Consider the following 56,485-nt stretch of genomic DNA (forward strand, 5'->3'; position numbering starts at 1 on the left):
TCAGTTCACTTCAATTCAATTCAGCCCTAATCAGTTCACTTCAGTAAATCAGAACAGACCTTCAATGTGATCGTATGAACAGTAGGCAATGATCATAGATTCATAGCTAGGGAGATGCCCATGGTACTAATTAAAATGCCAAGTACCATCTTCCCCTTAGCTTCAAGTTAAAATCTTTACTGAACTTGGGGGTTCTCGTTTTTGGATCCAATCCTGGTGAGGTCAATTTTTAAAGGTGGGGTTTACAAATGTCCTTTCAGATTGTGTTAAGAGGTTTTGGATACATCCGGAATCTTCTAAAACTTTCTAAAGCAATCTTGTATGTACTCCAAGGGCTAGATATGTGTAGACACTCCGAAAACTTGTACTTAAGAGTTATACATTAAAATTGTATAGAATATTCTAGAGAGGTTAGCTTCTAGGATCCTCCATTTAAAGAGGTTAGAATAATTTATTTATTTATTTTTTTTTTTTTAAGAAGAGGTTAGAATAATTTAAAAAGGAAGTTTATAGGCATACTTGGGAGCCCTATAAATAGAGAGCTTCCCCTCACATTTACATCATCCAAACACTTTGTAAACACTTTTTATCAAGCAATAAAAGCTCTCTTATTCAACTTACTCATTTGTGTTAGGAAGTTAATGGGTCAACGTGCAAAGGAATAGGGGATTAGTTAGCATGTGACAATTGGCTCAAGTTTGGGTTTGACATTTCTTTATATTCCTAGATGGGAAATCTCTCAAGTTTACTTCCTTCATCTTTTAAACGTTACACTTTAATTGCCACATAATTATAAGTGAAGTTAATATATCATTGAAATTGTAGAATGTAGGAAGAAAATTAATAAAGAAATATTAATGGGTTTAAGTGGAGATCAGAAATAACTTTAATTGTTTAATTATTTTGATATTAATACATCTTAGGTATATTTGACGATAATTAATCGATGGGCGTTGATTTTGCTTCATTTAAAATAGGGAGAAAACTACTAGATTTTTTACATAAGAAAGTTATAAATAAATAAATAGGAAAAAAAATAAAATTAAAAAACAATACGTTCGAAAACTTACTTGTAGCATTCTAAAAAGCAAAAAAAAAAAATTACTCCTAACGTGATATACAAATGAGCATGCCGAATCTTTAACGAGCCAAGCTTGAACAAGAATTTTAAAAGATCAATATTAAACACTAAAATTATTTCCAAATTCACACAATCACACCCACTAGTATAGTTAGTATCTACTAAAATAGGCGTTAATAAAAGGTACACGTGTGATAAATTGATAATACAAGACAAATATAATTAAAAAAATAAAATAAAAATAGTGACAGAAGATAAAATCCAAATATAAATTCATCCATATCCCACTTTTTTCTTCTTCCCAAACAAGGTCAGGAATACTGAGAAAACTAATGAGGAAATCCTTCGGCGGAGGATACGGTGGCGGTGGTAACGGCGGCGATATGTTAAAAAGAGTCGTAAGAACCAAGCTTAAGAATTTCCAGGAATCTCTACCTTCACCAAATTCTTCTAGCACCAAAAATTCTTCATCTTCTTCAACAAAATGTAAAAATTCATCACCCAAACATGCCCTTTCAATCTCCTCCACAAACCCAAATAGTATTAATGGACACCCATTTTCTCTCCCTTCACCTTGGCCTCTTTATCCTAATGATGTGATTAATAATGGTGTTAGTGTTAATGAAAATGATGATGATAATGGGGTTACTGAGGTTGATAGTGAATGGGAATGTTTGGAGAATTATTATGATCCTGTTTTTGGTGTTGTTCCTTCTTCTAATGAAGTTCAAAATGCCCTATTCTCCCTTCAACGGTAAGTTTACTTTTTATTCCATATTATGTTTGTTGTGATCTTGTGACGCTATTGGAACACCGGGTGTATAATGTACGTTTATAATATACAGTGGAGGATTTGTTATATTCTATTAATTTATACAAGTTATGTGCTCTGCAGTTTTTCAACAGTCGATCGGACTAATTCTTTAATGTTGTCGTATTAATTTAATCCTAGTGCGTTTGAGGATGAATGTCAAATTCTAAAGCGCGATAGAAACTAACTAATTTTGTTTAGTTGTTTAATGGATGAAGTTGAATTGCAATCAATTGCCCATATTATATTGTCATGATTTTTGGAATCTTGTTACTAGAAACTAACTAATTTAAATTAGGTCCACATAAACCATAATTCTACCTCCAAAATAACATTTTATGTTTATAAATTTCATGCCGTCCGTAGTAAATGGCTTAAATAAGGAAAGTTTAAGTCTTCCGCTTTGTTTTGTGCTGGTTTTGACTTTTGAGCAACCTAACATCCTAGATAATGAGGATTAAGGTGCTAGTATTGTGTTTTCATTTGCATAATTTTTCTTACTGTTTCAAGCTTTTTTCGTATTTTTGCTCCCTTAGCTTAGTTTTCAGCTATTTTTAGTGCCCATAATTAGTTTCCAAAGTGCTTTACCTCTGGCTGCTCTGCTGTAGAGTCTTTCATCCACTCTCACGCTCGCAATCTGCCACCGAAGAAATGTCTCATGATGTAGACATAGACATGGATGATCAAACGAAGAGTTCCTCCGATACATTGCAAAGAACATCCTCAAAGGGTTCAGAGACAGATTGGATCGAGCCGTCAATGCTTCCATATGATAGGAAATTGACACAATCTCCTGGATGGGGGAGGGTGCATGATGCTTTCCATCTCTTGCAATCTGAGCCTAGTGTTCAGGTAATTTTGAGTATAGTTTTTGTAGAGCATATATGGTTTAAGCCCTTGTGATATTGCATTAGATTAAACCAACTAATTACACCGATTATATGAAGGTTCACTTTGTAGTCTTGTTTATGGAAAATGAAATAAGCAGTTCAGTAAAGAAATTCAGGTCATTCCTAGGCTTCCAGCTCTTTACTACTGGTATGCTCACTTGGAGTAGTGATAAAAGATATAGGAAGTGTTGTTTGGCTGATTCGGAGTAATGAATTTTATGACATTCAATTTGTAACCAACCTCATTAGGATACACGACAATTATGGTAAAATAGAGGAACTATATAAGAAATCTTTCTCACATATTAACCAAGTAACCAAATTCTTAAAAGTATGTTTTCTTCTAAAAAAACTCTTAAAGTATTAGTTCTTCAGGTTACATGATTTTTATATTGTTATTGTGAAAGAGTTATTACATCGCAGAGAATGGTGGTATCGTTGTCATCTGATAAAGCGGTTTGGGATGCTGTTCTGAACAATGAAGCTGTGCGAGAGATCAGATATTCTTATCGTGATGGTTAGTGTGCTTCTCTACTCATATGACTGATTAATGTAATTGTATTTGCATTATACGAGTATTTTTCAACATGTTCAGTGTTTTGTGAAGTTTTCTGCTGTCTCAAAATTTTCTTTCAAGTTTTTTATGGTATATGTGCAGCTTCTGAATCGACTCCTCCGAGCTCTGTGGAGAAATCTGACTCCTCTAGAGAAAACTTTAAAATATTCAAGTGGATGTTTGAAAATGTGAAGATGAAATTGTTGGAAGTCCTAGAGAATATTTCACACTTTTTGGGCGAATTATTTAAACCTCTCGATTGTGAAATAGAAGGAGAGTCTTATGCTTTCACAGAGAAGCTCAAGTCGACATTCTTGATCACGATTGTAGTCTTGTTGATAGTGGTAGTTGCTCGCGGACACATGGCTTGATCAATCAACATTCGTCGACATTAATTAACATGTTTTTCTTCATATTTAGTATTCGACTTTTTATGGTTAAAAACCTCTTATGTTTATGGTAAATTTTTATTCTAATATCGGTACCACATATACGTTGATGATGTACATTGACAGGTAAATTTACAGCAACAACAAAGTACCAACACGGCAACACCAATAGCGTAGGGGTGAAAATGATCTAGTATAGATAGCTAGTCAGTTAGCTTATCTTAATTCAATTGTATATCACACTATCACTTGAATAATTCAATTGCGATTGCAAGTACGGGTAGTTCTATCGATCCTTGTGTTTTCTTACCACTTGTTTAGTGATTTTGTCATTTTGATTAGTTTCTGGTAGACATGTTAAACCGTTAGTTAATGAATTAATCTAACAGTAATACTAGTTTTTCTAGTAACCAGGGAGTTTTCTCGCAAGGGGAATTGAAAACTCTATTCAAAGGTGTAGAAATTACTTCCATGACCAAAATGCAATCATAGGCCTATAGGGCTATAGATGTTATGCATTTTCAGGAGCTAGATTAGTTAGGCAATTAACATATATGTTTTCTGAGCAATCAGAAGCTTTTGTAGCATACTAGCATTAGAAGTTTCATACAAGTATTAATCAAGAATTTGAACTCGTACATACAGTTGATCTTTGAGATCTCATACTTACAAGGGGTACTAGATACATGTAATGGTGGTGTTTGTAAACATCAAATGCTTTCCAGTCTAGCTGAGGTCAATAACGCTATTCAAGAGGTACTCAGCATCAAGGCAAACAATGGCTCGCTTGTCAAGGTTGCCAATTGAACAACATTCCTTCTCTTTGGGATTGAATGCCACTACATCTTCAGCAAAAGAACAATCTGATCCAGGTGACACCTACACAAATTGCAGGAGGCGTACAAATTACACATTAGTACCATTTTTATTAGCAGTAAAGGAAGAAGAAATCATATTGATATCATTCTGAGACAAGCTAACGAGAGGAGATACTGCAATGAAGAAATTATTAGTTATTACTCTGTTTATAGTGGCAATGATAGCTCAAATAACTTACATCATACAGGGTTTCTCCAAGTTTAAGTTTGACAGCTCCGCTCTTGTAAACAAGCAACTTCCCCATCAGTCCTGCAGGCAATTCTTCCAAACTGCAGCTTTGCTGTGAAATACCTGCTGTACTAGATCCCTTTGCCCCCATGTTCGTTGTCATTGGACCCTTTTGACCTCCTCCCAAACTGTCTTCAATTTCTTTCCCCTTAGCAGTAGCAGATCGTTTAACTACAGGAAGAGATGGAGGAAGTTGGAAAAACAGCAACCGTTCTTGACCTGTCTCTCCTGGGTTCTGTGAAGTATCACAATTCATAAGGACATATAAAACACACAAGCATCAGAATATTTGCTATTATTTCCATTTAAGAATACTCACCAGAAATCCAAGTTCTGAGGCAGAACTTATTGAATTCTCATCATAATTTGACTTCATTGCAGCTTCCCCAAACTCGGCTTCATCAAGAATGACTAAAAGGAATAACCAAAAGATATCAACCTCAGAGCAATAAAAAGTTTCAACTCCAAGGAAAATAAGCGATATAAATGTATGCTACTAGGGACTTTTTAGTTGCATTGTTAAAGTCTTTGTGTTCACAGGTTCGAAATTCTCACAGGATGGTTTGTGCTTGATATCTATGTCTTCGATTTCTTTACTGACCTGGATCTGCTATTTGATAATCCATGGACTTTCAAAAATATAATTTGCTCTTAGAGTCTTATCTTGTTAGCATATGACTTGCTTCAGTGTGAAGACTAAAACAACACTTGATTCATAGCTTTCAAAGGCCAAAGCATACCTGGATCACCAGAGTATGGCCTCCTCCATGGAAGTGTGGTAGGATAGTAAGTAGTAGTGTAGTTCTGCAGTTGATGACAAAACACATATTGTCAGCTTAAGTGTAATAAGTCAAGGGTAAGAGAGAAAATGACAAATTAAAGCTTTCATAATTCATACCCAAGGCTCGTTGTACTCTTTGGTTTTAAGAACTTGATCATCTCCTGAACTCTTTTTTGTCACACTTGGTCCAACTGCAGGTAGAGATGAAACAGGGTGCTTGGTGCTGTCATCCAAGTCCATAAGATCCGATTTTTGGCTGTGTTTGAGACCTTCATCTTGAAGAACATCAGATCCCCTTGTGGTGATAGATCTCTTTGCTCCTCCATGAATAAAGGTGGGTTGCATTTGAGCTACAAGTATAAAATCCAACGTAAGTCACTGATCTTGACCCAATATCAGTAGCAGTAGCTAGACAAGAAAGCTGATGTGGCATTGGCAGCCAGGTACAAGGCCGTTTTCTAGTTTTCGTTATGGAAGAAGCCAAAGCACCATTACAACAAACTAATAGAAAATAATCTTAAATTTCAGCCAAATAGATGTCATAGCAAACTCTATCTAGACAGAAATGTCATACGAGTAGCAACCATTAGTGGCAAGTCCAACAAAGAAGAGATCATGGAAAGAAGGTAAGGACTACAGTGAAAATTAGAACGCATGGTAGTCAAGAGAAGCTTTTGATCTGTTATATCATAGGTCTCTTGTATATCCGATGATAAGCCAAAACACACACACACACACACATACTAATGTAACTCTATTTGCACAAAATATGTGCCCCATTTGAGTGAATGTGTGATGCGCCTAACTTTTCCTCATGAGTCATGCTTCAGCATTGGTATTTCTTAGCACCTCAACTCCATGGCAAACAATATACCTCATATTTCAATTTAAATTGTGGAATAGCTTTTAGGTTTAACCATAGGTTCATAAATCAAAACCCTCAGTTTATAAATATGTGATAGTAACTTGCCAAGGTGAAAGGTGCCACACTACGGAACCTTGTGAAGGCAGTGGCTTCAATTCTTTAAGTATATAATGAATGTCCATATTTAGTTTATCTATGTATAGCAAAACATGTTGGTTATAGAGTTTCTTCCACTAAAGAGAGTTCGGGGAAATACTCTAGCTTCACTATAAGGCAATCAACAAGAGACACCAAACAAGTGGAACAACATTACAAATTGATGTTACTGCTAACTGCTAAAAACATTATTAGTATACTTAATCGCACATTTGCACCACAGTCCACACAAAGTATTTGTTCAATTGCTCATACGATAAAGAAACTCACCTTTGTTCTCGGCTTTAGATCGTTGTCGAGACTTGCCCTGAAATACACAAAAGGGGGAAGTTGTAATTTACACCCCTCTATTAGGGCCCAAAAAAAAAAAACAACATTTTCATATCAACCTAGTCCTGGATCGCGTTAGCTTTCTTAATCAGTCATCACAAACCTAAATGCGGTTTAAAATAAAACTAAGAAGGAATCAAAAGTGAATATATTAATCTCATAAATTGACACAATAATTGAATCAACTAGCATGACGTGGCAAATAATAGTACACCCATTGTGGTATGTATTTACGTGGTGATTCTTTTTTTTATTAATAATTAATAATAGTACACCCATTGTTTTTTTTTTTTTTTTATAAATATTTTTGTCATAATAAAAAAAAAGTAATAGGAATAGGAATAAAGTTAGTACATTTTTTTTTGTAATACTACCTCCAAATTATATTATTTGCAACGATTAGACATCTTTCCGCTCTAATTTATGTCAAATCATTGCAAATAATATGAAACGGAGGTAGTAGTTAGAATGTCTTTGATTTGCAATAAAAAATTATGTGTCTCACTACATATACTAATGTAGTATTCACTCGATTTCATAATTATTGATACAAATTTAAAAAAAAAAACAAATAGTATTATATTATGTACGTAGTATGTATTGGGTCAAAACTACATCATCAATAAATGGGTTAACTTTAACTATGCCGAATGTTTTATTATTTATATAAATTTTACTTTATAAATTGTCATTAATGGAATTTATTTTTATATTTATTGTTTGAGATAACTCTTCACACTCGTATTATAAAGTTTTTTTAATCATCATCCATACTTTTAGTCGGTTCATATTTTTATTTTTTAATAATTTGCTATTTCAACTGTGCATCGCACGGGTACTGTACTAATAATACACGATTTTGTTATGCATTAATAAACATAAGTATACAGTATTACTCACTAATACAGTAATTAAACAAGTAATCTCGATCACTTACTCGTTCATCAAAACGCTGAAGCAATATCTTCGCTTCCGTATCATCATTTCCATCAGAAATTTCTCTGCAAATTATTCCATCAAACAGATTAAGTAATCTTTAAATCAAATTAAACAAGAAAATGAAATAAAATTTAAGTTGAAATTTCTTTTACTTAGTAGTAGTAGATTTTCTAGTCTTTCGTTGCGATGGAGCTTTTGGAGCGAATCTGTGCTGTAAACATCAAAGATAAAACTGGAATTTAATCAAAAAAACAAAGAAAAAAAGAATGAAAATTGAAATTGAAAACCAGAAAAATGCTTAAATACTAACCTTTCGAGGGGAAGGAGAAGGTTTATCTGAATCCATTGAAAATTAAACGGAGCAATTACGGAAATCTGCGAAATTCGGAAAATGTAAGATTTAGGGAAGAACAAACATAGGAATTTCCGGTGTGAATTCATCGGAAAACTGAAATTGATCGGGAACCTGAAAATTTTCCGGTGAGAATTGATCGGAAGAAAGGAAATTAGGGTTCCAGGGAAAAAAAAAAAATTAGGGTTGAGAATCGAACCTGCGATCTTCGCAAAATTGAAAATGCGGTTTACCACTGAATCAATTTGCGAACTTATGTAAAAATAATGAATGAAATTAATATATATTTCTACACGTAGGAGGGTTAAAAATAGTTAAATGAAGCATTTATTTTACAGTTATTCTGGAATACTCCTAAGTTATCACTTAATTCACCAATATAATTCTTCAAAATTTTCAAATTCTTCTTATATTCATAAGTTTCACAAAAACATTATCAAATGGCCTTACTAAGATTAATTGCGCCACGTGACAGTCTTTGATAAGTTTATTTTTTAAAAAAATTTAATTAATTAATTATAAAAACTTTTTTTGAAAAAAAAAAATTCACCACCCCTTAGGCAAGCCGCCCATCCTGCCCCCCATCGGCGCCCAAACCCCTCCATGGTTAGGCTGTCGGCTGGTGGTGGCCGGGTGGGTTTATTTTTGATAATTTTTTGAACTTTTTTTTTAAAAAATTTAATTAAATAACTTTAAATAAGGTTTTTTTTTTAAAAAAAACTTAAATATGAACTAATTGGTGTTGCCATATGGCATAATTAATCTTAATGAATAACGAAGTTAACGACATTAGTCATGGCATTTGGTGGCATTTAATTTTCATAAAACTTATATGGTGAATTTGAAATTTTAAATGGGTATATGGTAAATTGAGTGATAACTCAAGCATATATGATGAAAAACCTTTTATTTTATTGGAACATATTATAAAACATAATATTTTGAATAATTATGTTATAACTAATAACCATATTTTTATACCTATAAAGTTTGAACATAAGCAATTAATAGAATTATAGAAGAAAGGTTAACTAATTTAAAGGAGTGAATTTTGAGAACAAATAAAATTTTGAAACGTATGGCAATAAAAGATTACAAAAGACGGTAAATTTCTAAATTTATAATCAAAAAACTCCTATGCTTTCACACGGAAATTCAATTCGACATTTTGTTCATTGTTGTAATCTTGTTGATAGTGGTAGATGCACGTGGACAGAGGGCTTGATCAATCACCATTCGTTCACATTAATTAATATGCCTATTCTTTATATTTAGTTTTTGACTTTTTATTACGGTGAAATTAAAAAACTTTTTTCTGGTAACAATGTCTATTAATCTTGGTTTTTCGAATATTCATCATGAAACCTTTCAGATATATTGTAAATCATATGACTTTTGCATCAATTGTTCATTACTTTTGGCATTGATAATGCTTATGGTAACTTGTTGATTTAGTATCTATACCACGTATATGGTAAAAATTTCAAAGTTGAACATAATCATTAACAAAGTTGTACAAAAAATTTGATATACTTGTTCATTTACTAGAGGCCGCGTATTGATTTTGGTGGTATATTCAATTCTTGCGAGTAATATTCTTATCTTATTATGAAATTTTTTTTGTGATTTTGTTTATTTACACATTGCAAACTTGTTCATGAATTAAAAGTAAGCTTTCATGGTTAACAACATGGTTTTGCCTAAATTTTGGTGTCTTAGTGTCAACATCAAGCTTCATTGTCTATTATATAAGCAATTAAAATCTTGCAGTATCATTATTGTGTTGTAAAAAATAGATTGTTCAAGTTAGCCTACACGGAAATGACTAAGAAGGCTAGCCGTAAATGTCACCAACATTCGACCCAAAATTAAAAGTTCAATTGTTCTATTTGTGCACCCTGTTATGTGCTGACTATTTCCCTTAGTCTTTTGCACACGGTCTACTAGAATCACTACTAACTCCAATTAAAGTTTCCTGAACTATTAAGTAGAAAACTACTTAAGAGAGAGGTTTCTTAAAGAATTCTTTGTATTAATACTTGAGAGAGTTTACAATTGTATGTATGATACAAAAATGAGGGAAAAGTCCCTATTTATAATCTTCCTTGCATACAACCTACTTTTTGTCTAGAATGTTCTTAAATTCTTAAATGAAGGGTTCTACATACACATGTTCCAGAGACTTCTACACTGTTATAAGTACATCCTTCTTATTTACAAGATTTTAAAAAACTCTATGCAATTATAGCTCTTAGAATATGTACAAGATTGCCCTAAAGAGTTATAGAAGTTTCCGGATGTTTATCAAACCTCTTTGTCTAATTTGGACGTTTTTGGGCCCCACATTGAAAAACCGATTTTGCCATGATATTCATTGGACCCAAAAATGGCGGAGCTCCAAGGTTAGACCCATTTGGACTCCATTTGGGCCTTCAAATAAATCATTATTGTGTTATTGTCGATGTGATGTTCACAATATTACCCTGTGCTAAATAAAGCGATATAGAGGGAAGTTGCTGTTGGCACCCATGTTCCATGGCCCCGATTGTTGCCTAACGCCCATAGGCCACATTGACTAGGGGTGAAAGTTCGGTTTGAGGTGTGGTTTATAGCTCAAACTGAAACCAAACCACAATAATTCGGTTTTGGGATTTTTTAAACCACATTGCACCATATTATTATTGAAACCGAAACAAACCACACCGTTTTAAATTCGGTTTTTCGAAAAAAAAAAAACGAAGCACACCGAACTTTTTCATCCCCTTTCTTTTTGCTCCATATAATGGGTCATTCACTCTAACATTGCCCAAATTGATTGGCATTCTAGTACACAAGGAAACACAAGTTTTATTATTTTTTGGCTTTATATATGTAGGGTAGAAATTATTTAGTATTGGGCTAGGCTATAATTTAGATATGACCCATAATTAGGTTTGGATTTCGGTTTTTCAAATTTTAAAACTGAAACTAAACCATATTAATTCAATTTTGAGATTCCTCAAACCGCACCGAACCATATTAGAAAAAAAAAAAAAAAATCACACCACATTTCTAATTCGGCTTAGTTCGGTTTTAGACCACATTAGTTTCACCCCAAATATTACCTCTAAAAGTGTGGGGAATTGAGTCGTGACAACCCGGAGACCTAACTCAAATTTTTAATAAAAATAAAAAATAAATAAATAAAAAGGTGAATAAAAAAAAAAAAAAAGAAAAAAAGAAAAAAGTAGACGAATACAAATTCTGGACTTCGGAGTTGGAGGAGTTGTTGCTAACTCTTCAAGTCTACAGTTGCCTGTAAGTTGTTCTTCCATTAACCATCTTAACCAACATCGTTAATCATCTAATTTATCTTAATCATCCTTGATTCTATGTTTAATGTCTTTGAGTTCTTAGGAATTTGAAAGCAACTATCTTTTCACACCTCGTCTCTCTGTACAATATGGTAAGCAATTTTTATCTAATCTTTCTTATATATAACTTCAAATTTTGTTTTTTTTCTTATTTATTATCTCGTCAATTTCGATGATTTCATGCAAAGATACATGATTTATTCACTTTAGATAAGAGTTGATTGATAGGAGTAGTTGAGAGGCTGAATTTTGGTTTTTTTTAGGTTATTTGGTTTTGATGATTGTAATTGATGTGCTTGGAATTGTGCTAGATCATGATAATGCGAATTCTGTGTGATTTATGATTGAAATTGCCTTTGGAGCTCGATTGATTGACAGTTTTATTAAATTATGGTTAAAATTAACATAAAAAACTGAAACTTTTCATTGTTTTGGTGTTGGATTGGAGTATATCTGTCTAATTGAGTTACCTTTATGAGAATCTTTGTTTGTTAATTGTGGTGTTGTGGAAATAAAAGCGTCCTGATGTCGAATGATCGATGAAGTTTCGATTTGTAAATAGTTTTACATGAGTTAGTTGAGTGATTGAAGCTGAATTGATTTGTATTTAGGCCATGTACATTCGAGTTAAGCGTAGTAAGACAACCTACTTCATTCAGTGTGATCCTACTGAAAAAATCCTGGAGATAAAGCAGAAAATTCATGGGCTTATTGAACAGCCTGTTGATAACCAGCGGTTGATTCTTGTAGAATCGGGGGAAGTTCTTGAGGATTCAAAGACTTTAGCAGAACAAAAGGTAGGTGAATCCGTGAATATGATCAACTCGTGAACTTGGAAACTGGTTTTGTTGTCAATATACTCTTGTTAGTTTTGAGGTTTAAAATAAGCTTTTTGTCTCTTGAAATTTGAATGAATTTCTTTTCTTTGTAGGTGGAAAATGATGCTGTGGTGGCATTAACCTTGAGAAAAGGTGCTCTTCTAACTCTTGTCTGGACTCCTTGTTTTTGTTCTTTTTTCAGTGTGATCTTCAATGTGTGTATTTTGTTTTTGTGTCTGAAAAGAATCATATCTAGGACTTGACTATTTTTTATGAAATTAATGTATATTCCTGCAAAGTGACCAAAGAATTCAGGGAGTCAGATGGCTAAAGTTAATGTAGTATTATAGTGATAGGTATAGGCGGCACAATAAGGGTAGAAACATACACTTCGAGGGTGCTAGCCAAGAAGTTCACTTGTGGGGTTGGGGATAATTGTAATGTAAGCATGTGTCTAACCAGTCTATATTCTAAACTAGTGAAATGGCTCTTTAGAAATCATCGATGCATCCCTCTTTCCCCCATTATATTCACCTTTGTTATAGGCTTATAGCCCACTGAGGAACATCTAGGACATTTACATCAGTTAGATAACCTTGATATGATGTTAAAGGTCAATTTATAGATTGAAGGGGTGATTAGGGAGAAGGAATACTTATCGACATTCCACACATGCAGTTTGGATTTGTAAATAGGTTGGCCATAAGTCCTTAAAAGTTCAAACATAGTATACAAGGCTCGAATCAAAAACAGGGTCTGAATAAAGGCATTAAAATGTAAGCAGCAGCTGGAACAATTATCTTCACTATTTAACGAGACCATGCTAGAAACCAGAAAGAATGAAAAAAAGGGTAATAATAATCAATAAGGGCTTAAGTAAGGGGTGTTGGATGGTTGGAGCCATGGAGGCGATGCTAGTGTTTGGTAGCAGCGGAGTAACTGTTTTATTACCCCCATTGACAGTAATTTAGGAAATTTTGTTAACTACCAATTAAAGTACGTGTTTTGAAAACAATTACCTATTAATTTTTTTTTTTTAAAAGAACTACCACAAACTTGTAAAAATGTTGTAGTATCACTACCAATCTAACAATTTTGGCTAGAATCTTCGGCATTTGAGTCTCACTTTTTACCTTTAAGAAGGGTAATTTAGTCAATTTAAATGGTGATTTTATAAGGTAAAGGTAAAAAGTGGATCATACATGCCGAATATTCTAATTTGAATTATTAGAGTGATAGTGCTATTTAAAACTTTTTACAACTTTGTGATAGTTCTTTTAAAATAAAATTTTAATAGGTAGTTGTTTCCAAAACATGCGCTTTAATTGGTAGTTCTTGACAAAATTTCCAGTAAATTATAAATCTAGGAGGGGAAAAAGGAACCCAATATCCCATTTGAAGGTAATCTATTACCCTTAATTTGTCTGTTTTACATTGTGCTTTATCTCCAATAGTAGTTCTAATAAAAGAAAAGGGTTGTTCCTTAAGGTAAACTCCTTTTAGCCTCCCCCCCCCTCTCCACCCTAACTAATACAACAACAAAAAGGTGTGAAGCAAAGCAAGAATGAACAGAAGGGGTGTAAAGTGTAAACCCTCTTTTTAAGATGTATTCTATCAGTTATAGGTTGGTTTGTATCTAATGTTTTGCGTGCTTTTTTCTCTTTGTGTCTAGATGATAATGAATTTGAAGATGTCAACATCGTAAAGCCAAACGATTTCTACCAATCTCGTGATTCAGATGGTGGTTCCAATTGGTAAATTAAGGTTTAAGTATAGCTTAGTTTGTTATGGTGGCAATTGGGAGGCAATGAGCAGTGATGGATGAAAGATAATTGGTCTTGGGCTTTCAGTACCTGTTTGCAGGCTGAAACGTATGGTGTTCGGAAACTAAGAAGAGTAGTAGCTACAAGAATTCAAATTCATGTGTGCTGATGACATGTCAGAACTGCATGAACTTTGTCAAGTTAGTTGTTCTTGTTAAAGAAAGGCTACTTGAAGTCTTATAATTTGTATGTTCTAGAAGATGTTGCTGGACTTTTACTATTCACCAGTCTTGTTGTAAATTTGCTGATTGCCCCATTCTATGAGTTATTCTAGTGCACATTTTTTTTGCTAAATGAAGTTGTAAACTTAGGCTGTCTACAGCAAGTCAGCAATGCTGATAGCAGCTGTCAATTCAATTTACAATATGGTTAAGCTACAAGTTTCCGGCCATAAAGAATTTGTACTACAGTGCAACATCCTAAGTAAAAACCTATATAACGGAAGCAACTAATGGATGATAAACCTTATATTGAAAAGTAGATTGGTCAAATAGGATTATAGTACGTAGTAATAGTTTCTTTTCTTATTCAAGATCTGTTAAAATTAAGGGCCTGTTTGTTATTATTTTTTTTTTCCAAAATTAAAAACCAAAAACCAAAAAGATGCCAATGATACCAAACAAACATTTATTTATTATTGACAAGTGAAGGTTTAGACCTCACAGGAAAAATTAATGTTTGCTCGCTTACACAACATGAAATATGATGAAACCTCATTCTAGTAGTAACATAGACAAAAGATCCTTGTGTAATTACACAGAACCCGTTACTCACCCTAAAACTACCTTGAACACGATACATAAGCGACAAACACGGTTTTTTTAATAGTAAGACCTCATAGTGAAGCATCTGGTATCAACACAACTGATCCAGTTGTTTGTCGGTTCTCAAGTGCTGTTTGAGCGTCAGCTGCTTGTGACAGTAGAAACTTATGATTAACACGAACCCGTAAAAGACCTGAAGCAACATTTGCAAATAACTCTCCAGCAGCTTCTAGAAGCTCATCCCGAGTTATGGTGTAATGCGTAAGGGTGGGTCTCGTTAAGAAGAGGGATTTTGCTGCAATCGCTGACAATGGAACAGGATCAGGTGAGCCTGAAGACTGACCAAACAGAACCATGTATCCTCGGAGTTTCAAGCATTCCAGTGATCCCTGAAAACAAAACAATTTCAGTATACATGGTTCAGCATATGGATGTTTTTATTTATTAAAAAAAAAAAAATTATTTAGATTAAGCAGAAAAAGCATCTTAATGGAACTACAGTATATAGGAAGGTATGGAAAGCAGCAACAAAATCACAAGGGAATATAAGCTAATTACTTCATATATTCTAAACAACCCCAACATGCAAATAAGCTCATAAGTTGGTTCCTTCGTTTGAGAATTCAGAAAGCTTGGAATAAACATCAAAAATACACAAGTCTAGGAGGGTCCAGGTAGAAGCGCAACCCTGGTTTGATTTATGGTGGATAAGGGTTCATTTTTGTTGAATGTAGTTAGAAACATGGCAACGATAACACCTTTTTTTTTTTCTGGAGGGAAGAGGGGGGTGGGAGTAAAACCTAAAAAGGTAATTTGAAGTTCCTTCTCTTAAGGTAAATCGTGAAGATCTCATAAATTCAATATGGGTGCCAAATTTCTCACAATGGTGGACATTACCTGAAAAGTGTCTTTTCCAACAGAATCATAGACAACTTCTACCCCTTGGCCAGCTGTTATATCTTTAACACGAGACACAAAATCTTCTTCCTTGTAGATTATCACATGGTGACAACCATCTTCTCTAGCTTGAGCTGCTTTCTCTTCTGTTGAGACAGTGCCAATGACGGTAGCACCAAGGGCATTTGCCCATTGGCATAACAGAGATCCTACCCCTCCCGCAGCCGCATGTACAAGAACAGTATGCCCAGCTTCAACCTATGATTTCATAAGTTGGAAGAATAGACAATATTATATATATAACAACCATTTCCTCTGATCATTCTTAAATTTGGATCTAAATAATGCAAAAATCAAGAAAAATCTCTTCTTAAAAATATACTTGTGGTACTATTTGTGCCTTCAATAGAAATACACTACGATGATACTTGCTACACATGTTCTCTACAGTAGAGAACTAGAGGTGTAGATTTCATGAGTGATTCATGAGGTAAATGTTCTCATATACAAGCTACTTATGACTTACTTTGTATAAAACAAGTAAAAAGAGAATTCAGAGCATTGCTTTTGCCAACGATAACTGACATGAGTGGTGTGCTAATTGCTAATAACTGTCATCAGAATAAGTGTTGAATAGCATGATTAGACATATAAAACTAGGTCATTATCATGGGCGAGCAGAACTTCAATTACAAATACACACCAGAAATAAGGGAAGAGTATGAGAACCAAGTCCTAGTCAGAATTTCATTCAGAGATGGTAAATTTACGATTTAACAGGCCTATAGTCAATAATCACATAGAGTGTGTACCTTGAAGCTGCTACGGACTAAATATTGAGCTGTCAATCCCTTGAGCATGATAGATGCTGCAGTGATTGGATCAACAGAAGGCGGAACAGGGACAGCTCTGTCAGCAGGAAGGATCTGCTCCTCTGCATATGAACCCATTGGACTACCAGCATAAGCAACAAGATCACCCACCTTTCTGCCAGTTAATCCAGGACCTACAGCTACCACCTCTCCAACTGCTTCCATTCCTAGTAATCCCCCAAACAGAAAGAAAACAAAAAAAGGGCTTAACGGAGAGGTAATTCAGTCGCAAGAAATGCAGTCATGAAAACATACTTTCGGACAAATGTCATATCTAAGCAACATGAAACATTTGAGAACTCCATGTAACCGCCCTAACTACCGATATGCTTACATATTCACATGCCCATCAACACACAATAAATGATAAGATTAAGTCAAATAACATTTTTTAATCCCCCCCCCCCCCCCCCCAAAAAAAAAAACAAAAAAAAATGTAAATATAACAGGTTAGTGGATAGCATTATGGACCAAAAGAATATTCAAATTGCAGAATGGAGACCATGGGGCTCTGCACAGCCCAGTATAAAGCATACTGGAGCCTTTGGAGACTAAATTAGTGTTCCTGTTGAGTCATAAGACTCATAACTAAGCAAGATATGATACCTAAAGGACTCTTTTTCACCATGATTCTCATTGGAACATTCAAATGAACAGACAAAACATTCCATAAAGAAAAAAAAAAAATCACACCATTGAAAATTTGAGGTTTGCATGCATATCAGTTGGTATCTTGAAAGAATTGCAGAGAAGCTGCTTCCTCAAATCTCAAGGCATACATCACTTTACTGGAATGAAATTTGTTATCATAACTAAATAAGCAACAATAAGATCAAGCAATATATCTGCACCATTGATGGGGTGGTTCAAATGGACAGTCCTTCCCAAGAGTCCAGAACCGGAAAAAACCAGAAGAGGGGGTCAGACAAACTAAAATTGCAGAGATGATCAAAAGTAATAGGCAAACCTGGAGTATAGGGCATTGTTGGACTCTTATAAACTCCCTTGCGGAAGTAAATATCAATAAAATTAAGCCCAATTGCTTTATTTTTCACGTGGATTTCACCCTCCTTTGGTTCTCCTACTTCTACATCCTCCCACTTCAATACCTACCAGCATTAGCATCATCAAGTCAAGTTCAGCCAATAAATTCAGCATCAAATATACATACATATAAACCAAAAAAAAAAAAAAAATACAAATATAACATTTTCAGCTTCTTAATTAGCATACAAGCAAAATTAAAACTAAGATTCACAATCTCCCTGTCATATTCAACAAGAAAATTTCACAAGTAAATCCATCAACTGTATATAAGAGCATGATCATCTGCAAAGGTGACGAAATTTCAGTGATCAACCACTGCCTCCACATGAAGAATTGGAGAAGTATAGCATTCTTGGAAACTCTCTCAATTGAAGAGTAGATATTTTATAAATAAGTCATGTGAATTATATTCACAAATAAAGTTCATAATCTTAAGAACACAGGTGCATATGCATAAAATTTAAGGGAGAGAAAGAAAAGGGAATTATATTTTCAACACAAATTGTAAAATTTGTCAGAATTACTCACTGACCCATATCTTGATATCTGTAAATGTAAATTTTCGAATTTCAACCAAAAAAAAAAGAAAAAAAAAAATCAATAACTTGGAGTTGGGGCAAATTAACGAACAGGTAGAGTGCATTTGCATAGCACAAAAAGAAAGATCAATAATTTGTCATCAAAATGCAAACTTTCGGAATTTCATCAAAATATAAGCTCAAGTTTGAACCATCAATAATTAATAATTAGCTCATTTGGGCATAATATCAAACAGGTAGAGTACACATATAAATTATTAAGAGAATAGAAAATGAACCTCTGGACCGCCAAATTCATGAACCCTAATTGCTTTCACCACTGTTTTTTCGGTTGAATTTGAACAAGCTCTAACTTTGTTCAATTTGATTGGATTTATAATGGTAATTGATCGGAATAAGTTTTTATTTGAGGGAAATGAAGAAAATGGTAGAAACCCAGTTTTATACTTGTGTAAGATTAAGGATGATCTAGAATTCGATAATGATGGATTATGATGATGGTGATTTGATACTAATCCTAGCCTTAAACACCCCATTTATTTGGTTAACTTGTATTTTCTTGTTAATCATATGTTTTGGGTTCTTAATGGACCATACACTCGTTTAGTTATCTTGACTTCATTGAGTCTTTTTTATTTCTAACTTAAGTCTACTTGTTTCAGTATTTTCTTTTTATAATTAATATTTTTTGGTTGATAATATAGTTTAGTTTAGCAATCCACTTAGGCCCCGTTCTCTTCACCTTATTTTTGTTGAAATGAAATTATTTTTACTGAAACAAAATTATATTTGTTGAACTTAAATTATTTTTACTGAACTTAAATTAATTTTACTGAACTGAAATTATTTTTGCTGAACTGAAATTATTTTTACTGATTTTCTATTATAATTCTTCTTTAAGAAAACTGAATTTTACTAAACAGAACTTATTTTTACTGAACTGAAATTATTTTTACTGAACAGAAATTAATTTTACTGAACTGAACTTATTTTTACTGAACTGAAATTATTTTTACTTGATATTATTTTTTTAAGGTGAAGAGAACAAGGCCTTAGTGGGGATATTAAATACCGCTAACAAAAATGATCAAAATCGCCGATATTTAGTATGAATGGACAACCATGCCATTAGTAATTCACCACTATCTTCCTTCTTGCCACCAATCACTAACACCTTGACACCACCACCCTGATCGGCGACAACCACCACCACCACTGTGGCCGGCAACCCACCACATCCCTCTCAATGACGACCCACCATCTTCTCTCGTCGAGGGGAAGGTGGTGGTTTTTTTAATTCCGACAATCGCGGTAACCGGAGCCCAAAACCGGTTACCAACTCCAAAACCGGTTACCGTTTTTGGGCTCCGGTTACCTGGCACGATAACCTATTTTAGGCTTCAGTTATTGGACATGGTTACCGATTTTAGGCTCCAGTGACTGTGGTAATCGTTTACCATGCACAGTATCATACCCGGTAATTGATTTTGGGATCCAGTTACTGCGATTGCCGAAAATAAATAAATAAATAAATAAAAAAACACCTTCCCACCGGCAAGGGAAGGTGGTGAGTTCTCATTGAGGGGGATGTGGTGAGTCGTCAGTCAGGGTAGTGATGGTTGATGCCGATTGGAAGGGGTGGTGGGTCGCCGGGGAAGATAAGGGGTGGTGAAATAGTAAGGGTATGATTGTCCACTCACACCAAATATTGGCGGTGGTGATCATTTTGGATGAAGGTGTTTAGCAATCCACTTAGTTTATCTACCAAGGCCAGTTCTCATTTCACTTGCTCTGTTTTGATTAAAAGCATTTAGACTGATTGGTTTAATGGGTAGGTAATACGGAGTATGCATATGAGATTTACAGACTTCGTTGTGAGTCTTTTTTAACTTGGAAATTTATCTTCATATGTCCTAGTAGGCTAGTAGTGTACATTGAATTAAATTATCAGGCTTTGTATGACAATTTTCGTGTATGTACTTATGAGTTATGACACTAAATTGCTCATTTGTGTCAGTTGGAAACTTAGGTATTAAGTATAACCTTACAAACAACCTAGCATTTAAGGTCGATGATGATCGGTATAACCTAGTATTTAAGGTATACCGATCATCATCGACCTTAAATCAATCCCGTTTTCTTCGTTTCCTACCTCGTTCATATAAGCAATGACAAGAGTAATAATTATGTTAAGTCCAGAAGATGATTAATGGCAATGTGGCATAGTTTGTGATAATATGTTGCATGTGATACCTACGAATCGAGTTAGATTATAATTTTTAGAAATCATGTAGTAATACAAGCTCGTTACATGACAAAAAATTAAGTAAAGGATTACATTTATATAACTTGTACATTTGCTATACTAACTACGGAGTAACTAATAATAAGTTAGACAGATATCTACATCACGTATTGAAATATAGACACATAAATACATAATCTTATAGCACTTCAAGTCAATGGTCAACATTAGCTTCATAATCTTGACAGCAAAATATGAGATGCTTAAACTTCTTTGAATCTTCTCAAATTCATGATATGACCATAAAATATATACTTGAATGATGTTTAAGACTATGACAATGATATTGATAGCATACTAGCAATGCTACTAGAGTTCTAGTCAAGGAAGTCTGCGGCAAGCACAATGTAATAATAACGTAACCTCACAAACAACCTACTACAACATGAACAACATCTACTGATCATCTTTAACCTTGATTCAATCATCGCTGTCCTCGGCCTTGGCCTTGTTCATACAAGTGATGGCAGGTGGTGTAGCAATTATAACTCGGGGCGGAGGTGATAATTATAATGGCAAGGTGACATGGTTTGTTATAATATCTTGCATGATGGCTGCTATGGGAGGAGTACTTTTCGGCTATGACATTGGAATTTCAGGTTTTTCTTTTTTACAACTTTTGATTTCCATGTTACATACTTGTCAATTTTCATCTCAATTTTTCAAGCATATATTATAAGGTGGTTAATTAATCTTGGCTTTATGTTATTGCTTAGAAAATTAATGAGCTATATAATGTGTATCGAATTTGAAGGTGGAGTAACATCAATGGAGCCATTTCTAAAAAAATTCTTCCCAAGTGTGTATGAAAATATGAAGGAAGACACCAAAATTAGCAACTATTGCAAATTCAACAGTGAATTGTTGACTTCATTCACCTCATCTCTTTATGTTGCTGGCCTTGTTGCATCCTTCTTTGCTTCAACCATCACCAAAGTATACGGCCGCAAGCCATCCATTCTAATAGCGGGTTTAGCATTTCTTGCTGGCTCTGCTGTTGGTGGTGCTGCTATCAATATATACATGCTTATACTCGGCCGCCTATTGCTTGGCGTTGGAGTTGGTTTTGCCAACCAGGTATGTATGAATGTATGATTATGACTGAGTTATGATTCTTGAAGATGAGTTATTTTATAACATCTATACTTTTTGGTACAGTCTGCTCCACTATACCTGTCAGAAATGGCACCACCAAAGTACAGAGGAGCATTTAACAACGGCTTCCAACTTAGTGTTGGCATTGGGGGCTTGACAGCAAACTTGATCAACGTTGGTACCGAGAAAATCAAAGGCGGGTGGGGATGGCGAGTCTCCCTAGCCACGGCTGTGGCTCCTGCTATAATCTTAACTTTAGGGGCACTCCTGCTGCCTGAAACACCAAACAGTTTGATCCAAAGAAGCAAGAACTCTGAGGCTTCTACTGATCCTAATGATCTTTTGCATAAAGCAAAGCTCACATTGCAAAGTGTACGAGGTACAACTGATGTTGAGGCAGAACTCAATGATCTTATACACGCGAGCAGCACAATTCCTGAAACAAAACATGGCAGTTCATTCAGCCAAATCCTGCAACGCAAATACAGGCCACAACTCATAATGTCAATAGCTATACCATTTTTTCAACAGGTGACAGGAATCAATGTAATCGCATTTTATGCTCCCTTACTATTTCGTACTTTAGGCCTAGGAGAAAGTGCATCACTTCTCTCTGCAGTCATGACAGGGGCTGTAGGAACAGCCTCAACTTTCATATCAATGCTAATTGTCGACAAATTTGGAAGACGAGCTTTGTTCATCTTCGGAGGAGTTCAGATGTTCATCTGTCAGATTGCTATAGGGACTATTATGGCAACACACCTAGGAGATCATGGTGGGATTAGCAAAGAATACGCTTATTTGGTATTGGTGCTAATTTGCATTTATGTAGCTGGTTTCGGGTGGTCTTGGGGGCCATTAGGATGGTTAGTCCCTAGCGAAATTTTCCAGCTTGAAATAAGATCTGCAGGACAGAGTATTACAGTAGCAATTAATTTTATCTTCACTTTTATCATAGCTCAAACATTTTTAGCTATGCTTTGTTGTTTTAAAGCTGGGATTTTCTTCTTTTTTGGTGGGTGGGTTTTGGTTATGACTGGGTTTGTATACTTGTTTTTGCCAGAAACCAAGGGTATCCCTCTTGAGAAGATGGATCATATTTGGAGGGATCATTGGTTTTGGGGTAAAATTGTTGGTTAAATTTACTTGCAAAATACAAAAACAAACTAGATAGAAGAGAATGGTTACAAATAATACTTGTACGAATTGTCATTTCGGTAAAGACCGTATATTATATGGGATTTGTGAGTTCTGATGATAGATATTATGCATTAAATTGAATTACATAATCGAACTACTCAATAACTATCATTTTTTTTTTTTTATTTTTTTTTTTTATGGCATGTGTTTGAAGAATCTTAAGAATATATATATATATATATATATATATATATATATATATATATTGAAGGTCTAAAAAGATGTAATTTTACAATTATATAAACATGAAAAACAATAAGCAAGCAATGTTAGCCAAACTAGTGAACTTTTTTGAAGGTCTGCAGACTCCAAGTCAGTAAGCTCCTCTAATCCCTCAAATGGCACTTTGTTGCAATGCAACCTTGAATGGATATTGGACAAGGATCGCACAGAACAAGAGCAACTACAAAAGTCCTCAGCAGTTTCTTCCGAACCCCTCCCCTTGTTGTCCCACCCTTGAAGTCAGGATTTCACGATGCTGAAAAGCCTCAATATCCACATGCCATAATTTATAGGACTGGGACTGAGTTTATTTAAACTTGATATCGTGTGGTACTTTGGTGTACCCAAGTCCGCGTTTCTGTATAATGACAGTCAAACAGAATATAATGAGTCTTAAGTGCACATCTACATGAGTACACAGACAACAGAAATCAGAGCGTGTCAAAAGACAAATTAAGAGAGTTTTTTTTCCAGACAAGACAAGTTCAAACAAAATAAGATCAATAATGTACACGATCAAAGTCTATTTGATTTCTCTTCTCTTTTTACAATCAACTATGCAAAATGCATAATACAAGAAATGTTAATCCTTCAGGGTCTGTAAAAGACAATTACAAAATCAAATCTTGAAATCCTGAGAGCAGTAGTTTAACCTGGCCTGGACTGTTTAGCTATTTAAAGTCAATTCAGAAACTCTAAATCAGCCTAATAAGCAAGGAAAAAGTGATAAAAGTGTAGTGCAGCAGTCAACTCAACTTAACATACTAGCATATCATTTATTCATTTAACTAAAATAGTGAACTCTGAAGTTCTGAACTAGATCTGAACTGAGGGCACTAATCAGTTTTCATCCGGTTTTTATTATCACCAGCAAAAACAGTGTTTGTTAGTATGTAAGAACAAAACTGCAGGATACAAGCTTTGAGTAACAAAAAGAAAGGGGCTCATCAACAGACACCAAGTCAGCTAACAATTCGCAAGCAAGTAAACAACTGAGAAAAATAAACTTATTAAAAGGCATTGTGAAACTTGTACAGAAAAGTTGTAATTCAAAGGGGTAGTCGGGTAGAAAACATGCAAAGGGATCATAAAGGAATGCACATACTAAATCAGATAGTAATAGTAAGTTTAGGCCTAGACTTTATTTGCAGATGACAAATCATGCATATCTAACATCAAGGAATTGGATCATCCATTTGATCTGGTTGAAAAAATCATCTATATCAAGTGTAAAATGGAACTGAGATTCTTAGAACTCCATATTCGATTGAGAACACAACAAAGAATAAAGCATGCTAAACTCTAATATAAATGAAAGATGGGCATAATAATTATACAAATAAGGGCAGTTGATTCAATACCTAATAAGAGAGAGAATACTAAGGGAGGGGTTGAAAGGATAATATTTTACCTGTTCACGACATATACGAAGTATAATTGACTGAGAGGGCTCAATTAATTGAATTTAATCAAAGGGATATGTTGAATGTGAGGCCAGTCCTCTCCCGTTGATTCTTGGCATCTCTCCTTGAGGCGTGTTGAACATTTCCCAAGCCGAAAATCTTGGAGTGAAGTGAGCTTGGGCATCCATTCTGGCAGGGATTCTAGTCCTTTACAATCCTCAACAATAAGAATTTGGAGGCCGGCCAAGTATTGTATCCAGTTAGGCAGATTCATCAGCCGTGGGAGATCAGTCAATATCAACATGTTGAGGGAGTGATGAAGGGATGACCATGACTTGCCAATGCCATCCTCTTTCTCATCTTCTTCTGATAAACTCAGATTTTGGCACTTCACAAACCGTAAATCTTGTAAGGAAGTCAGATGCTCCAAATCTCCAGACATAACCCTCCTCAAACTGGGGCAATTTTCAACTTGCAAGAATTGCAAGGAAGATGAGCAGCTACGAAATACATCCCCAGCTTCTCCCAAACTCTTCACCTCCTTGTCACCCCATATACGCATCGTGGCAAGACCCTGAAATGCCTTCGAGGGCAACGAGTTCAGCCATGCCACATTATCTATGTTCACCTCTCTTAATTTGTGACAATCAAATGAGGATGAATATGAGGGAGTAGTAGTACAGCTACTAGTTGCCTTTGCCTTTTCATCTTCAAATTCCTTACTAAGGCTCATTACTATTTGCAGTCTTTTATTGAAAAGCCCGAGATGTATCATTTCTAAGTTGGGGCAGAACAGTTTAGATATCAGGTTTGGGCAACTTTGTATGTATAATGACTTTACATGGGGAAGAGGTATTGGTGCCATGTTGCTGCTATCGGTATCAACATGGAGCTGATCATTATCTCTCACCCTTACCTGGCTTAACCCCAGATTCTTCCATCCTTTCAACTTTGGCAGGCACCATAACACAAGCTTTACAAGGCAGGGAAAGAGCAATAATACTTTTGCACTTGACAGTCCATCTGATACTGAAGCTGTTGGTTCAGTGCTAGCTATGGAAGTAGTATCTTCAATTATATACTCCAAATTCTCCATGTACTCAACTTTGAGGTATTTCAGATGAGGAAGATTTCCAAGGCATGTCAGGCACTCCATATCACAGCATGTAAGTCTCAATCTAATAAGATTAGGAAGAGAGGTGACCAAGTTATTTTCCCTTGCCCATCTTGGCATTCTGATCATGTCATCAAATGCACATAACTCTAAGCCCTTGACATTTGGATGTGGCTGCAACTCTTCCATCAATTTTATTCCCTCCTCATCTCCCCCTCTTCCTTCAAACCTAATCACGATGTTATTGAGATGTGCTTTGCTTCTCAGATATGCTCCTTCCCCTATACCATCTTCCTTAACTTCTGCAGCATTTTCACAGAAATTAAATTTGAGATAAAGGCTACCTTTCAGGTTCTTAATTTTTTAAAGTTCTTCCAGCTGATCAAACCATTGTTTCCAACTTGAACTTGAGTTATCCAACACAAACTCGGTTAGCATGCAAAGGCAAGTCAACTTGCTCATGCCCCTAGGCATATATCTCAGTCTATAGCAACCTGTTATATCCAATATCCGCAGGTTAATTAGCTTCATCAGATCTTTTGGCAACTCTTTCAATCCATGGCACCTACCTAACTTCAAAGTCTGCAAATTATATAAATTTATGATTGATATCGGGAGCTTTTCCAAATCACCATTGTTTGAGAGATCTAGATATCTTAAATGCAGTAGTTCACCTATTGAGTCTGGCAAACTTTTTATACCTGAGTAACTCAAGTCCAGTGCCCTCAAGCACACCCAATTTGCTATTAATGCCTCCAAAGAAGATTGATCTATATTGGCTTTATTATAATATTTGCCAACATAAACATAAGAACGGATATGGTTTTTAGTGGAAAACAATTGTGCACACATATTTGTATGAGCTAGATGCCGAACTTTTTTATCCTTGAAGTCGGTAAGAGAATCTGCAATGCAAACAATCTCCTTTCCTGCTACTTTTTGAGCAATATCATGCATGAGATCGTGTATCTTACAAGAGAGAATCTCACCATAGTCATCATGTTCTACATCTTGAAAAAAGCATCTCCGGAGTAATATAGAAAAATACTCCTCTGCAGCATCCTCCATTCTTTGACCATCATCTAATGGAACAATGTATCCCTGTGCCATCCAAAGGCTTAGTAACAATTTCTTCTTTATTACAAAGTCCTTCGGGAACAAAGCGCAATATGCAAAACAACTCTTCAATGGGGATTCTAGCTGCTGGTAACTAAGCTTTAGTACAGGCATGATGTCATTTTTTCTTTCTTTAAAGTTGCATATTCCGATCGATTGAAATGATAGCCACATAATCTTGTCTTGACCATACAAAAGACTTCCAGCCACTCTTATAGCAAGAGGGACTCTAGCACATCCTTCAACAATCTCATGACCAATCTTGACAAAATCATCATGGGGGTTAGACTGTTCGGATCCAAATGCCGTCTTTTTGAACAAACGCCACGAATTCTCCTTTGACAAGCCTTGCAACACATGTGTCGGACCATCTCCTATAACTCTTGCTGTTTCATGAGAGCGTGTGGTCACCACAATCCAACTTCCCCTCTGATCTCCAAGCAAAAATTCTACCAACTTAAGCCAATGATTGCGATTCTCAGTCCATACATCATCTAAGACAAGCAAGTATCTATTACTAGCAAGTTTTTCTCGAAGTTGGGTTTGCAGCCAATCTTTGCTAGAACCCTCATGCTTCTGACCCGTAGCTGAAGCCAAAATCTGACTGAGGATCTGCTCTACATTTAACTGATTCTGATCATGATCAGAGACACAAGTCCACAACCTCGACGGGAATGCACTTTTGACCCTTGCATCATTATACACAAGTTGGGCAAGAGCAGTTTTCCCCAACCCACCTATTCCCACAATGGTAAGGAAAGAAACATCCTGTTGAACATGAGAATCAACCAAAAAACCTACGATCTTCTCCACATCATCCTCTCTCCCAATGATATTACCCTCATACACATAAGAACAAGTCTCCTCCCTTCTCCTTCTTATAGATTGAGAGTCAACACTAAAGCCAAACTGATTATGATTAATGGCAATAGCATCCAACTTCTTCCTAATCTTCTTTACCCCTTGAGACATATTGTAAGCAACCCCAAGTGAATTGTAACGAGAAAAGAAAAGACGCACCTTTTTAGAGGCTTTCCCACTCTCCTTGAGCTTCTTTTGCTCAGCGAGAGTGATAAACTCATCGAGCAGATCGTCAGCATCATAAACTGCATCCTTGAGCTCCTGAATCCAGAGTTCGGCTTCATGGGAGACCTCTTGTTTGATCTCAGCATCACGGAGCACAGCCTTAACAGTGGAGACAGTGCGTTGGAGATCGTCAAGTTGGGATTTGTAGCCAAAGATGGAGCACATCTCTTTCAGTTCTGAACATTGCAGGGCTGCAAACAGAGTTTGAGCAACAGACAGTGTTGTTCCCAAGTCCATATTTGGTTGCAAAAGTAAGCAGAGGAATGTGATGGGTTGATGCTAGATAGCTGAACTACTAGGAGATAATTGTGGACTAGTTTGTGCCCTATATAACTCAGTACAGTATGAAGAATCTCGGATTTTTTTACTGAAGAACACGTTGATAGTACATATTCAAGATTGAATAATACAAAAAAAAAAGTATTAAGCACTGCCATAGATTTATTAAAACAAAATTAACACCGATAATCGGTTCCTCGTGCTTGTTGCTTTATGTTTATATAATTAATTTCCTCTTCAATTATGAAGTTGGGTGTAGTAATATAAGATTACTTCTAGATAACTCCACCAGAGTAGTTCTCAACTTCTCATGGCCACATTCACTGGTTCTAGCCTTTGAATACATACTGTAAATTTGTAATTCTCATGAGTCATGGAATGCATATACTCCCTCTGTCACTTCTTGTGGCTCAGTTGTCCTGTATTCTATTTAGGGTCGTTCCTAAAACATTGTCCCATTTCTATTTTTGATCATGGGGACCACAACTTACTCTCATCATCTCATGAACAAATTATACATTTGGCCCCACCACTTTAATCTCTTAATCAACCCTTCACCCGACCCGACCCAATTCAAACCGACTTAAAAAATATCTGATTTAGATCTCGCCTTGCGTAGACATAATAATTTAGCATGACTCAAGTTTAAAAATAGACCCGACCCGATCTCACTGAACCCATCCGAACACTCAAATAAAATATATTATTGGGTCTCAACTATCAGATTAAACTTTTGATTGAGTTGGTCCTCTAACATGATATCAGAGCTAGCGTGATATAAAGGTCACGGGTTCGAATCTCATCCACCCCCCACTTTCATGTGGAATATTAAGCGTTGGGTATGAGAAGGGCCCATGCTGCATCCACATTTCTAGCCCAAACGGCCTCTCGTGTGAGGAGGCGTGATATAGTATAAAATATATTCCTGAACTTTAACCATCAGGTTGAGTTGGTCTTCTAACAAACATTTCTACGATTCTACCTTCAAGTTTGGATAATGTAGCACCACAAATGATACGAGGTAATTCATGAGCAACTAAGACGGTTAATAAATAAAGAAATTCAAATTTAAGGGAGATAATGCATATGAATGTGAACTCAGCTGGAATTAATAAAAAAGAACTTCAAAATTTAAGAGAGAAAATACCTATGAATGCGAAATCAGCTGGAAATTGGCTATGCATGTGAGTGATGTGACATCAAAATAATTTTGAGTTCTAGATATTGCAAAACTAACCGATTTCCGGTTGTTTAGCAAGGTCTAAAAGTCAAATCTGTGAGATTTCGCTACTAATGTACGATTGTGTAGTTGATGGGTGAATTCTAGGAAGAAAAAAGATCTTAGTTGGATGAACTATATAATGTGTATCAAATTTGAAGGTGGATGTTAATTGAGTCGAACACTATAAGAGGGGGGTGAATTGTGAATTGTAGATGAGTTTCTTCTAACTAGTTTTGCATAATATTAAAACAGAATGTAAAAAACTTGCACAGCACACAGTATTTTACGAAAAAACCTTCAAGTAGGGGTGAAAGTGATATGGACAAAAACCGAAAACCGAACTCGGTTTGGTTTTTTTCGGTTTTCGGTTTGGATCGGTTCCAAAAAATTGAAACCGAAATATTTCAATTTGGATTCGATTTGGGGCTTTCAAAAACCGAAAATTGAAATCCAAACCGAAGTTTTAAAGCCTAAAGATTCTCAGCCCATATATCCCCTACATATATATAGCAAAACCCTAAATTTTTTACTTCCCCTTTTTTACTCTTCTCAGTTCTCCTTTCCGCGACCTTCCTCTGTTCCTCACCAAAACCCTAATCCTCCATTAATCCCTCAACACCTCACTCACTCCGGCCACCTCTTCACTAACTCCGGCAACCACTTTCCTCAGTACGTATCTCACCACCACCTTCCTTAGTTCAATAGTTTGTGTTTGTGCTCCCTCAAGTCACGGTTTCTCAAAGCCGCTCATGTTCTGATGTTCGTCATCACCACGACACCACCTCCCTCAGTCCAATCACCACCTCCATCACTCCTTCAGTCACGGTTTGTCACCTTATTCCACTGCTACTCGTGTTCACCGCCGCTCGTGTTCACCGCCGCTCGTGTTCGCATTCAATCACCACCACCATAAATTTTTTGGGTTATCCTTGATTTTTTTTTAAAATTATCTTTTATATAATCTATAGTTGTAGATGTTACTCTTGTAATCGATACAATTTATTAATTATTATAATTGTGTTAGTGTATTACTTCTTTTTTTTACTATTTTTTTTTAGATCTATTCATTATAATTTGACTGTTTTTTTAAAAAATTTATTTTTCTTCAACAATATGGAAAAATCCCCTTAAAAGTTCAGTTTTCGGTTTAAAACCGAATTAGGTTTTTAAATTTCGGTTTGGATTGGTTCGGTTTCAAATCTAGTTCGGTTTGAAAAATTCAAAACCGAATTAATTCAGTTTGGATTCGGTTTAGGTCAAAATCCAAACCGAATACCGAACTTTCACCTCTACCTTCCATGGCCCAACTGGAAGTAAAACCTTGACCCTCTTAGAGATTTCCAACGCCAAAACACTTCATTATAATAGGGCAAACACACTTGTTACAATATATTATACTCAGACCTAAACTCACAAGTTTCAGACTAAACTTGCTACACAGTAGAACCCTATTCTACCCAATCTAAATCCCTGACTTAGATTCACTCCGTACTCCCTGAGTACTTAATCTCTTAGCTTCACTAATGAAGCCTACACAAACAGTATGCAAATATAATTCACTCACCCAAAACCAAAACTATAGAAACACTTGACTTTTTGGATATGAAAGGAAAGGTACACATGGAATCCGAAACTAATATGACAAAGTATAGACTTGGCAAAGTTACACAATTAAGCCCTCTTCAGATTCTTCATGCATAAACTCACAAGTTTTATAAAATGTGAATGCTACTTTTTGTACAAGATGAACTCATATAGTAAGTAGGGTTTTCCAAAAGATAGATTTTATTAAATCAGCCGATTTAACAAAAACGCGTTTTAAGTAAATCATTTTCGTAAAGAAAATCTTTTTAGAAAACAGAAAACAAGTGACGGTGTAAGGACTGAAGATGTTGGTGGTAAGTTTTACTCTTATTGCTCATATATATTATTACTTCTTTTAGCATATTATTTTCTCATTGAATGACTTAAGGATTGAAGAACTTGATTCTTTTTCAATTCCTTCGAGTTGACTGTAGTACCTACTGATAATCTACCACATACTGATGATGTAACGGGACACAGAAGGAAAATTACAAAAGAGGAAATTCTTGAGAAGATATCTAAGGGAAAGACAATAGTTGAAGCTGCAAGTGAATTTGGTGGTATGTTTCCATTGTCAATAGTGGGATTTGTTAGGTTTTTGTATTTATTCTTAACTTACTCAGCCCACATTGCTGCTAATCATTTTTTATACAGTATCACGGTCTACTGTGAAACGCAAAATGAAGGAATTTAATTTGCCATGGCAAAATTTTTGTAGCCGAAAGGAACTGCACTAAGGTGATTAAAACCAGCAACATAAAAATATATCAAATGTTGCTGCTTACAACCAGCATATACAAGAAGATGAAGGATCACATTCACAAAAGCAACTGCAACTGCAACTACAAGGAGGGGAAGGGTCAAATGTTTCCACTTACTGCCAGCAAACAAATACGGTTGAACATGTTGGAACTGTCAGACTCAAGGCTGCCTACAAAGGAGATGCGGTGAGGATTGATTTTCCTAGGACTTCCAATGTTAATGAACTTAATGAGATACTGAGCCAGAAGTTTAGACTTGAGGAGAACAAATTTAAGGTCTTGTATCCTGATGTAGACAATGAACTGATGTTGCTGACAGATATGGATGACTTGAGATATGCTTTTGGCCTGGGCGTGCTACAAGTTTAGGACAGAACTTTGTCAGATTAGTAGTTGAGGATAAGTGATTGATGTAAATCATGTCATTTGGAGACTAGATTTGGTTTGTCATTTTTTTTTTTTTTTTGGGGGGGGGGGGGGGGGGGGGGTGGGGGGAGGTTTGTTGCTCTTTGTTAGTTTGAATTTTTGAAACCTTGAAGTCATAGTGTAGTGGTTCACGTCATCACCCAATGTTTTACCCTGTCACCAAAGTTCTCTATGTAACATAGCTCAGTAGAGTCTGTAAAGTCATTTTTGTATAAAGAACAAAGGTGGATGAGTGAAATGAATATATTCCAATTGGATAAAGAACCGTTGAACAGAATACATTTTTTGATGGGTCGAATTGAATATACAAAGCTTACATAGATGCATGATAATGTCCATTGCTCAACATGTATGGCATCTCAATAGAAGTCCCCTGAGGGAGGGAAGGTTATAGACTTAGGCCTAGTTTAGTTAACCTAATTTTTGCTTATCTGGTCTGATCTGATTTGGTTTGATTTGATCTGATCTGGTCTGGTCTAGTCTGATCTTATTGTCTGATTTGACCAAATTTTGACTTTAAGTGTACGATAATCTGTAAGGTAAAAATCTATCAAGTGGGATCTTGTTAGATTCGTAATAATGTGCATTATTAATATGATTTTCATAATTATTTTAATTACAAAATTAAATAATTTAACGATAAAAAATTACACATAAAACGATGATCTGATTTGAACTTATTTTTTCTGATCTGATCTGAATTAATTTTTTCTAAAATAAGGTGAACTAAACAAGGCCTTATAGCAGGGTAATGATAAAATGGACTTTTAGATATAAGCTAAAACGAGTTACTACTGAGGATTATTCTACTGTGTCATTTTTCAAAAAATGACACCATAAGATGATGATGTGTCAGATTATAAATGGTCAATTTTTGATTTATTTTTAAAAGCCTAAATGTATTATACATGTATATTTAATTGTAAATACATGTATTTTTTTAACAATACATACGTAATTATAGTTTTTTAAATTCTATTTTTATCTTTTTAAAATCATTTTCGAAAAATTAAATTATAATTAAAATTTAGAAAATAAAAAATTCATCATTGTTCAACAATGTTCTTCATTCATGTCATAGATTAACCACCCATTCCCAAAATCATTGTTATTTGTTAAAGTATACTCAAATCCGGCCTAAAATCCTCATTAAAATTCATAAATGAATTGTGTTGTAGAGTTTCGTTTTTTTTAATTTTGATTTTTAGGTTTTGTTCATAAAAAAATCTCAACAACAATCTCATTTTTAAGTATTTGTTAAAGAAGAATTATATGCATAGGTGTTTTGCAATATCATAGTGGTCGGCGGCATAGTGATTTAGGTTGAATGATTGGCGTTCTTCCAACTGTGTAATCGGAGAAGATGACCATTTTTTTTTCTTTTCGAGTCCCATCAGTTTGATTCGCAGAAATTAATTAATTTTTCGCAAACTTGTTTGTGGATTAGGTAGTGACCTAAACTACTTTTGGTCATTACATATAAGAATTATATACTCTGTTTGTATTTAAGGCATTTACCTATGTATACTTTGGGCATGACCTCATAATTATATACAAAACCGTAGCATTGATGGCTACAAATCTACAATCAGGGGGTCAAAGGTATAAAGTAGGAAAGAATATCTACAGCCAACTAATTTACAAGTATACAAGTCATAGGCTATAAACTAGGAAGGAAAATAATAGACCTAACTAATTCACATTTACAAAGATATATACAATATATTTAGCATACAATATATTTAACACTTCCTAACATAAATCATAATGGTTTATTGACGGAAGGTATATCAATTATTATTATTATTACCGAAATTTAACCTACTATTAAATATCGGTTATAATCTTATAATTTATTTTATAATAACCAAAATTATCCCTATTTAATATATTAGTTATTTTTCATTCAAAAAAATATATTAGTTATTATCCTATAATTAGTTTAATATTGTAATTAACAGAATTTATCCTATTTTAAATTATGTTTAATAATTCTGTGAATGAATAAAAATAGAATGTTTAATTCATGATAAAATTTATGTTGTAATATAATTGTGTCGATAAAAATGATAATAATAATAATATCACTATTTTAACTAAATAGGAGAAATAAATTAATACTAGACAGTAGACATGACCTAATATAATAAAATTTATATAATTTTCTTACTTTATATAAGATGGTTGAATATTTGTTTTAAAAATGAAAAGAAAATTATGTAGCGTATTTACATTATATAACACGGTTCCATATTTATATATTTGTACTCCAGGTAATGACCTAAACATTTATAAGTCATAACATTTTTATTTAATGTTATTAATTAGTGTATCCCCGTTCTTAAAGTATCAATTGGAAGTCTAATTGATGTTAGTTTAACACTTTATAAATGAAAATGTTATCATCTTTAATTCATAGTTGTAACACTTTCCTAAAATAGATTTGTCACAATAGTTCCAACACACTATAAAAGGAAGGTTTGGGGGATTTTTCTCTGTGACTGGCCACAACGTGTGGCTGGGGTTACTCGAGTTACTCGGTTAGGGGTGACTTGAGTTAGTCTTGACCGAGTAACCCTTCAAGTAACCCCTAACCGAGTAACCCCTGACCAAACCCCTCAAGTAACCCCTAACCGAATATTCCCTCGAGTAACCCCTTAAGTAACCCATGACCGAGTAACCCTTGATTGAGTAACCCCCAGAACGAGTAACCCATGACCAACCCCTCAAGTAACCCTTGATTGAGTAACCCCTGATCGAACCCCTCAAGTAACCCTTGATTAAGTAACCCCTGATCGAACCCCTCAAGTAATTTCTGACCGAGTAACTCGAGTAACCCCTAACCGAGTAACTTGAGTAACACTGGCCACACGATACAACCAGCCACATATAAAAATTTGTGTTCAAATTGAAGAATGTATACTATTAATTCCAAATATAAATCATAGTAGGCAATTATATTATCTCAGTGTCATGAAAGACAATTAACAAGTTTGATCTTATTAGATTTCTTTTATGATAATTTTTCAAAACATCAACTTTTTTAAAATTTTACTTATACGTAGCCAAAGTTATTAATGGTCAAAGATGTTCATTGGAGACCATACAAATGTAAAGTGAATCGAAACATTTAGGAATTGAGGGATTATATCCTCAAAATCTTAAGAACATAATACATTCAATGCAGCTAGTCCTTTTTCCCAACCATAATAGTAGTAGTAGTAGTAGTAGTAGTAATAATAACATCAACTAAAAGGTAATGACCTTTATTTTGTTATCCCATTACCTGAATTTGTTATTTAAAACAATTTTTTACTCCAATAAAACTTATTAAATAATTGTCTTTCATGACACTGAGATAAAAAAAAAAAATTGCCTACTATGATTTATATTTTGAAGTAATCGTAAACATTCTTTAAAACTTGAAGCGTTCATCATTATTAGACTCTATAAATAACATGTACATGATTATTCTATTTATGTGATTATATATATTTTTTAAAAGAAAAAACTGCAATACTTCCTCTATTTCTTTATAGTTATAACATAAACTTTATCACGGTAGTTAAAAAAAGTGGACCTCACATGTTATAATACATTTAAAATGGGATTAAGAGGTTGTTAAGAGCATAATCAAGTGGGTCATGAGTTTTAGATAAATGTAATAATACAATTTTCACCATAAAAACCTAGCTTCCTATTATAGTGTATTGCAACTATTGTGATAAATCTATTTTATGAAAGTGTTGTAACTATAAAATAAAGATAGTAATATTTCCATTTATAAAGTGTAAACTAATACCTATTAGATCATTAGACATTAAATTCATACTTTAAAAAGGAAATGCACTAACTAAATAACATCAAATAAAAATGTTATGACTTATAAAAGTTTAGGTTATTACTTGAAATACTTATAGATAAATATAGTAAGCTACATATATCTTTTTTATGTTTAAAACAAATATTCGACCTTCTTATATAAAGTAAGAAAAATACATATATTTTATTATATTAGGTCATGTCTAGTATTAATGTGTTTCTCGAATTTGAATTAAATAGTGTCAGTATTTTCATATTTATCGACACAATTATATTGCAATATAGATTTAATAATGAATTAAACATTCTATTATTCATTCTCAGAAGTATGAAACATAATTTAACATAGGATAATTTTTGTTAATTAAAATATTAAATAAATTTTAGGATAATAACTGATATAAAATAGGTATAATTTTGGTATTATAGTATTTAAAATAAATTGTAAGATAATAATTGATATTTTTAGTAGGATAAATTTCGGTAATTATAATAATAAATAAATTCTTAGGATAATTTTTTCAAAAAATAAAAAAATAAAAAAATTCTTAGGATAATAATTGATATACTTTCCGTCAAAAAAAAACCCACTACCAATTATTTATGAAAGTTTTAAATATATTGCATGTTATATATATGGTATATATCTTTGTAAATAAAAAATAGTTTTATTGATTCATAATTATATACAAATCTGTAGCTTAACTAAAAGCTACAATCAAGGGGGTCAAAGCTATAAACTAGGAAAGCATATCTACAACCAACTAATTTACAATTATACAAATCAAAAGCTATAGACTAGGAAGGAAAATAATATATTAACTAATTTACATTTACAAAGATATATATAATATATTTAACAATATATCTAAATGGATCTAAATGGAAGTAACTAAAACTACAATCTTAAGACTCCATAAATAACGTGTAAATAATTGTGGATTGATTGTGCTTTTATGTTATATATATATTCTTTAAAAAAATCTACATATTATTTATATAATTACGTCATAATATATTTTCACGTAATGCCCAAAGTAAACATAGGTAAATGCCTTAAATACAAACAGAATATATAAAACCCTTATTTCCTATGTAATGACCTAAAGTAGTTTAGGTCATCACCTAATCCACTAACAAGTTCAAGAAAAATTAATTAATTTTTCTTGATCAAACTAATGGGATTCGAAAAGAAAAAAAAAAGGGTCGTCTTCTCCGATTTCCAGTCGGAAGAACACTAATCATTCAACCTAAATCGCTATGCCGCCGACCATCTATCGTGATATTACAAAACACATATGTGGGTAATTCTTCCTTAGCAACTGAGATTGTTGTTAAGATTTTTTATGAACAAAAATCTAAATTCAAAACTGAAAAAATAAAATTGTAAAACAATTTCATTTACTGGAAAAAAAAAAACCGAAACAGAACAACACAATTTATTTATGAATTGACAATTAACAATGATTTTGGGGATGAGTGCAGTGGCTAATCTATGACATGAATGAAGAGCACTGATGAACATTGAAGAACAATGATGAGCAATTTAAATTTTTTTATTTTTTAATTATAAGTATAATTTCGAAAACTAATTAGTTTTTTAAAAATAGATTTTCTAATTTATAATTATGTAAATCTAAAATAATATATGTATTAAAAAGAATACATAATATATATACAATTTTAATACGTTATGAACATTGAAAATTATTCAAAAAGAAAATCAAAATACTAAATATGGGCCAATCAAATTTCGCCACGTAAGCAAATTGTGGTGCCTTTTTTGAAGAATGACATTGTAGAATTTTTATACTACTGAACGTATCCAAACATTTGGTTAAAGTGGAGCAAAATTCCAAGGCTATTCAGTATTCATACTGTTCGTGTTTTTCTTCATATCATGGCTTGCAGATTTTAGCGTATGAATCCCTCATCTGAATTTCCAAGCCAAAAGGTGCTTAAATAATTGTTCTAATGAAGAAGTTGTTGGAATTGAAATAAAGGTGTTTTTAAGGCTACATAATAGAAAAATCTATATTATAATTATAGAGTCAGTTAATGAGGTTTCTCCAAAACCTCAATACTCAACTCTCATTTTTTTTTTTTTTTTTTTTTTAACCTCCCTTTAAGTAACTTCCATTATTTTTTTTAAAAAACTTTCGTCTTTCCTACGGAGTATTATTTTTCCTTTCTAAATATACATGTTACATGTATACCGTGCGCTAGCACGGATACACTCTAGTAATGAATAAATAAATTAGTTAATAAGAAACAATGAATCGTCTTATTGTGGCAATGCAATACCACAACCTTGAAAACAAGATTTGGTGTGACCAAGAGTAGAAAAAAAGCTCACAAGAATGTTGAATTTTGAATACTCATATCACAGGATGGTGAAGAGTTGATGAATAAAAGAGATAATATTCAAGAGGTTAAATTTAAAGGTAATTTAACTTTTATGTAATTTCCTTGTAGCTCCTCAAAAGAATGATATAACATCAAAAAATTAATGCATTACAAGTCATTAATCACTAAGGAAACTAGTAATATAATTGCATAAAAAAAACTAAGGAAACTAGTAACAGTAGTCGAAAGGGAGAAATGACAAAACCAGGCCAACTTTGATTTTAAGAGCTTGTTTAGCATAATAATCAGCCTAGTCAGCACTCCTCTTCTGGCAAAGATGGGCATGCCGCTATATATCCATGTTGTGGATTAAACTGATCCTAAACCACAAATCGCTCATTACTCCATACTTATCTTCTAAAGCTTGATGAGAAATGTATGATTATAGTAAGTGGTTTGTAAAGGGTAAATTGGAAAAAAATTATTTGGTGAGAAATTATTTATTTGGCTGGATGTGTATATAATTGTTGGATCAACAAAAAAAAATTAAAAAAAAATAAAAAAAAACATTAAAGGTTTATTTTTCAAAGAGATTTGTATAATGGTGATGTATCTTAGAACAAGCCTCTTAAAGGTTTGTTCTATTATAGATGCCCTAATGTCGCAAATATGTCATGGCAAACAGAAGTGGATTAGCTTAAGTCCACAATAAACATGGAAGGTCACAAATTATGAAATTATGGAGGGAAAACAAGGGTAGCTCATGTTCATCATAACATTAATTTAAATTCCTGCAAGAGTTAAAGAAGAATGTCATGTTTTATCTTCTCCGTCCCAAAAATAAATACAACATTTTGACCACAAAAAATACTCTATTTTTCTGTCAAAATGTTACACTTAGGCTCCGTTTGTTTTGATAGAAATTATTTTTCTTGGAAAAGTATTTTTCAAGGAATATAATTTTGAATGAAAACATAATTGTAAAAGTATAAAACACATTTTCCTTTGTTTGTTTGATGATGGAAAACCTAAGTGGAAAAGGAAATGAAAGTAAAAAGGAGTTGAGGGATGGAAGGAGTGAATAAGGAGATTAGGATGATGGAAAATGTGGCATACTTCGATCTAAGAAGGAAAATAGTTTTCCTATTAAATACATAAATTTTCCACCCTTTTTTTATAGCTAAATTTTCCATCCTTGTGAAAATGGTTTTTTCTCCGTTTACAAAACAAAGGAAAATGGGAAAATGATAGAAAGTCATTTTTTTAGTAAAATGTTTTCCTCTAAGACAAACGGAGCCTTATTTTGAGACGTAGGGAGTAATAATAGATGTCCTCCATAATTATAAAGTCACACCCATATTTACTAACCAGACATATCATTGACAAATGATTTCCTCCTCAAATATGTACTTCCCCTATCACCTAAAAGTCATAAAATCGCGTGAATTCACTAAAAAAGGTGAGTGGAGATGCATCCAACATATCAACTTTTATGTATCACCCCATTCAACTCTTGCCCGAGATCTGTAAATAATAGATATTACTAAAGACTTAGGATGCGTTTTCTTCAACTTCTTTTTTGTTGATCTTAAGTGTCCTAACCTGACCTAACATGATAAACCCTGACATTTGAATGTTGTGTCAGCCTTGATAAGCTCTTATTTGACATGACTAGAATTGATGAACCCTCAAATCTTATTAAATAACTTGAGACTTATAAAAAATAACTTGAAGAGAACTCACACTTAGGGTGCATTCAATTCAACCTATTTAATCACTCTAGTATCTGTTTCAGAAACAATCAAATCAAATTAGAAAAATTCAAATTTAATTTAAAAATTTCAAATCGGATCAAAGCAAATAAAAAAAATAATTGCAATAAGAATAATTTAGATCAAATAAGTAAATTTTAGATCAGCGCAAATCAAAAAAAATTTCAATCAAATCAATTCACAAAAATTGACCATCAAAAGCGTTCAAATGCAATCCACTATCCATTTACCGCCTATATAAAAGGCGCTAATCAATGTCCCTTTCAAATTATATTAAAATCTGCTCTTCTACCCTCTTTTCTTTGCCTTTTGTGGGCTTGATACACAAGCTAAGGGGAAAGAAATAGTAGAGGGAAACTTGTTAATAGGAATATGTATAGAGCCCACTTTGTGTAGTAAGTAGATAGAAAAAAAATGTTGAAAAAAATGGTGCAAAGAATTAGTGACAACCAAAAATGAAAAAATGAGCAAAATTTTGAGGATAGATGGAGTACTTTTTTAACTTTTGTTGTTCAAGGAATGGTTTTTTTAAAGAAACTACTACGGGTACACATTGATTTTCAATCGGCAGGGAGATTCTATTAAGGGCGGTACAACTTAAGTCTTGAATTACCAATCAATACTAACTATGGAAAAACTTTGAGTCTAAAATTTGTAGCATATAGGTATGATTTGAAAATTAACGAGTGTATCTTAAATCTTGTACTTCTTAGGGATGTGAAAACTGTGAAAACAATATACACATGGCAATAAGTAAAATTCAGCTAAATTTAGAAAAATGACTTAATTAATATAATCCATCTGTCCAATTATATATCACATGTGTAACTAATAATTTCCAATTCCCCAATGATTCATAAAGATGCCGGGCATGCTCTAGATCAGATTCGCGGGTTATGTGTCTCTAGGCCGCTCGCCTCCCCCCAGGGTTATGTAGTCCACGCAAGATCTCCCTCTTGGTAAAATGTACTAGCCTTAAGTTTTAGCCGGCTGATCATTGTTGGAAGTTCTTGATATAAAACAAGAGAGTTGGGAAAAACAAAGAGAGAGAGAAAAAAACAATTGAGAGGAAAAGTCCCACATTGGTTGGGGAATGAGGTTTTTCCTTGTTTATATATTGTAGTGCTTTAACACTACTTAGTTGGGTGAGTGGGAGGTGTGTGTTACTCCACACACACACGCGCGCCGAGCTGGGCCGGGCTCGGGCCCCGGGACTTGGGGAATGCGATGCGCGGGCGTGGGTCCTTGTTATCTTATTCTGAATCCCGTTTTCCCTCTACTGCCTATAAATACTCAGTCAGAATACACAACAATTCGTACCTTTCTCGCTTCTAGTCTACTGCACCGGGAGGTAGCGCGAAATCGTCTTTTAGGTCAGTGGTTCTCCACGATGTGGCTATTGTCGGTTTGGTTCACACATCAAGAGATAAGTCATTTCTGTTTTATTGCTTATTAGAATAACAATCATTTCCTTCTCGACAACGAAAATTTCACTTCTACCCCATTATGAGCGACTTTCACTAAGGTGCTTGGAATTGTTGCGCGATGTTTGGCAATGTATCCACCTTTGTATCTTCTCGTTGCTCAAGGGTAAGTCGCTGACCGTTAATACGGACTTGAGTACCCATTAGGCATTCTTGTGCCGAGGGTTGAGTTGCTAATAAGATGTTCCATGTTTCTGCTTGATGGTCGTTCAATTCTGAAGTTGCTTGATTTTTGCTTCATTGAAGAGCTTGAGACTGAAATTGTCATAAAGTATGAAAATTGATTTTGAAAAGATGAAAACTAGGCTACAACAAAAACTTATGAAACTATGAGTTATATACACAAATAGGTACCTTCTGTTAACTTCTCCATCTAAGGTACTAAACTTTGCTTCAAAGTACTAAACTATGCAAGGAGGCAGTAATTAATGCACAAGAAACGAGAAGCAACTTAATATTCCATTAACAAGAAATTTAAACAACAATCCCAAAATGCAATAGCTCCAATGAAGAGAAAAGCAGGTTATTTAACAACAATGAGAAATTAACTACAGTATAAGATAAAAAGAGTGGGACATATCATTACTGCACATGAAGTACTGCAAGCACATACCTTGAGCAATAAGAGCTTGCTCTAATTTTTCTGAAACTGCTTCATCAACTCCGAACTCCCTCATTGCAGCTGTGTGTAATATCATTTCCTTGATCATCAGTGCCTGTTGAGGTTTTAAAACAAGAATACTTGTAGTATGCTTCATCCGTGTCATCAAGAATAGCCACCTTTTAATCCATATTTTCTAGCAATTCAGTCCCAACAGTCAATTCCAAAGATGATCTAAGGTCACAGGCCTGAATAGAGAGATGTCTTCAAGTCATACTCAACAGAATGATTTTGATTCAAGGACTTTTTTTCAGGGCCAACAATGGGAGGTTTAATTTATATTCATGAAATTAGAGAAAAAGGGAAAAAAAAACAAATAATATCAACCCTTAATGGGATACATATCAAACATAAAATGGGTAACAGAGGATTTAAACTCGTGTTGGGTTCAGGTCAACCTATCTAATAACGGGTCACATCTCCCAATCTCAACTTGATCCATTCAATTAAATGCGAAAAAAACCTTGACATGAACCTGACCTATTTAATAAACACGCAATATAAACCTATATACTTAACTTATTTAATGTTTGATTAATTAAGTCAAATCTTGTTTTAACAACTCACATATCACATTGAGCCTAAGTTCAAGATTGGACTTTAATTAGAACTTTACAATTGTGCAGGGCCTAATTTTTTGTATATTTATAGAATTGTTGAGGTTTATTTGTAAATAAGTTCATGTGTTAGTGGGTCAACCCGACTTCATTATAACCTATTTATAAAAATGGATCAGACGTAAAAGGTAAAATTGTAAAAGGATAAAAATGTTAAAGCCCTACTCTTCGACTATTCCAGGATTCCAGCGCAAATCCAGCCCATCATATCTAGCAAACGTCGTCGTTTAATGTCTTACTGCGCTTACTCTTCCAGTTGTTCAATTTCTTTGAATACTAAAGTTCATGAAAATAAAAGTCCGAATTCAAAATTCGAAAATCCAAAGTTTCCACTAATCACCTTTTTCCCCTCCACCAAATCAACCCTACTTGGTGGCGATTTACTGGATTATTCCATTCTAGCTGCTGGTATTTATTTTTATTTTTATTTTTTGTTTTTCTGAATTTCTTACCTGATTAATCAATAATTCATTTATATTTTTCTCGATTTCCGTGATTGTTGAAGATTTTAGCAAGAACCATTTGTAAAGAAAGAAATTTACAGAAAATAAAAATTGTTTTTTTGCTATTCAAGTTTTTTTTTTTTTTTGATATATTGTTCCTATTGAATTACATGTTCTAGGTTAGATGATGTTATGAAATGGGTAGAAGTTTGTATCCTGTATTAGTTGATAAATTTCTCTTTTTAGATGTTATTATTGGAGTCAAAAAAAGTTCAAAATTGTTGTGTTTGATCTAGTGTTATTGAATTCACTAATTGCTTTTAATCTAGTTTTAGTTTTATTGTTATTGGATTGTGGAGATGCTGAAAATAGGTTTTTGTGAGCGATCGGTGTCGAAAAGAAATGAATTCTTGAGTTAGGGCCTATAGGTGGTTGAACAAGAATTGGACCCAAAATGATCATGTTGAAGTTTCCAGTACCAAAGCTATTTGTGACGGTTAATCTTTGCTTGTGGTTGAACAAGTAGGAATAGAATTAATTGGCCTAGTGGAAAAAAGATAAGGGCATATGGCTAATGTGGAATTATAGTATTTACACATATTGCAACTGTTTTAGACTTTTAGGAAATTTGTCTTTGATTTTTTCGACAACTTGTTTTGGGTTAGTAAGAGGTAATTGATGAGCCATCGGTTAGGAGTACATTTGTTTGGGATTGGAGGAGGTACTGAACTAAGTATTGATTTAGGATGAAGTCAGCATGTGTTGATATTTTGGGTGTGTTATGACAGGTTCAGCTAATAACACGCGTGGGTAGGTGTACGTGTCTTTTGGGTTGAAACTCAATGCCTTCTATGATATCTCCTCAGTGGCAAGACAAGGCTAGTGGGTTTTTTTCTGCCTCAGGTAGATTCTGTTCTATTAAACTTATAGATTTAAAGTGTGGTGTTGTTACGTGACTAAGTGTTAGATTGGAGTAATCATGATCGATTTTGCAATATAGGGGTTAAACTAAAGGAAGCTGGGAATCAGGCTGGATCTTTAGCTAAGGATGCAAAAGAGAACGTGGTTGATGCAGCTGAACGAGTTGGTTCTGTCGTTAAGAGTAAATGGTCACTATTCCAGCAACCATCTACTAAGCAAGCTGTGCAGGAGCGGTTTCTTTCAGCTGCTGCTTCAACAAGCTTTTTCTTAAGGAAAGGAATCTCTGAAACTAAAGACAAAGTTTCTGTAGGAAAGATAAAAGTTGAGGAGGTATCATGATGTGTATCACTTTCTTATGCCTTTCTATCATTTAGTTCTAGCAATTGATGTATACTTTGTACTAAGATTTTTTTTGTCTTTTGGTAATATCTGCTTGTGCTAAGGTGGTGAGCTTATCTTGTAGCATTGCACTCTATTATGGGATAAATTGAAGCTTAGGCCGTCATATATTTACAAGTTGCAGCTTACTGAATGTTAATATTCATTTAGTTTCTATAAGACCAATCTTGGACAAATGAAGCCTATTTTATTTAGCTTATACTATGTGAACCAGGTTTATTTGTTGCTGCAAATCTTTTACTCTAGTTTTAGGATGTGTCTTTGGTGTTTCAAGGTATTATAATCTACTTATCATTTTATTGACGTCATTTCATGGCAATTCTGCAGGTGGCAAAGAAAACTGCTCAAAGAAGTAAATCCTTTATATCAGATATTGAAAGATGGCAAAAGGTTTAATTCTCTAGTTGTTTTTTAATTCAGGATTGGGTTTTTAGGTAAGGCTTTCAGAATCTTACCTTCAATTGTTTTTCTGTTTTCTTGCAGGGTGTTGCAAGCAGTGATGGTATGCATTTATCTTCATTACTTTTAGTTGTTTTTTTATTTTTTATTTTACAATAATCTGTCTGTGCTGCCTAATACATTCAGCTTTTCCTTGTAGATTAGTGTTCTTTTTTTTTTTTTGAAGAACTTCAATGTAAGACTGAAGTATGGTAGAGCTTTAAACTTTGGTCTGTCGCTGTCTTAATTTAATACTATGACTGGTTTGTATGTATTACTGATTAATCTAGTAATTAGATCTGCCCTGCATAATTTCATAGTTTGGGTTTATTGGGGATGTCGTGTTAACACTCAAACATAGTATATGGAATCAGAGTGGGAAGCTTCTTTGAGGCTTTGGGCCCCCACTTTTAACGTGTTGAAGTCTTGAAGAAGACTGAGCTTCTGGTTGCATGCTTAAGGACAGGTCACAAACTCACAATATAGGGAAGTGGAAGATTACTGTTTAGTTGTACTGTATTTTGGTTCAATTTAAATGAGCTTAACTCATTAAAAGATAATTTCATCTTTGACTCTCCACTTTGATTTTGGGTGGAGGTTGGAGAATGACCTTAGCTCACTCTTTGGACTTATAAGTAAGACTATTGCAATTTCTGGAGGAGGGATATAGAAAGGAACTTTGATGAGAAAGGTAGTTATGGAAGGGAATTTGTTTTTGAAACATGGGAGGGTGTCTGCTCTAATTACTAATTGTAAATCTTAAAAAAATGATTGTATTATTTTCCTTTTTATCCTACGTATCCTATTTTGAGTCTTCCCAAAGTCGTGGAAACCTTTTGTTTGATTTTTGATAAATAAAGTCATACAAAACCTGGTGTAATTTTTTAGCATTATTGACTATCTAGTATGAGTAAAATTATTAAATATATTATGTCTCCAGTATTTGGAATTGCACTAGAAATTACAGTGCAGCAGCAGCAGCAGCAACAACAACAGCAATCCAGTAGGCCTATTCCCCAGATTTTGGTCAGATGTGCAGATTATCTCATAGCGTCAGGTCATTATAGCCACTTGAGTTATTTTATTTTGTATTTCGGTTGTATTTGTTTTGTATCTACTGGATCAAAAGAGAGGGTTTTTATTTTATTTTCTTCCACTTGTGTTGCAGGGCTTAGTTCACCTTATTTGTTTAAATTGGAGGGAGACAAGAAGGCAATTCAGCAACTTGTTTCATTATACAACCAAGGTTCAACATATTTCTGCTTACTTTAGCCAAAATATTTTCTGACTTCATGATGGTTCACATGTTGACATTTCAATTTCAGAGCCAAATGCATTGCCACCAGATGGCACGAATTCACTTGACATTGCATTCTTAATTAAATGTTACCTTACAAGTCTTCCTGAGCCAGTAACCACTTTTGAGCTCTATGATGAGATCAGAAGTGCTCGTTCGAGTATCAATGTTATTAGGAGTGTGTTAAAGAAGCTTCCTACTGTAAATTACATGACTCTGGAGTTTGTTACTGCACTCTTGCTCCGCGTTAGCCAGAAGTCGGTTCTCAACAAGGCATGAACCACATAACCGCTTTCTACTTTAAATATTTCTTGCCGAGCTTGGCTGATATTTGGCTTCTGTTGATTCATTTTTATATATTCACTTTTAAAAATTCATGTTTTCCTGTTATCCTTATCCTTCAATTCAGCATTCAATACTTAATTAGTTTTATGTACCCAGTATTTCACGTTTTACTCTGACTATTATTTTTCATAAACTCCCATACTTTAAAGTTGTGCTTTCCTGATTGAATGAGTATCTCTGTTGTCCCATTTTATCCTCATATCTCAAATATCTTTTTTTTGCCAAATATTGGTCTTAGTTTTCCATTTGATGACTTTCCTCTTGTATTAGATAATGAACACTAACTGCTGAGTCATTTTACTGAACAGAACCTCACTTTGAATGTAGTATTTCTATTTTCTCTTTGACTTGATGATAACAATTGTCTTTTGGATCTCTACAGATGGATGCTCAAAGTCTTTCTGAGGAAATGGCACCTCTTATTATCTGGCAGAGGGAAAGGAGGCCAGAATCGTATAGGCAGTTCTGGCATCATGAGACTAAAGCTTTCACAAGAAAGAAAAGCGATTTGCCCACTGGGCCCCCTACTTACGGCTCATGGGACATGCTTGGTGAGTAATTGAGTGTCTCTGTTGTGAACATCACTTTGTCTGTTATGGTGCAAGAATTGTCTATTCATGGTTGGAAGTATCTCTAAAGTTGTTTGTTTAAGAGTGACATTATTTCTGATGTTGTAATTAATTGTTTTATGTAATGAACTTCAGCAACTACTATCTGCAGGATGATACCAATTGATTTTTGGTATATAAAATATTGTGATAGATTTTGTGTAGAGATGTAAACTGTTAGATTGGCATTTCAATATTATGTTGAGGGTTAAAGTGAGCTCCTGTATGTTATTAAACTGTCATATTAAGTAAACCTAGATGTGTGCAAGCAGTGCAACACATGAGATGCATAATACCTAGTACATTTTTTGTTTGAACCATTGTTGTCACCCCACTATCTGCTATATCTAAGGGCAACAAGGACTGAATTAGACAACACTAATTTTGTTTAACTTCGTAGACCTTGTGTCATTTATTTTCCTCTTCTCTGTTCTATAGTCTATGTGTGTCATAACAAGAAAGTCTGCAATCATTGTGAAGAGTAGTAATGTTTTGTGAGGCATTGAGTAATGGTATGCACTTTTTGCTTATCTAACATGGTCTTTAGTTGTGATGTCATTTTGGTTTGAGGTGTAATAGATAGGTAACATGGATGAGGTTAGGTGACTTAACTATTAAACTTTATGAAGCAAGCATACTGAAGGCTTGGATGGAGTATGTAGTCAAATAGAATTGATATACACAGATGATAACAAATATTCTAGGTGGTCCTGTAAAGCTGTAATTTATTCTCTGCCCTGAACTCCAGTGATCATTGCCTAGATCCTAGTCCACTTGACAGTGAAATAAGAATTTTTGTTTTTGAAAGTCTGAATACAGATAATTTCATAAGCAATCCTCTTCCTGCTGGAAATGTAGGAGAAACAAAATTACAATTACACTATGTTAAATGTAAAGATTTGGAGGGAAAGGGCAGAAAGGAAAATTGAGGATTATGTTATCTCTTATCTGGAAATAACACGGAGGAGAGGAAGGGAATTGGAGGGATCTCTTAACCTTCACCTTTCAATAATTCGAATCCCTCCATTGATGGAATTATTTTCCTGACACAATATTTAATTAATACGGCTTTTTAGCCTACTTGTAGTCATGTAGATAAGATGCTTACTAAAGCTGGGTTTATGGTTCTGTTTGTTTTTATGGTTCTGTTTGTTTTTATGGTTCTTATTCTTTATTTTTGAACTGGTATTAATTTGGACTTTGAAAAGATAGCACATATAGCAATGCAAACCATTAGTTTGATATGTATTTCTAGCAAGTATAATTGTTCTGACGAATTGCTTGTCTTATATTTCTGGCTTCAGAGGAGAGCGAAGATGAAGAAGATGCTTCATCCCCCATTCCATTGGATGATGGCTTACCCATTGACTTTGCTGCAGTTGAGGTCATTCGGTGCCTCCTAGAGCATCACAACTCAATTTTCACTGATGCCAATGAGACAGTCTGGAGATGATGTTGATGAAGCTGTGTTTCTCTGCTTACAGCTTTGTATAAAGGGTGTCTCTCTCTTGATTCATTGAGGGGGTATCAAGGGGGATCGAGTTGTAGGTTGGTTAATTGTACATATTTAGTATTTGTGTGTGGTGATCCATCTCTGTTGTTTTGTGTGTCTTTCCCTTTCCATGCCCCTTTGCTCATTCTTCTTAGCCATTTTTATGAGTAACACTTGCACAGATTGATTTGTCAATTGTAACATTGGGAATTTGGTATCAGCTTGTATTTTCAGTTTTAATTCCAAAACAATGATCTCTTAGACTCAATCATGATGACAATTAGTAAATGAATTACTATCAGTTAACTATTGTAACCAATGGTTGTAGTTTTTTTATTTTATATATATATATATATATAAAAGTTAAGTTTTAGTATTTTACTACGTAATAGTGATCGTGCTCGAATGGTTTTAAATTTTTAGTGTGTGCTCTGTATACTTATAACATATCTAAATATTTTACTTGTATTAAGGGTTATCTATATACTACTATACTCTTATTTGATACAGAGTACTCCTTCCGTTTTTATATACTTTGCTCCACTTTCCTTTTTCGGTCGTTTTTAAATACTTGCTCCATTTCCTTATTTAGAATGGTTTTATAATATTTAATTCATTTCTCTCACCTAGTGGACTTAACATAAATTATATTTTATTAATTTCAAATTCTCTCCGCAACTTTTGCTTTTTACAATTTTTTATTCTTCAATCTATCCCGCTATCTCTATATTTTATTATTTTTTCCAATTTATCTTAAAACTCCGTGCATGGAAAAATGGAGCAAATATATAAAAACGGAGGGAGTATATTTCAACAATACACTAGTGGGTTTAAAAGTGTGTCAAAGATGCTCTACCTGCCCAAAAACATGGTCTTTGGCCTAGTTTTAGCTTTTGGTTCCTAGAAACTCCCTTAGAAGCTTGGCCAAACACATTCTAAGTCTCTAACCATTAATACCTCTGTATTTTATTAGTTGCTCTATTTCTCCTTACGGAGTGTTAGGAGAAATAGTGGAAAGTAAGCCTATTTACGGATTGGATTTCTGAACTGATATCTGAATAGAAACTGAATCAATCCGAAAATTTCGGATATATGATATCAGAAATCATTCAGATCGGATGCTTTGAATACCCATTATTCAGTACTTGTATTAATTAAAATTGATTATCGTTTTGTGTATTGGGTCAATCCAACCCACCCGATTACCCATTTTTGATAACTCTGAATCTCTGATAAATCAATTTCCCAGTTTTGGGTGTCACCCCAGAAAGAATCTGAATGGCGATTGCTGGGTTTAAGTCCCTCCTTATTACTACACTGCTCGTTACAGTAGTACTCCATCCTTCCCAAAGTTCAATTTTTGTTTATCTTTAATTTCTGGGTTTTTGTCAATTTTAAACATTAAGTCATTGATAATGATTATTGGGTTGTATCTTGTATGTATGTTTATTAGGTTGTCGCAAATGAAGTTGAGATTAGTGGGAAATACCCAATTGTGGTAAGCACTTGGCCGTTTGTTGATGCTGTTAGGGCTGCTTGGAGAGCTGTTGACGGAGGTTTCTCAGCCGTTGATGCTGTTGTTGAAGGTTGTTCTGCTTGTGAAGAACTCAGATGTGATGGTACAGGTATAATCTTCATAAATTATCTTCATTTATAACTTTGAGTTTCATATTTTTGAGGAAATTGTGTGATTTTTTTAATTCGTTCATGCATAATTTGCTCATAAATTGTTGCAAAGTTCAATTTGGGCACCTGAGTAAATTAGTAATATGAAGTTTTTAATTGTACATAGTATGTTTTGGAACTGAATATTTTCTGGAGGGTGAGCTTGAAATGTGTTTAGTTGTCAGTATTAAGATTCAGAAGATTATGGCTTTTTTCTTCTAAAAAGAAGATTATGGCTTATGATTTGGTGTTTTGTGAATATTGTGTTAGTTTGGCTTACCGGGTGGTTTAGAAGTTAAGAAGTGTATATATTGTGTTAGTTTAGCTATGCATCAAGTGTATGACTCTTGATGCATAGCTTATTATGAGCTTCCACTACACGTCTTCCCCGCATTCGAAGAGTGAACAGTAATTTTTTTTTTTTTTTTCTTGATATATCAGTTGTGTGGTTGCTCTGATGTTTTGTATAGTGAGCTTATGATTAGTGCAACGAAAACAAAAAAATAAATGCAATAATCTAAATTATGTTAAGGTTGGTAGGGGTGACATGCTGACATGTATAAATGTATTTAGTCTTACTTCTAACAAATATAGTATAGAGGTTGTTTTTGAAAGATTCGTTGGAAAATATTTTTGATAGGAAATATGAAAAACAAAGATCTTATTCCTAAAGGTAGCACATTAAGAATGGAAATATCGATAGTTTTGCTATTACCAGTTAATCATCATGATAATAATGATGATGTTCGTATTAACAGTTCGAAATCAAGGATTGTGGCCATAAGGCACCCTCTCTTGAACTGTCTTTTGTTGGTTTACTTATACTCATGTGTGAGCCCTCTATGGCCAACATTAATTTTAGTAATTTGAAAGTTTGTGCACTCACTTTTCCTTTCTACTGCTGTAATTTGATGGGGGTAGTACCAGTAACATTTGAATCTTTCTGCCTTTTGTGGATCGTGTGGTGGCTTCATAGTATATTAGTTTCTAGTATTAAGTTGTAACTGTAACGGTAAGGTTGGTCACTAGCAGGTCTCAGTGATATTGAAAACTGGCTGAATAAATTTTAGTTTTCGGCTTTTAGAATTTAGATTGTACATGTAAAATGTGGAATATAAAGTTGAACCATATGGTTGAGAATCTTGAGATGTGATAGAATGTTGAAATGTGTCTTTATCTTTGCACAGTTGGACCTGGTGGTAGTCCAGATGAGAATGGAGAAACAACTTTGGATGCTTTGATAATGAATGGGGTAGCAAAACTATTTCTTGCTCCCTTTTTACATGTATGCATGTTGTAGACATTAGCTCAATTTTTATTTGTTTTCTAAAGCATTTCATAGGCATCTATGGAAATTGGTGCTGTTGCTGCCATGAGATATGTGAAAGATGGTATTAGAGCTGCAAGATTAGTGATGCAATATACCGAGCATACTTTATTAGTTGGAGAGCAAGCATCACTATTTTTGCCATTTCAATGGGTCTTCCGGGACCTATGAACCTCGGCTCTGAGGATTCATTGCACAAGTGGACTAAATGGAAAGAGAATGACTGTCAGCCGAATTTCCGAAAGAACGTTTCCCCTTCAAACAGTTGTGGTCCTTACCATCCGACCAAAAAGGTTGGTTTTGGAGAGACGTCATGTCCTGCTGCAAATCTGGTAGAAACTTCGACTAGAAATATTGCGCCTATTAACATCCACAACCATGACACTATTTCAATGGCTGTTATCGATAAGGTATGCTCTTCATGGCTAACCTACCTTGATTCCTTTAGTCAGTTTAGACTATTTTGAATTGTAATTGATACATTCTGTGATAAGAATAACTTAGCATCTGTAATTTCCATAGATGGGACATGTTGCTGTTGGTACATCTACTAATGGAGCAACTTTTAAAATCCCTGGCAGGTAATTTGGATTATGCTCACTACCATAGTGTTATGTATAGTTAGTGTTTTATTTGATTTTCTTTTATTTTTTACTGCTGAAAAAATATATATATAGATTTAGACTGGTTCTTAATTTCAGATTTCTGCATATATAAAAGGAATGATACTTGCTATATTTGTTCTTGTAATTTTGTGAATGTAAGAGCTACTTGTTGGAGCCTTATGTTTCAATTGTTTTTAGGGACCAATAGTGGTTGGTAGAGGGTTGAAACTTTGGGAAAGGGGGGTATTGCAAGAAGCTTACCGTCTGTTATATTTTCCCCTGAAACAACTTAGTCTTCTTAATGATCCGAAGAAGTTTGTAACGTCTAATTGTATCTCATGCTCCACCGTATATGCAGTGCTATCATATGTGGGCCTATATTTTTATATAGTTTTTGGGTTCCTTTAGTATTTGGGTATCATTGTATGCTGACAAGATAATGCCATTGCAACCAGGGTCGGTGATGGTCCTATTCCTGGGTCTTCAGCATATGCTGATGATGAAGTTGGTGCATGTGGTGCAACAGGAGATGGCGATATTATGATGCGCTTCCTTCCATGGTTAGTTTACAGAATTTGTTGCTTAGGATCTGCATTATATTATGACTCAAGTATTTTAACACTCTCAGCTTTAATATAAGATCACATATACTTGCTTAATTATTAAGTTGCTAGGAAAAATGTGTGATCACTATTATCTCTGAACAAAAGAGTGAAAGTTTTTGAATACTAGAGATACGAATTTATCTTTGTTTGATGAACAGCTACCAAGTTATTGAGAGTATGAGACAAGGAATGGAACCTAAGTTAGCTGCTGAGAACGCGATATCCAGAATTGCTAGAAAGTTTCCCAAATTTGTTGGAGCTGTCTTTGCAGTGAGCAAGAATGGCATACATGCAGGTGCTTGCCATGGATGGACATTTCAGTACTCCGTTAGACTTTCAAGCATGGACGACGTGGAGGTGTACACAATCATGCCTCAAATTGCAACTGCCAATGTTTGACAAAAGGCTCAAATGCTTATTGAGCATTACACCTGTTGTTTCCTTACTGAACTATTATGTATGTACTTACTACTCCATATTTACTCAAATTTAAATTTCTAGATTTCCCTTGAGAAAAAAAAAAAAAAAAGGAAAATTTGTCGGAAAAAACCTTTTAAAGCAATTTTTTTGTTGGAAAAAACCTTATAAATTTTTTTTGGCAATCTAAAACCTGATTCTAAATTTTTTTTGTTGAAGACAACCAAAAACTCTAATTACCCTTATTATCCTCTAATTTTCCTTAATTACCCTTTTATCTCTCAATTAATTATTTAAAAATTATATTAATTAAACAAACATAAAACACCCAAACCCCCACACACCACCAACTAGCCACCCCCTTCCCCTGCAGCAGCCGCGGCGGCCATAACCCCGTGCCGGCGCCAATCGATGCTGCTCCTACCCTCGCCGTCACCCTCCCCCTACCCCCTAAACCACCACCCCTAATATTTCTTTCCTTTGGACATGAATCAGCCTCGAAACCCCCTTACTCTAAAAATCCCCAAATTCTCAATCATTTCTCCCAAAACAAAATCAGAACAAGATCCTTAAGAGAGGCAAAGAATTAAAGGGCAGATTATTGTTTGCGCAGCGAAAAATATCTTGATTTAGGGTTACAGATGTGCTCCACCAATCTATTAGGTCCAGGTCCGGATGTTGTTCAGAACCAAACTTCGCTGGTGGCCTTGGTGGCGTGTTGCGTCGGATTTGGGGGTTTTTGGCTGCAAATTTGAGGAGGGAAGGTTAGATTTCTGGGGCGTTGGAGCGAGGATGAGAGTTGCCGGCGGGGATGGGAGAAGATGCTGGGCGTCGTCGGCCGCCAGGGGTGGCTAGGTCGGGGATCAGGGGCTGGCTGGATCAGTTTTATTTTTTTTAATTAATATAATTTTTAAATAATTGAGAGTTAAAAGGATAATTAGGAAAATTTAGAGGATAATTAGGGTAATTAGAGTTTTTGGTTGTATTCAACAAAAAAATTTTGGAATCAGGTTTTAGATTGGCAAAAAAATTTTAAAAGGTTTTTTTCACCAAAAAGAGTGCTTTAAAAGGTTTTTTTCAACAAAAAGAGTGCTTTAAAAGGTTTTTTCTGACAAATTTTTCAAAAAAAAAAAGTGCACAAAATATGAAGGTACATAGTACAAAGTAATAAGTGAGAAAAGATAAGGATCTAGGAGGTGGAGGGACTAACCTCCATCTCCCTCCCGTGTGAGGGGGGTTTGAACCTCATCCCCCTCCTGTGGTAGGAGAGGGTTCCCGGATACCTTACCCTTTAAAAAATAAGGTGAGAAATTTTTTTTTTTAAAAAAACTTTTTTTAAAAGGTGAGAAAAGATAAAAATTAGAGGTTAGAAAAGATAAAATTTAGTAGGAAACTATCCTCTTATAATAAACAAATTAATAGTAGGAAACTATCCTTATAGTTGTAAACTACTACTTAAGTAAACTACTATTATATTATCTTCCAAATGTACTCGTATGATATATTGATGATATCTTACTGTAATGCTGTACGAGTATATATATAATGCTAAATCAGATATCAGAATTCAGAAATTGTTCGGATTAAATTATGGATGGGAATTATAATTACCATTAGGACAGTATGTAGGAGCGCGGTAGCAATAGAAGCCATTATTAATATTGAATCGAGAAGAGGATGATGATGATCAACTGCAGGTTGGCCTTAATAAGCCAAGAATTAGTTTGAATTGTATCCCTCGGGAGTTGATAGAATTAATCTTAAGCAAAGTCGATGATATTGTAAGCCTTTGTCGCTGCTCGATTGTCTCTCGGGAAATGTATGAATTGTTACAAGTATGAGGGCCATCTACTTTACCATGCCAAGGTCGTCAATCAACTACCCAAAAGTGTCGCCGCCGTCATGGGCGTCGTCATTCTCTATCGTCATGTTTCCGTACCCTCCAGGATTAATCCAGCATCAAGTTGATCGTTGTATATTGTCGGTGAATCACAAGAAATCATGTGATTTTCTTAGAAGGTTTTCGCTTCTTGAGTCTGTGTTCGTTCAACTCCCGCCTCCACCCGTACCCTTAGCTGATTCCTGGTTTAGGTGGGATTCTCAAATCAATGTTACCTCGCATATTTCAAGTTATTATTTTATTTCTGTTGATGCTACCATCATCAATAATAATAATAATAATAATAATAATAATAATAATCAAAGTGCTCCGGTTGTATGGCCAGTCACGAACGAAGAGGCTACTCGAAGAGGGGACGTGACATGGAGGCACTTGAAGCTCCATGCTAATACGGTTCTAACACAATTTCCATCCATGAAAATCAATCCTAGCGGAAAGGCATTTTATCAGCACCCTAGGTTGACAACAATTGTGAGCAAAGACTACGATTTGAATAGTAATGGGAGGCTAACTTTATATAAAACCGATAAAGATAAAGATAAAGATAAAAGATAAATTATATCGAGCAAGTTTTATTATTTGTATAATGAATTGGAGTTGAAATCTAGTGGTGTCACCATAAAAGATGCATGGCTTTGGTTTTACTACTATGACAAAGGACACATTGAAGGTGATGATGACGGTGATGATTTTAGCAACGCAGCACATGAAGATGATCTTATCAAGTCTTGCTTTGATAGAGGGGATTATTCAAGAGAAAAGCATAAAGAAGCTGTTCCGGGTGTTCTCCGATACAGATAATCTTCGTGGGTTGGTAAAGGTTTACCGTCCAATTACGCACCTGCACAGTCAACACAGGTAAGCTAACCCGGGGGTTATCCGGGAATAACCTCTCCGATGCTAAAGTTAGCAATCCGATAAGAAGAAAGAGTGAAGAGAGAGAGAAAAAGATTGTACCTTTGGGTGAACATTTGCTTGGATATATATAAGGAAATAACCAAGCTGGTGCCACCTATAACGATAGGTGGCAAACCGACCTCGTAGGTAGCAGGTGCCTACGTGGTCTCAAGCAGCTCTCCACGTGGCCGTTTAGAAAGGCCGTTATGGATATTTGAGCTTTCTTACTAATCAGTTGTTT

General features: G+C 34.4%; 6 protein-coding genes, 1 long non-coding RNA gene and 2 pseudogenes across 10 annotated transcripts; 6 read left to right on the forward strand and 3 right to left on the reverse strand.

The window, feature by feature from the left end:
* Positions 1-1,341: 1,341 nt before the first annotated feature.
* Positions 1,342-4,022, forward strand: LOC145582860 (uncharacterized). The gene is made up of 4 exons (XM_081639887.1): positions 1,342-1,835; positions 2,501-2,744; positions 3,206-3,299; positions 3,441-4,022. The coding sequence occupies exons 1-4, from the start codon at positions 1,414-1,416 to the stop codon at positions 3,707-3,709; spliced, it is 1,029 nt and encodes a 342-aa protein (XP_081496013.1). The 5' UTR covers positions 1,342-1,413; the 3' UTR covers positions 3,710-4,022.
* A 262-nt stretch (positions 4,023-4,284) lies between these two features.
* On the reverse strand, positions 4,285-8,503 carry LOC145582862 (uncharacterized). 2 transcript variants are annotated; one of them, XM_081639889.1, is made up of 10 exons: positions 8,457-8,503; positions 8,216-8,280; positions 8,058-8,116; positions 7,904-7,967; positions 6,907-6,943; positions 5,733-5,965; positions 5,575-5,638; positions 5,154-5,245; positions 4,785-5,069; positions 4,285-4,606 (listed from the first exon to the last, which is right to left on the reverse strand). In XM_081639889.1, the coding sequence occupies exons 2-10, from the start codon at positions 8,249-8,251 to the stop codon at positions 4,454-4,456; spliced, it is 1,023 nt and encodes a 340-aa protein (XP_081496015.1). In that variant the 5' UTR covers positions 8,252-8,280; positions 8,457-8,503; the 3' UTR covers positions 4,285-4,453. The 2 variants fall into 2 exon arrangements, with proteins under 2 accessions (XP_081496015.1, XP_081496014.1); XM_081639888.1 differs by having other exon boundaries at positions 8,372-8,484.
* Positions 8,504-11,454: 2,951 nt separating this feature from the next.
* LOC145581778 (uncharacterized) lies at positions 11,455-14,545 on the forward strand. Its single transcript, XM_081638806.1, has 5 exons — positions 11,455-11,554; positions 11,654-11,702; positions 12,222-12,407; positions 12,542-12,581; positions 14,101-14,545. Exons 2-5 carry the CDS (start codon positions 11,700-11,702, stop codon positions 14,184-14,186), a joined length of 315 nt encoding a protein of 104 aa, XP_081494932.1. The 5' UTR covers positions 11,455-11,554; positions 11,654-11,699; the 3' UTR covers positions 14,187-14,545.
* A 316-nt stretch (positions 14,546-14,861) lies between these two features.
* LOC145581779 (uncharacterized) lies at positions 14,862-19,019 on the reverse strand. 2 transcript variants are annotated; one of them, XM_081638808.1, is made up of 5 exons: positions 18,649-19,019; positions 17,752-17,884; positions 16,725-16,951; positions 15,913-16,170; positions 14,862-15,404 (listed from the first exon to the last, which is right to left on the reverse strand). In XM_081638808.1, the coding sequence occupies exons 1-5, from the start codon at positions 18,904-18,906 to the stop codon at positions 15,087-15,089; spliced, it is 1,194 nt and encodes a 397-aa protein (XP_081494934.1). In that variant the 5' UTR covers positions 18,907-19,019; the 3' UTR covers positions 14,862-15,086. The 2 variants fall into 2 exon arrangements, with proteins under 2 accessions (XP_081494934.1, XP_081494933.1); XM_081638807.1 differs by having other exon boundaries at positions 17,752-17,893; positions 18,649-19,014.
* A 1,960-nt stretch (positions 19,020-20,979) lies between these two features.
* Positions 20,980-23,030, forward strand: LOC145581780 (hexose carrier protein HEX6-like). The gene is made up of 3 exons (XM_081638810.1): positions 20,980-21,274; positions 21,430-21,752; positions 21,834-23,030. Exons 1-3 carry the CDS (start codon positions 21,139-21,141, stop codon positions 22,908-22,910), a joined length of 1,536 nt encoding a protein of 511 aa, XP_081494936.1. The 5' UTR covers positions 20,980-21,138; the 3' UTR covers positions 22,911-23,030.
* A 1,617-nt stretch (positions 23,031-24,647) lies between these two features.
* LOC145580724 (putative disease resistance protein RGA1) lies at positions 24,648-28,148 on the reverse strand (annotated as a pseudogene).
* Positions 28,149-29,960: 1,812 nt separating this feature from the next.
* On the forward strand, positions 29,961-32,195 carry LOC145581781 (uncharacterized). The gene is made up of 3 exons (XR_014099677.1): positions 29,961-31,310; positions 31,477-31,556; positions 31,651-32,195. It is a non-coding gene; the product is annotated as an uncharacterized LOC145581781 (long non-coding RNA).
* A 10,946-nt stretch (positions 32,196-43,141) lies between these two features.
* LOC145582863 (putative Rho GTPase-activating protein At5g61530) lies at positions 43,142-49,096 on the forward strand. The gene is made up of 10 exons (XM_081639890.1): positions 43,142-43,293; positions 44,117-44,231; positions 44,329-44,579; positions 44,976-45,038; positions 45,132-45,150; positions 46,027-46,143; positions 46,255-46,332; positions 46,412-46,656; positions 47,111-47,279; positions 48,641-49,096. The coding sequence occupies exons 2-10, from the start codon at positions 44,171-44,173 to the stop codon at positions 48,787-48,789; spliced, it is 1,152 nt and encodes a 383-aa protein (XP_081496016.1). The 5' UTR covers positions 43,142-43,293; positions 44,117-44,170; the 3' UTR covers positions 48,790-49,096.
* An 866-nt stretch (positions 49,097-49,962) lies between these two features.
* LOC145581782 (putative isoaspartyl peptidase/L-asparaginase 3) lies at positions 49,963-53,504 on the forward strand (annotated as a pseudogene). Its single transcript, XR_014099678.1, has 7 exons — positions 49,963-50,157; positions 50,282-50,453; positions 51,681-51,745; positions 51,836-52,230; positions 52,343-52,401; positions 52,881-52,985; positions 53,189-53,504. The product of XR_014099678.1 is annotated as a putative isoaspartyl peptidase/L-asparaginase 3 (transcript).
* Positions 53,505-56,485: the final 2,981 nt, after the last annotated feature.

This window comes from Chenopodium album, chromosome 15 (assembly GCF_948465745.1).
Source record: "Chenopodium album chromosome 15, dcCheAlbu1.1, whole genome shotgun sequence".
NCBI lineage: Eukaryota > Viridiplantae > Streptophyta > Magnoliopsida > Caryophyllales > Amaranthaceae > Chenopodium > Chenopodium album.

Bases quoted from the DNA above. Each gene is read 5' to 3' on its own strand.
- LOC145582863 (XM_081639890.1), top strand. From the start codon at position 44,171: ATGCCTTCTATGATATCTCCTCAGTGGCAAGACAAGGCTAGTGGGTTT. The intron at 44,580-44,975 runs GTATCATGATGT...GCAATTCTGCAG, and splicing joins GAAAGATAAAAGTTGAGGAG to GTGGCAAAGAAAACTGCTCA. The intron at 46,144-46,254 runs GTCATTATAGCC...CTTGTGTTGCAG, and splicing joins AGATTATCTCATAGCGTCAG to GGCTTAGTTCACCTTATTTG.
- LOC145581779 (XM_081638807.1), bottom strand. From the start codon at position 18,906: ATGGGGTGTTTAAGGCTAGGATTAGTATCAAATCACCATCATCATAAT. The intron at 16,171-16,724 runs GTACACACTCTA...ATGAAATCATAG, and splicing joins TAGTCCGTAGCAGCTTCAAG to GTTGAAGCTGGGCATACTGT. The intron at 15,405-15,912 runs GTAATGTCCACC...TTTTGTTTTCAG, and splicing joins TTGGAAAAGACACTTTTCAG to GGATCACTGGAATGCTTGAA.
- LOC145581778 (XM_081638806.1), top strand. The intron at 12,408-12,541 runs GTAGGTGAATCC...TTTTCTTTGTAG, and splicing joins AGACTTTAGCAGAACAAAAG to GTGGAAAATGATGCTGTGGT. The intron at 12,582-14,100 runs GTGCTCTTCTAA...CTTTGTGTCTAG, and splicing joins GGCATTAACCTTGAGAAAAG to ATGATAATGAATTTGAAGAT.
- LOC145581780 (XM_081638810.1), top strand. From the start codon at position 21,139: ATGGCAGGTGGTGTAGCAATTATAACTCGGGGCGGAGGTGATAATTAT. The intron at 21,275-21,429 runs GTTTTTCTTTTT...TCGAATTTGAAG, and splicing joins CTATGACATTGGAATTTCAG to GTGGAGTAACATCAATGGAG. The intron at 21,753-21,833 runs GTATGTATGAAT...TTTTTGGTACAG, and splicing joins GAGTTGGTTTTGCCAACCAG to TCTGCTCCACTATACCTGTC.
- LOC145582862 (XM_081639889.1), bottom strand. From the start codon at position 8,251: ATGGATTCAGATAAACCTTCTCCTTCCCCTCGAAAG. The intron at 5,639-5,732 runs GTATGAATTATG...CATCAACTGCAG, and splicing joins AAGAGTACAACGAGCCTTGG to AACTACACTACTACTTACTA. The intron at 5,070-5,153 runs GTGAGTATTCTT...GATACTTCACAG, and splicing joins CCTCAGAACTTGGATTTCTG to AACCCAGGAGAGACAGGTCA.
- LOC145582860 (XM_081639887.1), top strand. From the start codon at position 1,414: ATGAGGAAATCCTTCGGCGGAGGATACGGTGGCGGTGGTAACGGCGGC. The intron at 2,745-3,205 runs GTAATTTTGAGT...ATTACATCGCAG, and splicing joins AATCTGAGCCTAGTGTTCAG to AGAATGGTGGTATCGTTGTC. The intron at 3,300-3,440 runs GTTAGTGTGCTT...GTATATGTGCAG, and splicing joins CAGATATTCTTATCGTGATG to CTTCTGAATCGACTCCTCCG.